Genomic DNA, 72,089 nt, shown 5'->3' on the forward strand with positions numbered 1-72,089 from the left:
ATTCAAAGCTGAAGCCCTGGAGATGACCAAGGCTCTATTGCGGCAGTTATACCTTCTATGTAATAATATCTCATTGGTATTTCCTTTATGTGATATCACAACAGCTATGATCGATAAGTCAGTAGATGCAAGGCTTGAGTTAGAGAAGGTAGAAGAGAGCTTAAATAAGTTTCTATCTTGGCAAGTTTCAAATGAAGGAAAAGCTACCAACCTGCCAAAGATACAAGAATCACATAAAGAAATTATATTCTTCGAATGGGAGTCTCAGTTAATGAAAGCTGAGAGAGCAACATCCAAATGCAGATCAGTGACAATAAATTTGATTGAATTAAATAATAACAGTTTGTATTTATGTAATCTAATAATAGAATGCTCTCAAGGCAAACTCCCACAGGTGAAAGCATTAGAACAACAATGGTAACAGGTGCTAACGCATAGGGAAAAACTAATCAGAGGCATTCACAGCTTAACATGGGAAATGTTTTGGTTTTTCCTTGTGAAACCACATAGTCAGTGAATGGCGACAAAGTGTCTCACAGATGCGATCAATCATATGATCCCCGAACTTTCTGATGCCACATTTGCAACTTAGTTACACTCTCGTATGAGTTAGACACTAGAAGTTAAACCAATGCTTGCCGTTTGTCAGCTCCGATCACAAGAAGATCAGTCGATTCAATGAATCCCTTGAACCGACTGTAGCACTGCTATTTCAAGATGATCTCCACATTTTTATGTTTTGGTTATATGAGCGCATATCATTTTTCTTTCATAGTTTGTTATTTTTGTAGTATTTATAGACCCTTTCATGTTTTTAGAAAAGGTCCTCAATTTTTTGTATTAAGACTTAAATCAGAAGTTGCACTATTGTAATTCCAATATATATATTTTTATAAAAGACTGGACCACAATTCTGAGTTTTGATAAAGAAGGCTTTTATGTGATATGCACTTTTGCTTCCTATGAAAGTATTCTCAGATTAAAAGGTAGGATTTGAATGGGATTCACATCGGAGGAGACCCAAATACATACGATAATACTATCTATGTCTTTGCTTTATGCTTCTATATGAATCACCATTTATCAGCTTCGCTATTATTGATGTGTATATGTTTCTATTAAATTCTTTAACCTGTCACTATTGAACGTTTCTGAATTGTCATCCTTCAAATGTATATGTCAGTTATATTTTAAGATTAGTGCGATAACGTTTGAATTATTACTTTGTTCAATTACTTCAACAAAGTAATTATCATATGAATGGATATTTTTATTTATGAGAAAGTCATATTCATGTTTAGTTGTCAATAAAAAAATCAAGAATCACACTAAGATAAATAATTCCCGAGATAAATTAGATAGTTTTGTATATTTTCGCATTTTAGAATATATCACTTATCATTCCCGTTATATATTACAAATCATTCACCCATATATCATTGGGAAACTAGTCCCATTACATCCAGTCGGAGCCACCACACCAAACGGAAAAGGAGCTGCTTTAAGGTCTGGACCAGGTGGTTTTCCCCAATGTTGTTGCAGCGATTTTAGAGGCATCAACACAACCATGGCATAAAACCATGTGCATCCTAGTAAATTATTATAATCCAAGGGTTCATCGATAACTTCAACTTCTACTGAAACCATTTTTCCATCTAGTTCTACATGCAATGTATTCAAAATTATGTAAGGTTTAAAACCTTTTCCATCAAAAACTTTGAGAGTAGTAGGTGCTTATAAATTCCTTGTAGATTCAATTTGCTTATGTAATTTTCTAAAACAAAAGACTGAATCTACTATACTCATCAGTGGAAACAATTAATCGATTGAGAAATCATGAAGCATACAAGAGAGAGAATTCAATGAACACATTACACAATGATTTCCTAGGTAAATCCACAACTAAAAACCCATATTATCTATATATTGTATAGGAGGACATCATATTTATAAAGGAAACTAGATTTGGGAGGTCAGGAGGAGGAAGTGAAAAAGTTCCCATCAAAGAGGAATCCTTAAATAATCCTACTCTAACATGTTGATAATACTGTGGGGATTCACCCACAAGAGGGATGCTTCCAATAGTTTGATAATTATTGGCCAAAAAGGTAAACTAATAAGTGGCCATGATGTCCCCCTAATGAGGGAAATCAATCATCCTAAGATATGTCAAAACAAAAAAAACCATGGCATAAATCCATGTGCATCCTAGTAAAATATTATAATCCAAGGGTTCATTGATAACTTCAACTTCTACTGAAACCATTTTCCATCTATTCTACATGAAAAGTATTCAAAATTATGTAAGGTTTAAACCCTCTTCCATCAAAATATTTGAGAGTAGTAGGTGCCTATAAATTCCTTGTAGATTCAAATTGCTTATGTAATTTTCTAAAACAAAAGAATGAATCTACTCTACTCATCATTGGATACAATTAATCGATCAAGCAATCATGAAGCATACAAGAGAAAGAATTCAATAAACACATTACACAATGATTTCCTAGGGAAATACACAACTAAAAACCCCTGCTATTTGTATATTGTATAGGAGGAGATCATATTTATAAAGGCAACCAGAATTGGGAGGTCACGAGGAGGAAGTGAAAAATTTCCCATCAAAGAGGAATCCTTAAATAATCCTACTCTAACATGTTGATAATACTGTGGGGATTCACCCACAAGAGGGATGATTCTAGTAGTTTGATAATTATTGGCCAAAAAGGTGAACTGATCACTGGCTATGATGTGCCCCTAGTGAGAGAAATCAATCATCCTAAAATAGGTCAAAATGACATCAATCATCCTAAATCCATGTGAATCCCAGTAAAATATTATAATCCAAGGGTTCGTCAATAACTTCAACTTCTACTTAAACCATTTTTCCAGCTAGTTCTACTTGCAATGTATTCAAAATTCTATAAGGTTTAAAACCTCTTCCATCAAAATCTTTGAGAGTAGTAGGTGTGTATAAATTCCTTGTATATTCAAACTGCTTATGTGATTTTCTAAAATAAAAGACTAAATCTATTCTACTCATCAATGGAAACAATTAATCGATCGATAAATCATGCAACATACAAGAGAAATAATTCAATCAACACATTACACAATGATTTCCTAGGGAAATCCACAACTAAAAACCCCTTCTATCTGTATGTAAACTCAACATCGAAAGAGGGAAGTTCGCATATTATTTTGGAAAAGACTACAAGTTTCCTATATTTGGACTTGATAAATTCCAAATCAAACTCTTGGAGAATAACAATCCATTTAGAGTACTTTCCCCCCAAGAATTGTCATGACAAAATGTATGTCATTGGGTTTCAATAAAAAACTACAACAGTCTTTCGAAGAAGAATGTAGTGGTGAAACTTTTTAACAACTTAGACAACTGCCAAAGCTAACTTTTCAACTTGAATATATTTGGTTTCTGTATCATTTAAATTCCAAGTCAAATAATAAATCATATGTTCGTCCCCTATGTCATCTTCTTGGACCAATACAATATCAGTGGTAGTAAAAACAACAATGAGGTACATGAAATAATCACATTGATAATTAGGGGGATACAACAATGATGCTCGAACTAAAACATCTTACAAAGCATAAAAATCCTTTTGGGAAGTATCATTCCAATGGAAGGGAACTGCTTTCTTCAACAATCAAGTAAATCCTTTGGTCAATTTTACATAGCTGGGAACAAATATCCATAGAAAGTTAGTCTTCCCATGGAGGCATTGTAACTTGACAAGTGAGGAAGGCGCAGGAAAATCAAGGATTTCCTGTACTTTAAGCAGATTGATACGAATTCCTTGCTTTGAAAAAGTGAAGCCAAAAAGTCTACCGAAGTGAACACAAAACACACATTTTTGAAGATTTAGCCCGATGTTATAATAATGGAAACATAAGAAAATAGCTCAAAGGTGCATTAGATGATCCTCATGATGTTTGGAGTGGGTAGGTAAATCGTCCAAATAGGGTTGTACAATGTGCTATATATGATGTAAGACATAATTCATAGCCCTCTAGAAAGTTGCACTTGTATTCTTCAAAATTGAAAGGGAGTTACGATAGGAGAATGTGCCCCATGGAAAATAAATGTAGTGTTATGTTGGTCTGATTGGCATATGTTGATTTTGTTGTAGCCAGAAAAACCATCCATAAATGAAAAAAAATCACTTCCAGCACAATCATCAACAATTTGGTCAATAAATGGGGTTGGATAGTTGTCTTTAGGAAAAGCATAGTTGATATCCTGATAATCAACACATACGTGAATCATGCCTTATTTATTCATTACAGGAACAATGTCCGAGACCCAATGAGTAAGAGTAACTGGGTAAATGAAATCGACACGTAAAAGTTTTTCAACCTCTTGTTTAATCGTAGTAGCTTTCTTAGGATGAACCAGGAGAAAGTGTTCTCGAACTGTCTTAGCATCCAGATACTGTTTGATATCATGTACAATAATATTTGAATCAATACATTGCATCCCTTCATATGTATGGGTGAAAACATCTCAGAATTCTTCAAACATTGATTTATATATATTGACCTCATCAGGAGAATAAGATGCACGAATGTGTACATTTTTGACAATTCTAGGTTTAATTGAAATATCAAGAGGAACAATATCTTCAATATTAATTTTTTTTTCTCAGAATCAATGTCATGAATGGATAGGGAATCCATAGATATCTCAACAATATTGGGTGAATAAATATCTCCAAGATTATCCTCGAAGGTTTCAGGTAAGGAGGAATGATGATTATTATTGTCCAATGACGTATCATCTGAGATCATGATTTCCATGATGCTTTCATCAGTAGAGAATGTATCAGAGAAAGGATTAGAAGATGAACCATAATCTAAAGAATGAAATATCCAATATATTGAGGAGGGGAAAACATAATGTGCAAAACAGGTCGAATTGATTGCTTCACATTCAAGCTCAATAGGACTGAGCAGAATGCGATCACCAAATGTATTGATATTAGAAATATATGGTATTATTCAAGGATCATACACAGTAGTATAGGAGGAGATCATGTTTATAAATGCAACCATATTTGGGAGGTTAGGAGGAGAAAGTGAAAAAATTACCATCAAAGAGGAATCCTTAAATAATCCTACTCTAACATACTGATAAGACTGTGGAGATTCAACCACAAGATGGATGCTTCCAGTAGGTTGATAATTATTGGCCAAAAATGTGAGCTAATCGATGGCCAGGATGTCCCCCTAGTGAGTGAAATAAATCATCCTAAATTAGGTCGAAACAACAGCAACCATGGCATAAATCCATGTGCATCCCAGTAAAATATTATAATCCAAGGGTTCGTCGATAACATCAACTTTTACTGAAATAATTTTGACATCTAGTTCTACTTGTAATGTATTCAAAATTACGTAAGGTTTAAAACCTCTTGCATCAAAATATTTGAGAGTAGTAGGTGTGTTTAAATTCCTTGTAGATTCAAATTGCTTTTGTAATTTTCTATAACAAAAGAGTGAATCTACTCTACTCATCAGCGGCAACAATTAATTGATCAAGAAATCACGATGAATACAAGAGAAAGAATTCAATCAACACATTACAGAATGATTTCCTAGGGAAATCCACAACTAAAAACCCTTTCTATTTGTAGATCACATTAGTTAGAAAATATGAGAAGATTACAAAGCTTTTCTCAAGCCTGAGCAACCTCTGCACTATCTTTATCTATCTCACAGCTTCCTAGACAAGCCTATGCCAATACTTAAACAATTTTCTACTTGTCCAAGTCCCTATTTCCGTGTGATGTTTCCCTGAGAATTAGCCCCCTATTAATTAGGGAAATTCCTCAATTGGAATTGGGCAATCCTCATAGGCCTTCCTTTGACTACATGCACCACCCTATACAATTTAGATGATTATACAACTGATATTACATTTCCCTTGAACTCCAATCTCAACTGTGTAACTCTCAGATATGACATGCATGAATTATTTATGAGTGAATCATTAGTTAACTGGTTCAAAGCATGAAGTAGCTACCCATTGTCTGACTTCCTACTAGTTCTTCTACTAGTTGGAACTAATTTAACTGACTTTAACTCAGTTAAATTGAATTAATTAATCACAACTCAAAATAAACTCAACCAACATTCCTATAAAGTAGGATACACTCTACATGACTCAAGTTAGACCCTCAACTCGAATTAACTGAGCCAGCTAAGTCAAATGAACTTAATTAACTTGTACAAGTTGTCTCCTGATGTGGAATTACAATTTTATTTCTAATTTAATTCAAAGGAAAATTAAATCAGGATTTTTCTTGTTGCATTTTCAACACTCCCTCTTAACAAGAAATGGGTTATTAGATACCAAAATCCTGCCTCTATGGATCTTGAATTTTCCTCTTAACAGTTCCTTAGTCAATATCTCTGAATCTTGTTCCTCTTTAGGAATGTATGCTAACAACATGATTATCCTCTGCACACAATCTCGTAGATGGTGATACTAGATGTCAATATGCTTGGACTGATCATGAAAAAATGGAATCTCAGAGAGTTTGATACAAATTTGATTGTCATAGTAAATCATTGTAGGGTCCATCTGCTGATCAAATAACCCAACAAGGATGTTCCTCATCTAGATAGCTTCACAAGTTGCTTGACTAGCAACCATGTATTTTACTTTTGCCGAACTGAGTGCAACTAATATTTGCTTCCTGTTATACCAAGAAAATGTTGCTGACCTAATATTGACAATTCTCCCTGATGTGATCTTCCTGTCTGATATAGTCCTTGCCCAATTTGCATCTGTGAAGCCTTGAAGCTTCACTCCCTCTGTCTATTTGTACCAAAGACTAAATTGAGTGGTTTCCTTGAGGTATCTCAACACATGTTTAACTTCATTCCAATAGAGTTTTTCTAGCTTAACCATTGCTTGACTAAGTTGGTCAATTGTAGAACATATGTCCAGTCATGTGTTCACCAAGTACATAAGTGAACCCACAAGATGCCTGTGAATAATAGCCTCCACTGCTTCACTGGAAGTAGCATCTTGCTTCCTCCAATTCCCTGCTAGAGTAGCCCCCATGGGTTTGCTTCTCCCCATGTGGAACTTCTTCAGTATATTGTTGGAATACTTTCCATGAGAGACAAAAAATTTTGTATCTCCTTTTCATACTTCCATACCAAGGAAATAATGCATAATCCCCAGGTCCTTCATATCGAATTCGCTTGCAAGATTTTACCAGCTTCTCATCACCTGCTAGAATTAAATCATCGACATATAATACTATAATAAATGATTTAGCTTCAACCACAATATGGTAAATGTTTGGATATGGTTCACTTTTGGGGAAGCCCAACCTAGTGAAATAACAGTAGATCTTAGTGTACCAAGCATGGTGTACTTGTTTCAGTCCATATAATGCTTGCTTGAGTCTACACACATGCAACTCTCTTTTGAAGGTATCAAATTCTTTTGGTTTCTTAATGCACACCTCTTCCTCAATCACTCCATTAAGGAATGTTTTCTTCACATCCATCTGATGTATCTTCCATCCCATCTGCACTAAAAGTGCTAGAATAGATTTGATTGAAGAGTATCATTCTACTAGATAAAATGTATCCTCGTAATCAATTACCTCCACTTGAGAGAACCCTCTAGCCACAAATTTTGCCTTTGGTTTCTTGACACTCCCATCTTCTGCTTACTTTAACTTGTAAATCCATCTGGAACTCACCATTGACTTGTCTGTTGGTCTTGGGACCACTTCCCAAACACAGTTTCTAATAATGGAGTCATATTCATCTACCCTGGCATCAACCCATATTGGTTTCTACACTACTTCCTCAAATGAGGATGGCTCAATATCTAGCCTCTCTCTCATAAGAGCCATGTAGCCAGTGTACTAATCTGGTCACCTCCTCTACCTGCGTTGTGATGTGGGTGCTCTCGCATTCTCTCTAGCATCATGCATCAATATGTCATATTCTCTAGTGTCCTTCCTTCCATATTTGGATGTCTCTGCTTGAGTGGGTTCTTCCACACTCCACTCCTCTTCATTTGGTTTCTCCACATCATCCTAATATTCTTCCTTTGGAGCTAAAATCTCCTCATCTGCATGCAACTAAATCTCCCTCTCAAGGGAACATCTCATGGCCTTCTCTTCATCGAAATTCACATCTATATGAACCACTGTCATCCTGTGAGATGGCAGGTACACTCGATAGTTGTGAGGTGTATCAATTAACCCCACAAAATATGCCCAACTTAGTTGTCGGGTCTATATTTTTCCTTGCATCCTTGGTAACATGACAATAAACTGATGAACCAAAGATCATGAAGTGTGACATATCTAGTTTCTTCCCTAAAAAAGCTTCTTCTGGTGTACTCATCCAAAGAATTTGATGAGGAATTCTATTCTGCACATATACAGTTGTTTTGCATGCTTCAGCACACAAGTGCAATTGTAGGCCATGATCATGTAACATTTCCCGTGCAGATCCCACAATACTTATTTTATTTCTTTCAGCCACCTCATTTTGATGTGGTTTATAGGGTTCTATTAACTCTTGCTGAATGAATTCTAATGCAAATAATTTTTTAAATTCATTCGACATGTATTCTCCACCATTATCACTCCTAAGAGCCTTCACTTTACTATGATCGTCTTTCTGAACAAGTGCTTTAAATTCACAAAATTTAGAGAGCTTATGATCTTTCTTCTGCATGAAGAAAATCTAGCACTTACGTGTGAAATCATCTACAAATGTTACATAATACTTGTGCTTCGTCGTGGAAGCTTTCAAGAACAGTCCACACAGATCTGAGTGAACTCTTTCAAGGATCTTTTGTGCTTGACTATCCTTATTATGAAAGGTGGCTTTGGTGTACTTCCCCAATGTACACCCTTTGCATGTATCTATGTGCTCTAGTGAACACTTGGGAAGTCTTGTAGAAATCTATTGCATGATCTTCCAAGCCATAATTCATCGATGTCTTGACTCTTTAGCTTCTCTGCTTTTGTGTTCAAAGCAGCATAATATTCTACATCCAATTTGTATAATCTCTTCACCCAAACCACAATCTTCTTCAATTGTCTTGTGGCTATGTGACAAAGGAAAACCTTTCCTATGCTAAATATTGCATCATAGCCACGGTCTTCCAACATAGCAAGTGAAGCTAAATTATTCTTGAAACCCAGAACATACATGACATCTTTTAATGTGAGAGGAGAACCAAACTCCCTATGAAAAGTAGTAGTACTGATGTCGGTCATGCTATACCTTCCATCATCTCCCATCTCGATGTGCATCTGGAGGTCCTTCTCCTCCAAGTCACTAAAAAATTCTTTGTTGTCCATCATATGGAATGAGGCTCCACCATCCAGATGCCACACACTACCCATCACTGATGTCACCATGCATGCAATGAGGGTGAAATCTAACTTGAAATTTGAAGCAATATATTCACTTGCCACTCCTCCTGAGGGCTTCTTGTAAGCCTTCTTGTGTGGACCCTTTGTGGAAGAGTGTCCTAGCAAATGACAGTAAAAAAATTTAATCTTTGACAAATCCTTCTTCTTGTCGCCTTGACTAGAATATCCTTTGTATTATAATTTCTTACCTTTCCCTTTCTTCACCTTTCTATCTAAGGCATGTTTGTCCTCATCATCATACTTGGATGAGGTTCCATCTTTGGTGCTCCAACATATCTCTTCTTGCACCAAGATAGACCATAAATGCTCCCACTTTGGTGGATTCTCCCTCCACTTTACTAAATCCTGGTAGTTGTGCTAGCCCTTGGGAAGGCCTAGAAGTCCTAGGTTGGTTATATCATCTTCAAAAACTGTAATACCAACACTCCCAAGCTTATCCCAACATTGGGTGAATCTGCTAAAGTATTGTGGTATTGTGTCACCCTTCTCCATCTTGATATTTGGAAGCTTGTCCTTCAGTGCTAGCTTCCTATGGTCACTTTTGTTTGAAACAAGTTGATCAAGGCTTGCCACTTTTCATATGGTGTATCCTTCCTATGGAGGTTCGAGAAAATATGATCTCAAATTCCTTCTAGTATGATCCTTCTCACTTTTGCAACACATTTCTTCCACTCTACTAGTACTAGATCTTAAGCATATGTTGTTGTAGGCTTAGGAATATCTTTGTCTATGAATTCCTTCAATCTTTTGTCTTCCAACACTTCCTCCATCCTATCCTTCCAAGAAATATAATTAGAACTACCCTCAAGGGAATATTTGAGTCTCAATCTATAGAACGACATCCTACTAGCTCTAAAGATTCATCCTGCAAATTCAATTTCACCTACAAAGACACACTTGTATTCTCCTCTTCTAGCGTGAATTTTGATTTGATAACAAGTATAAATTCCCTATAGATTCAAAGTGCTTATGTAATTTTCAAAAACAAAATAATTTGAATCTACTCTACACATCAGCAGAAACAATTAATCGAATGAGAAATCACGAAGCATACAAGAGAAAGAATTCAATCAACACATTACACAATTATTTCCTAGGGAAAGCCATAGCTAAAAACCCCTACTATATGTATATTACATTAATAAAAAAATATAGGAATATTACAATGCTTTGCTCAAGGCCGCACACCCTATGAACTATCTCTCTTTGTCTCACAAGTTCCTAGACAAGCCTATGCCAATACTTAGCTAATTTTATTCTTTCCCAATTCCATATTTCCTTGTGTTGTTTCCTTGGGGATTACCCCCTTATTAATTAGGGAAACTTCTCAATTAATATTGTGCAATCCTCATAGGCCTTCCTATGTGTTATCTCAAAATCAAGCCCTGGAAGGCTGCAAACCAGGAAGACTTCAAGTAACTGTTTCAAACCAATCTTTTGACTAAGGCTTAGCCTCCTTAGCCTGAGAGGGCTCTCTCAAAGGGTTATTGATTTTGACTATTAATAAGATGGCTAACTCTTGTGGAATAACATTAACAAATATGAAGGTTGGACAAACATTAAACTAGTTTCCATTGGGCCTATGGAGTCAATCATACTTCAGTAAACAATAGTACTGCCTTTACATAGAAGTCAGGGCACTTAGCATTTGAACATTCAGAAACACAACACATATGGAACCACAGCTCATAAATGCACACAGGAAATCAGAGCAAAATCAGTGAATTCTTAGTGATTGTACACCTATGCAACTGTAAAAGACATTAAGGAAAAGATAAAATCACCATTCTGAACATGGAAATCCTTTATGAATCCTGAGAAGAAAAGCAGCCAACTTATATTACTGAACTCTGTATTTTCATAAGCCAAAACAGTACTCTGTTTTATAAAATATCCAACCTTTATTACCTTGCTGTTTCCGCTATATATAGAATCCTTATTCTAACTAATTCGAACTTCCTCCTCCAGCATGAGGGGAATTCGATAACTGCCTCTAATGACAACTATCAGCTATTTAACTAACTATTAAATACAGTAAAGTGCTGACTGGAGTTTTTAAAGAGTTCTAAATTAACTATGACTCTAACTCTATTTTCCATGCATACGACTTCTCCTTGTTCTTTGACACCTGGTCCTCTTTCGATTTGGCTGAGCTGGATATTTAATACTCCATATTGACCTTGAACGCTGAATCTTCTAATTGCTCAGAAGTATTAGGAGATTTTCCTTGTTTCTCGGCTTCAGTTCTTCTCAACAATGCTCAAATGTACAGAAGCATGTCTTCTAGCTTTTAATAACCCAAAACATGGAACACTTCCACGTTCTTGATGTGCTGTGAGTTTTATCGATGGACATGTGTGAAAGCCAAAACCTTTGCAAACTGCTGAAGTGTGATAAATATGAAATATGCTTCCTTTATGACAAAAATCCAAAGTTGGATTCGAATGCATATTATCTCCATGTGTCTTGACCTGGTTAACTGTTAGATAGCTTCAGATGATGTCTTGCATACCCTTTGGCGTTTCCCTTTCAAATTCCCGCTCATAATACAAAACTGCCTGTTCTGTGTTAAAATCATCACTTACAGCAGTTTCGTAGCGTGCTACGAAACTGCTATGTAATTTCAAAAAAACAGTCTTAGACTCTACTCTGTTTGTATACCTTACCTTCAATTTCATTCCCTGAAAAAGGAGCACCGGATTTGTCTTGTCTTTTAATATCTGAATCAGAAGTGACACAGCTACCATTTCCAAAAACCTGTTCAAGTAGATTGAAAAGGTCTGTTCAAGTAGATTGAAAAGGTCCTTATCATGCTTGTTGAACAAGCATCTAAACAAGAAGCTCCAGAACTTCTTCCTCACTAAACCCATAGTTCATATTGATTTACTTGCAAACATGCCTTCTGAGGTAGAGGTTTTTATTACTTCTTGATGGTACCCAAAACCTGCAAACTAAAGACGATCTGGTTTAGTTAAAAACAAGTCATAATCAAGCCAGAAATCAATGCATCCGACTGAGAAAAGCTGCTGGATGAAATAAACAAACAGCCTAGTAGCAAGTTATCAGAATAGTTCCTCAAGGGCAGCTTCTCCTCAACCAACACTGATATTCTTGACTACAAGAAAGCTGCTCCTTATACAGCACCATAGGTGAACCTTGGCACCACTGATTTTCTTTTTGTTTCCTCTTTATTATTTAAGCCATTTCGATCACAAACAAACTGAAATGGTCGCTTGATTTGGTTGCCACCACCAACAGCAACTTCTTTCTCTAACTTCAAGCAATAGCTTTCCAATGTACTGACTGTTACTTGCAATTTAAAGTCCAGATTAAATAAAAATTCAAGTTCCAATCTATTCATCTCCAACGTGCTGACACCCCCAACTTTTGCATAATAAGCACTGTTAAAGAATGCATCATCAACAAACTTTGCTGCAACCATTACACTTGTGAAAAGTGTGTAATGTTTCTTCTGCCAAAATGCCATATAGGGACAATGTAACTGTTACAATTGTCAAAACCATCACGATCAGTGGTGTTTAGAATTTGCCTTTTCTCCATCATTGTTGAGTTTACCAATAGTAAAAATCACCATGACGATCATGAAAGTGAACTTTGAAGTCACTGCTTAACTTTTATTGTTCAGCTTAAAAATCTCCAGTTCATTAAGGATTGCATCGGTATTTGATGTAGTGCTTGGGTCTGGGCCAAGCTGGATCCACATGGTATTTATCCCCTCCCCCAGAGGGTTTATATAATCTCTATGTATAGCCTTGTCCTTTCCACCTGCAAGAGCATACACATCAAAAGCATCTGCTGCAGTCCGATTATTGATAAAGATCCTAAAAACTCTTGCAGCGGGTTCAGAATACTGAAGCTCACAGAAATGCATGCGAATGAGGTATGAAAAGCCGGAATCCATTGGAAACACCCAAGATATATTGAATTTTTTGTCAATGACTTGATTATCCATCATCACTCTGGTTGATTCATAAACTTCAAGAGGAGCTATATATGAATCATCTGGGGACGCATAACTAACATTAGAGGTACCATTGAATACAGCTGCTGCAGCAGCTGAATACATATAATATAAATCTTCCTCCCAGGCTCTTGACAACCCCCATAATCATTCACGGGCTCAATGGAGTCCCCTGCAACATTAAGCCTTTTCCATTGAATCATTTGGAGAAACGTATTGAAATGCAATCAAGATTTCGTGGTAAACAAAGGTGCGAAGTGCCTCTCCAGACACAGTTTTCACATCAGGCCTGAAGTACTTCACAGAATCCAAGTAAGAAAGATAAACATGTCGCTGATTTGGATGAGCACACTCTGACCCAAATTCCTGAACATACATGCCAAAAAGGCAGACCTCTACACCTTCAATTTTCTGGAACAACAACAGAACCTTCGACTTGTAGGGATATTCAGTGGGGTAATTCAAATCCCAGCAGCGAGGAACCCGGCATTCAGATTCCTTGCAAGCTCGAGCATGCAATTGTAAGCGGTACCACATCTTCTTGCAAAGATGACAGCCTCCTGAAGCACGAACTCTACACTGCATTCCATGTCTAAATAGTCCTTTCACTTTCCGACAATTTGGATATTGGCAATTAGAAGAGCAACACTGAGACGCATGCACCAGTAGATCCAACATTATCCGTAACTGAAGTACACATTGCTGCCGAGCTTCTTTATTTAGTGCATCACGATCAGCCATAGACGGGTGGGTTGTCAGCTTATGAGGATGAGCTATACTGCCATCCTTTTTATAGCAAGCATTACATATGTCAAAATCGGGACATGTTTCACAACGGCATCCCTGCCCTGTCTCAATATCATGATGACAGGTATTGCATGTGGTTACAAATGCAGGTGTTGTAGGATTATGTAAGTGATAAAGAACCATCATGGAAGAATGCTTGGCACGTCGCAAAGTATCATATTGGTAATGATTTCCTTGACAAAGGCTAAGAAAGGCCTGACGGGTATCAAAGAATTCACTCTCCAAAATTTCATCTTTATCCCCAGTATCTGCAGGAACATCTGTCACTTCAACAGAATTAAATAAATGTTTTTCCCTACTGTTGACAGGATGCCACTCCCTTTCATCAAGCTTTTGTTGTGCCTCGTAACATATATCACATAATTGAAAATTCTTACACTGGCTGCAAGCCCAGCGTTTGCCAGAAACAATGAAGTGACAACAATGTTCTCCTTTGTGGCCTTCCGCAACATTGCAAGATACCATTCACGGAGCTTATCAGATTTCGGTGTCTTCTATATCTCTGGGTGGCAATAAAGAATATAATCCTCTCCCTTCAATGGAGGACAGGCCCATATATAACAGCTTGTCAAACCTCGTTTCTTGCAGTATTTCCATCAATCCGCTTTAAATATCTGTCATTTCCCAATTCAAAGATATTGCAATAGAAGGAACCCCTGACATGAGAGCTTCCCTTGCACTTGCAACAGTGCCAGAATAAATGATGTGATATCCGCAGTCTGATTCCTTGTTGATTCTACTGATTACCACAGAAGGCTTCTTCCAAGGAAAGAGTGCTCCAGATTAACCTAATGAAACACCATCTGCTGGGGTACTAAAAAACCTTATAAGCTGACAACTGTTGATGCAAACCAAATGGATTTTGATAAACATGACAGCTGGGTAAGGTCTGCTATGGATTAGGACAAATCCCTGATTTCGTAGCGTAGCCTAAAACATGTTGCACTGCGAAACTACAAAAAGGCTTTATGCGCATCAAACTAATGTGAGCGGTTTTGAAATTTTGGCATTAGAATTTTCAGTGATAACAGTGGCTCCACTTGGGATAGTGTGCCCTTGTGGTACACTAAGAACTCGCAGGTCCAGTGCCTTATCCATTTATGACAAACAGAAATTTGCTTGACAAGCATCCCTTTCCAGCTTCTTGGGCCTTCACCTCGGGCTTAAACTTGATGATCACTGTGGGAAAAAGAAATCTACCACTACTGAGAAAAAAAAAATGCTCAGTCACCTTGAGCTTATTTGCACTTTCCTACCTACCTACCCTATCAGCTGCAAGCTCCACTTGTAGCTCAAGCAACATGATATTTCCAATAAAGCCAATCAATTGTCTTCTCTGATATTGGAGGCTCTTGACTGCATTCAACCTCAAAATAACCATGGTAGTGAGATGACCACATCAACTCATAATATACTTGATCTTCATAATACAAATGAAAATGAAAGACCGGAGTGCAAAGCTTGTCCATATATTCACTTATAGGGTCAAAGAATACATGGTTATGTTGATGATCATCATAACATTCTACATCTTTAGACAGCTGATTCTCAACCACACAAGATTCTTTTGATATGCTATCGAACTGCTTTTCTGAATGCTGCCTACAAACAATGTAATTTTCCTCTTTCTTATGATCAGTTATTGTTGTAAGCTGCTGAGAAGTTTGACATAAAAAACCAACCTTTTCCTCTGCCCGAGGGTCGTAAAAGCTATCTTCCAGTACTTCTTCTTGCTGTTTGCAATCTATTTCATACTCATAATGATCTGAAGCCTGACAAATCTGCTGCATCTCTACATCAACATCAAAGGATGAAACATGGTTTTCACAAATAAACCCCTGCTGATCTTCATGCTGCGTTTCATGAGATGTTATACTTTCTTCTCGGTGCTGGAATGCATTGTTATGAAGAGCCTCTAAAATTTCTTCATCCATAAATTCATCATCATCATAACAATCTTCCAAGTACTGAATAAGACTTAAAGAATGTCTACAGCAATCTTTAAGCAGCAATAAGGAAGGATAACCTTCTTTATACATTTCACAGAATTCATCATGAAAACTAGCAAGCGAATATATTGAACCATTTTCCAGACTTTTATACCAAGACCATGCTTTTCCTTCTAAAGTGGTCATAAACATTTTCATGAGACAATATTCAGGGAAATGAACCTTAAGACTGCGTATATGCATGTGGAATTTAACCAAATGAAGAGCAGCATTATCCTTCTTTTCATCTTTGAATATTGGAAGATCATCTAACCAATCAACCTCTGGCATAGGATTTGGAAAACCAGGGATATGAGACCGATTCATAGGAGCATACCTGGCATTCATTCTTGCAGTGGAATTCATCTTGAAACTTCATCAAGCTACTGATCTTCTAGCAGTGGAGTCACCTTCCAATTTCTTATTTGATGTGTGGAGTCGCCAAGGCAGTTTTGCAGCCTCAGATAGATGTCTGAGCTCCTGCTACCTTCAGAAGTTCAACCTCTTAATTTCGGGAATGAATAATATTCAGACTCCCGGCAGACGCACCAAAATGTTATCTCAAAATCAAGCCCTGGAAGGCTGCAAACCAGGAAGACTTCAAGTAACTATTTCAAACCAATCTTTTGACTAAGGCTTAGCCTCCTTAGCCTGAGAGGGCTCTCTCAAAGGGTTATTGATTTTGACTATTAATAAGATGGCTAACTCTTGTGGAATAACATTAACAAATATGAAGGCTGGACAAACATTAAACTAGTTTCCATTGGGCCTATGGAGTCAATCACACTTCAGTAAACAATAGTACTGCCTTTACATAGAAGTCAGGGCACTTAGCATTTGAATATTCAGAAACACAACACATATGGAACCACAGCTCATAAATGCACACAGGAAATCAGAGCACAATCAGTGAATTCTGAGTGATTGTACACCTATGCAACTGTAAAAGACATTAAGGAAAAGATAAAATCACCATTCTGAACATGGAAATCCTTTATGAATCCTGAGAAGAAAAGCAGCCAACTTATATTACTGAACTCTGTCTTTTCATAAGCCAAAACAGTACTCTGTTTTATAAAATATCCAACCTTTATTACCTTGTTGTTTCCACTATATATAGAATCCTTATTCTAACTAATTCGAACTTCCTCCTCTAGCATGAGGGGAATTCGATAACTGCCTCTAATGACACCTATAAGCTATTTAACTAACTATTAAATACAATAAAGTGCTGACTGGAGTTTTTAAAGAGTTCTAAATTAACTATGACTCTAACTCTATTTTCCATGCATACGACTTCTCCTTGTTCTTTGACACCTGGTCCTCTTTCGATTTGGCTGAGCTGGATATTTAATACTCCATATTGACCTTGAACACTGAATCTTCTAACTGCTCAGAAGTATTAGGAGATTTTCCTTGTTTCTCGGCTTCAGTTCTTCTCAACAATGCTCAAATGTACAGAAGCATGTCTTCTAGCTTTTAATAACCCAAAACATGGAACACTGCCACGTTCTTGATGTGCTGTGAGTTTTATCGATGGACATGTGTGAAAGCCAAAACCTTTGCAAACTGCTGAAGTGTGATAAATATGAAATATGCTTCCTTTATGACAAAAATCCAAAGTTGGATTCGAATGCATATTATCTCCACGTGTCTTGACCTGGTTAACTGTTAGATAGCTTCAGATGATGTCTTGCATACCCTTTGGCGTTTCCCTTTCAAATTCCCGCTCATAATACAAAACTGCATGTTCTGTGTTAAAATCATCACTTACAGCAGTTTCGTAGCGCGCTACGAAACTGCTCTGTAATTTCAAAAACACAGTCTTAGACTCTACTCTGTTTGTATACCTTATCTTCAATTTCATTGCCTGAAAAAGGAGCACCGGATTTGTCTTGTCTTTTAATATCTGAATTAGAAGTGACACAGCTACCATTTCCAAAAACCTGTTCAAGTAGATTGAAAAGGTCTGTTCAAGTAGATTGAAAAGGTTCTTATCATGCTTGTTGAACAAGCATCTAAACAAGAAGCTCCATAACTTCTTCCTCACTAAACCCATAGTTCATATTGATTTACTTGCAAACATGCCTTCTGAGGTAGAGGTTTTTATTACTTCTTGATGGTACCCAAAACCTGCAAACTAAAGACGATCTGGTTTAGTTAAAAACAAGTCATAATCAAGCCAGAAATCAATGCATCCGACTGAGAAAAGCTGCTGGATGAAATAAACAAACAGCCTAGTAGCAAGTTATCAGAATAGTTCCTCAAGGGCAGCTTCTCCTCAACCATCACTGATATTCTTGACTACAAGAAAGCTTCTCCTTATACAACACCATAGGTGAACCTTGGCACCACTGATTTTCTTTTTGTTTCCTCTTTATTATTTAAGCCATTTCGATCACCAACAAACAGAAATGGTCGCTTGATTTGGTTGCCACCACCAACAGCAACTTCTTTCTCTAACTTCAAGCAATAGCCTTCCAATGTACTGACTGTTACTTGCAATTTAAAGTCCAGATTAAATAAAAATTCAAGTTCCAATCTATTCATCTCCAACGTGCTGACACCCCCAACTTTTGCATAATAAGCACTGTTAAAGAATGCATCATCAACAAACTTTTCTACAACCATTACACTTGTGAAAAGTGTGTAATGTTTCTTCTGCCAAAATGCCATATAGAGACAATGTAACTGTTACAATTGTCAAAACCATCACGATCAGTGGTGTTTAGAATTTGCCTTTTCTCCATCATTGTTGAGTTTAACCAACAGTAAAAATCACCATGACGATCATGAAAGTGAACTTTGAAGTCACTGCTTAACTTTTATTGCTCAGCTTAAAAATCTCCAGTCCATTAAGGATTGCATCGGTATTTGATGTAGTGCTTGGGTCTGGGCCAAGCTGGATCCACATGGTATTTATCCCCTCCCCCAGAGGGTTTATATAATCTCTATGTATAGCCTTGTCCTTTCCACCTGCAAGAGCATACACATCAAAAGCATCTGCTGCAGTCCGGTTATTGATAAAGATCCTAAAAACTCTTGCAGCGGGTTCAGAATACTGAAGCTCACAGAAATGCATGCGAATGAGGTATGAAAAGCCGGAATCCACTGGAAACACCCAAGATATATTGAATTTTTTGTCAATGACTTGATTATCCATCATCACTCTGGCTGATTCATAAACTTCAAGAGGAGCTATATATGACTCATCTGGGGACGCATAACTAACATTAGAGGTACCATTGAATACAACTGCTGCAGCAGCTGAATACATATAATATAAATCTTCCTCCCAGGCTCTTGACAACCCCCAGAATCATTCTCGGGCTCAATGGAGTCCCCTGCAACATTTAGCCTTTTCCATTGAATCATTTGGAGAAACGTATTGAAATGCAATCAAGATTTCGTGGTAAACAAAGGTGCGAAGTGCCTCTCCAGACACAGTTTTCACATCATGCCTGAAGTACTTCACAGAATCCAAGTAAGAAAGATAAACATGTCGCTGATTTGGATGAGCACACTCTGACCCAAATTCCTGAACATACATGCCAAAAAGGCAGACCTCTACACCTTCAGTTTTCTGGAACAACAGCAGAACCTTCGACTTGTAGGGATATTCAGTGGGGTAATTCAAATCCCAGCAGCGAGGAACCCGACATTCAGATTCCTTGCAAGCTCGAGCATGCAATTGTAAGTGGTAGCACATCTTCTTGCAAAGATGACAGCCTCCTGAAGCACGAACTCTACACTGCATTCCATGTCTAAATAGTCCTTTCACTTTCCGACAATTTGGATATTGGCAATTAGAAGAGCAACACTGAGACGCATGCACCAGTAGATCCAACATTATCCGTAACTGAAGTACACGTTGCTGCCGAGCTTCTTTATTTAGTGCATCACGATCAGCCATAGACGGGTGGGTTGTCAGCTTATGAGGATGAGCTGTACTGCCATCCTTTTGATAGCAAGCATTACATATGTCAAAATCGGGACATGTTTCACAACGGCATCCCTGCCCTGTCTCAATATCATGATGACAGGTATTGCATGTGGTTACAAATGCAGGTGCTGTAGGATTATGTAAGTGATAAAGAACCATCATGGAAGAATGCTTGGCACGTCGCAAAGTATCATATTGGTAATGATTTCCTTGACAAAGGCTAAGAAAGGCCTGACGGGTATCAAAGAATTCACTCTCCAAAATTTCATCTTTATCCCCAGTATCTGCAGGAACATCTGTCACTTCAACAGAATTAAATAAATGTTTTTCCCTACTGTTGATAGGATGCCACTCCCTTTCATCAAGCTTTTGTTGTGCCTCGTAACATATATCACATAATTGAAAATTCTTACACTGGCTGCAAGCCCAGCGTTTGCCAGAAACAATGAAGTGACAACAATGTTCTCCTTTGTGGCCTTCCACAACATTGCAAGATACCATTCACGGAGCTTATCAGATTTCGGTATCTTCTGTATCTCTGGGTGGCAATAAAGAATATAATCCTCTCCCTTCAATGGAAGACAGGCCCATATGTAATAGCTTGTCAAACCTCATTTCTTGCAGTATTTCCATCAACCCGCTTTAAATATCTGTCATTTCCCAATTCAAAGATATTGCAATAGAAGGAACCCCTGACATGAGAGCTTCCCTTGCACTTGCAACAGTGCCAGAATAAATGATGTGATATCCGCAGTCTGATTCCTTGTTGATTCTACTGATTACCACAGAAGGCTTCTTCCAAGGAAAGAGTGCTCCAGATTAACCTAATGAAACACCATCTGCTGGGGTACTAAAAAACCTTATAAGCTGACAACTGTTGATGCAAACCAAATGGATTTTGATAAACATGACAGCTGGGTAAGGTCTGCTATTGATTAGGACAAATCCCCGATTTCGTAGCGTAGCCTAAAACATGTTGCGTTGCGAAACTACAAAAAGGCTTTATGCGCATCAAACTAATGTGAGCGGTTTTGAAATTTTGGCATTAGAATTTTCAGTGATAACACTATGACTGCACGCACCACCAATTTGAATGATTATACAATTGATAGTACACTACCCTTGATGTCCAATATCAACTGGGTAACTCTCAAATCTGACATGCATGAGTTATTTATGAGTGAATCATTAGTTAACTAGTTGAAAACATGAAGCACCACCCCCCTATTTGACCTCCTACTAGTTCCTCCATTAGTTGGAACTAGTTTAATTGACTTAAACTTAGTTAAACCAAATTAATTAATTACAACTCAAAATAAAATCAACCAGGGAACACTTTGCATGACTCAATTTAGACCCTCAACTTGAATTAACTAATCCAACTAAGTGAAATGCACAAAACATTTTAGGGATTCGTAGGTGGGCTAATTTTCCTTGCTTTTTCGAAAAATAAGGATTAGCCAATTTCCATTTTTTTGAAAATTGGTTTGCCCAAATTTTATAGTATGAAATTATTGTACCCTAAAAATCGCCAAAATTTTACAAAAATATCATCCAAAATTTTACAATTTACATATTGGAGACTAGTAAGATTCACCATGGTTTATGAACTTTAAGATAAACTTCCATCCTTAAAATTTTCCTTGGTCAAATTAACTTAGTTAACTCATACAAGTTGTCTTGTGATGTGGAATTACAATTTTATTCCTAATTTAATTCAAGGGAATATTAAATCAAGATTTTTCTTGTTGCTTTTTCAACAGGGTGATTGATTAAGTTGAGGAGAATCAATAGCCTTCCAACAGGAAAGTGAAATGATACCGGTCGAAACACCTCCGTCCACAATTGTCTGATCGATAGTGTTACTTCAAACAACAACTTGAATCATAAATGAATTTGTGGTGGAATTTTGGATGTATGATTCTAATGATTAAAGACTACAAAACTCAAATCTGAAGGATCTATTCCTCCAACTACAACAAGTAAAGACCTCTTATGGGCAGGATAAGTTTTCCAAAAATTGTGATTTGACATAATAGAGGGAGCTTGAGCCAAGTCCTAAACTATTTTATAGTTTTGTATAGCTCTTATAGGAGGATCGAATGTTGATTTTCTAATAACACCTTTTGTAGGTTTAATGGTCAATTCAGTTGGTACCACAGTTGGAGAATGATCTGAGGTAGAGGAGCTAGAACTGGTAGGTTGATCAATAGCCTTACCAGTTGAGGTATTTGGGTTACCATAGTCTTTATTTGTAGTAGATACCATAATCTCATTTTTCTATTTGGTGGAAGAGAGCATCATAACTTGGGAAGAGGAAGCTGCATCCCATGCAACCATATTCGTCTCTTGATTGGGAAAGGGATCTTTAAACATAGTACACGTGCTAGATGATGACTTTAGGAATTGATTAACTTTTTCCAATGTGGATAGTCCTTATTAAAATGTTCCTCATTACAGATTAAATAAGGATAATAAGGATTTCGTTCGTCTTCAAGAGACTCATTATTTTTTTTATCCTCCGAAGAATTATCTTTTATTTCATTTTCCTTTCTTCTTACTTCTGGTTTGATGAGATTTACCTTTTGTGGATTGTATGACATTAATCTCAAAAGTAGTCATAGGACTAGCAGAGGAGGGGTTTTGAGTAGCCACAGTGGGAGATGAACCAAATAGTTTACTCATAATTTATTGGCTAGCAGAAACAATCACGCCATCAGCAGCATGTGATTCTTTACTCGGAGGTGGTGGAACAGTGTGTTGAGGTTTCACAGCATTGGGTATTTTATCATAGAGCATGTTGGATTAAGTGTAAATGCGATCAAAGTATTGTGCATGAGCAATGACTTACTCTTCAGTAACAACTTTGCCTTTAGAAACATCTTCAATTATGGATGGTAACAAAGATTTGATAAACCATTCATCTAATAACTTATCAAGGATGAATTTTTTGACCAAACGACACTGACCTCGCCACTCATGAATATGATCAAGAATGTGAGTGGATTCATACTGTTTCAATGAGGTCAAAAGTTTGGTTCCAATTTCATATCGGATAAGTAGTTGAAAATGAGTCTGGCACGTAGTTACTAAGGCATGAAATTGTTAAATGAAACTTGTGGAAATTTAACATACCACATTATTATTGTGCCAGTAAGAGTTCTCTAGAAAAGTCGTGAAGAAATTGAATAATCATTTAAGGATTTGGATGAACACCATAAATGATATGTCATTACATGAGTAGACAAGTATTCTCTAGGATTTCCATTGAATTTTAGGATATAACTTATCAATTTAGTAATAATGGTCGACTAGTAAGGAGAATGAAAAATGGGATCATTCTTCAATCGAGTTAAATTTGGAAATTCAAGGGTTTCTACAAATGGAAACTTCCTATTAAAGTCTGGTGGAGGGTATCCTAGGTATGACAAAATGGGTTGACCAACAAGTATTTGCATTCTGGGATAAGGATGATTTTGATAGCCCAATTAAACATAACCAGGTTTCCAGTTGAAAGATAACCTTGAAAGATTTGAAATGACCCTGTTTTAATTTGTGGACCTTCATAAGGAATTTATGGAATACCTTGGTATGGTTTCCCTGAGGGATTTTGTATCAAACCTACATTAGGTTGACTAGTTGGTATTTGTGCCATGTTGTGTATAAGTTTATTCACTCGTAAGTGGAGGTTGTAAGGCACATTGAAAAATTTGAGTAACTAGGTTTTGAGACATCCCAGATACCAGTGGAATAGGTGGCATTTCAGGTTTAGTTTGTATGAGTTGAATTACTTGAGATAAAACTTGAGTAGGTTGGGATATAGGTTTCCAAATAGGAACCTGGGGTGTAGTTGGAATAGGTTGAGAAGTTTAAAATTAATTCAAAATTGAACGAGGTTGAACATGTAATGTAGGATACCAAGGATTGGTATCCATTCCTAGAAATGGAGGAATTTATTAGGATACAACACCATCTTGTGGTATTTGATCATTATATTGGAACATTCGAACAACATGTTGCCCTCTTGTTGAAAGATAAGGGGAATATGGAGGCAATTTCCCTCTAGGAGGAGGTTACCTGGTGTACAGTGGAGTGGGTTGTTGTAGATGTCTGGATCCACTGATATATGAACCATATTGTTGATCCATAGGAGGGATAGGTTGCATTGAGCTCATCAAAGAGGTACTATATGGAATTCTATATGAGGATGACAATGAAGAAGACCATGGATTGGTTGAAGCACCAAAAAAAGTTATAGATAATGATTAGTAACTAGATGGTACTCACAGACCACTATACAAATGTGTTTCTAGTGAAGTTGCAAAAATGGAAGTCGATCCAATGTTATTTGTCTCACTCATAATGGAAGATGTGGGCTGAGAAATAGTGGCTAGCTTAGTCATGGTTAAATTTCCCAAAGAGTGTTGCTGAGGGAAACTCAAAGGTGAGTTGAAATGATCGGTATTAGTTGAAGCGTCTTGTATCAGAGTATGAGGAGTAGGAAAATGATGAGCTTGATAATGATGAGTCCCTCTGTAACACCCTCATCCCACATCCACCCAAGTAACCATGTCAACAGGGTAAAAATGAGATGAGAGACTACTATGATCGGATTCGACCTCCTATGTGACCTTAAGGAAGTGTAATCGATGGAAACATCACACACTGTCATCCAACATCAGCTTCAAGAACCTCATGAGACATGTCAGCCACTCAAGCAGCCTGTCCCTACATCCCACTGTTGTTTTGGATCACTTAAGCCACATTCACTCTCATGAGATGGGCAAGAGAGCAACCAGAGACCTAGAGTTGCTCTCATAGGCCTGTCAGCGACTAGAGACAACAGTTTCCAATTTTGTGCCAATGACCCCAGGATTTAAGCCACTTTTTCAGGCCCAGCAACTAGGCCACTACCTAGAATGGAATGATAGCTTAGAATGAGTAAAAATATATGGAAATAATGATGTAAGAGAAATAAGATGAACAAGACCATAACCACACCCCTACTAGCCATGACAGACATTTCATCAAACATATCATCAACATGTAACCTATAGGTGTAAACATCATGATTAAGTCTATGGATCTCATACTTATCTGAGAATCTCTATGAACCATTGTTCCCTCATGTAATTTGTTGCATTATCATCTATTAGATCATAAACACATTATCCATTCATGTACAAGTAAAAACATGTTGAGAGCCATGCATAGCTATTGTCATAAAGTATAAATATAACTAACATAATAGGAATGGAAATTCCATAAACATATTAGCCATAAAAATCCACATATATATCAATACATTTACACATGAAAATCAAGGGAATTAATTTCTCATTAAGGAATGTAATGAACCAATTGGAGATGGGACTACCATGTTTCACCCAACCATAGATTGGCTCAGCCAAGTCTCTCTTCATAAAATCACCCCCGTGCCATATTCCAAGCATGAATGTGGGACTCATAGAACACATCAAAAACACCAATCAACATGGATTCCACTGGAGTTCTCCTTGTACACCGTGAGAAATTTGAGTGCCTCCTAATCTCTCACGCTTTATCGTGCATCAACAGTCTGATCAAGGGATCACTAGACCCTACACCAAGACATATTATCCATGCTTTATTGTGCATCCTATCCCAAGATGACTAGGCCCAATGGAGATAAAATCTACCTACTGGCTTTACCATATATCCCATCATTCACCAACAAGGATTCCTAGGCCCACCTAGGCACATAATCTACCTTTACCGAAACCCACAATTTGGTTCACGGGTTACTAGCCCAGTGGCTTCATGATCCTTAGCTTGGTTCAGGGACAACTCAAACCATGTGTTTTTCAATTTTGTGATCCACCCAACTCATCTTTGAATCCAATCCAACCATCCCACATAAACCGAAAGAAAGAATTAACCTCATGAAAGCTATCAGGAAATGGCAAAGATAGGATGAAAATATTGTGACACCCGACAAAACCCATGCCATGGTAGAAAATAAACAAATGCAATCCCATGCATGTGAAATATAGCAAGGAAAATACACATGTAAGTCGATACCTACAATGAAGTCTGTTGTAGCTTCTTGATCCTACCTTTCCCTGCTTGATCTTTGCTTCCTCTTGCCTCTTTTCCTTTCTTGCTCCAATGCCAAAGTGCTCCAATAAAACTCTAAGTGTCCAAGGGTATGAGAGAGAGAGAGAGAATAATGAGAGAGCTTCGAACTCAACTAACAAAAGGTTACCAACTGATCCTCATAAGCCTTTTTAAGGATGAGGCCTCTATTTTCTTCATTTTCCATTATTTTCCTTCATTTTCCTCCTCACATGCAACCTGTGACCTTTCATATTCCTTTTCTCCTAATTTCCTTTATTTTCATAAATAAAATGCCAATAAATGCCTCATGCCTTTCCAAATCTTTAGCCATTTCCTTAACCATAAACAACCAAATGAACACACACACCAAGATGTCCTGCCCAACATTCATCTTGGAATTTGTGTCCCATCAACCGTGGTCATATATATTTTTACATGGAATTTTCACCATGATTGTAACAGAACCATCCCCCTTGGCGGACATCGGCCTTGATGTTCAATGACACCTATAATCAACAAGACTGCTGAAAACAAAACATGCTTCCCATGGAGATTTATAACACATCTCATTGCAGTATTTACAATGAATAACCTACTTAAAATCAAAACATCATGACAACATAACCAAATATCAACCATACAACATACTGGAGCTCATTATGGTATTTAAGATAACCACATATACACATATGCACATTTTCTAAACTAGAAAATAAAGGATATGATGCCTACATCCACAAGAAGGGTATTAAGAGGCTCACACCTCCACCCTCAAAGTAATACTAGAGTTCACCTCCTTCCTAGGAAGTCTTGAATCCATTGCAAAATCAAATCTACATCCAATTTCCAACACTACAATCCTGTGCCACTTTTCCTCTCAGCGAATAGTTACCGACTCATTATTCCATGGCGCAGTCTCAATGCGCATCTGATTCCATCTGGCAATGCTAATGACTAAAACCAATATATCTGTGACCTTCCCTTCTCTTCTACACAGTCTCTCGGGAAATCCGGTCACCCCTTCCATGCAGTGACTCACCTTCCAAGTTCCCTAGAATCCCCTAACCCTGGTGATCCATCCCTTGGCAAAGCTTCCTCATATCAGAAGATACAAAACCAAGGCCTCATCATACCATTCATAGAATGCTCATGGCAATCAATGGACACTATTGGGTACCAATATCCCACAATTGCCCTACTCTTGAAGTACTCTATCAATATACTGTTGCATTTTCCATTTCATTTTGTTGTTGCTACAAATTCTGGCAGTCGATTTCAACCACCCAATCCAGGCATTCTTGCACTTCCTATACCACACACATAACTTCCATTAGATTTAAAATAAATTCAAATCGTATCTTATTGGTAGTTCGTCAATAAGGTACACTTGCAATTTTTTTCACTTTGTGTCACACCCAGTCAAATTAATTGTTTGATCAAAACATCATGTATAAACATATCACATCTGGTTATCTCAAAACATAACCATCATAGATAAAAATCACAAATCACATGTAACCATCATAAACCAGAATCATAAATCACATGCATAATAAAATTGAAATATGATACCGATACTTGTCCTTCATCGGTCCTTTTTCCTTTCTTCTTTCCGTACACATACCGGATCGATTGCCACACCCGACAACAGTCAGTTCCTTCTCCTCAACCATGTGCACATACACATAGTGTACATCCAACAACATTGGCCTTACCAAGAAACATTGCTTCAAGTGTCTTATCCATGCTTACCCTAGCATGTAGCAGACCAGACTACTTTCGTTTTGTTGATGTATCCCCTTGGTATAACCTGTCTATAACATACGCACAATCATAATACAATCATAAAATATAAATTCATATTCACATGATACTAACTGGATATATTTGTCATGACTACTCTTCCCACTTGATTCCTCATAGCTAAGAACTTCTTCATGCTATTCACTTGCATAAGCAATCATTCCACTACAATAACGATTCTTGATGATTTGTCAGATAGTGACATAGATACATGGATACATACATACATATACGTAAACATTAGCATAAATAATCAGGATCATGTGATACAATGACATGCATACATACATATATATACACATAAAGGTTAGCGTTAATAATCATGATCCATGATGACCCTGCCAAACATGACATACATACACACCTACATGTATACATATATAAACTTAATCATAATCATGATCATAACATAATTACCATATATCAAGGTCAAGTTTTAAGGGAAATTCCTTTATTTATGCAACACATGCGCAACATTAAGAATAGTCATTCCCAACATAGCCAAGGAATTTGACACATCAGATCCATTTACTTTACCTTTTCCTATTAACTTTCTCATGACTACACTACTAGCATCCATCTATCCCAATGGACCTAACTAGTCCAACCAATTTTCATAGTCTTACCTTCTTATGTGCTTACTCATGTAGAGAGCTTCACTTGATTCTTACATTATCTGTTGGGTACCACACAACTCTCCCCAAGTTCCATTAACTATCGTCTTTCCCAACCAATTCCCAAGACTCAAAAATTAAAAGGAAACCCAAAAGCCAACTAAGAAGAAAACCATGAAAACCAATAACAACATGGCACTGCAATAAAGTGGCATAGATATGCACTAGACACATGCAAAATCTAAAATCAAGCGTAACAATCAGAAAAGAAAAAAATCACAAGACTAACAAAAATCACCATGACTCAATCCCATGGTTCCCAGGGAAATCTCAACCTGATCCTTCTTCAATATTTCATGGCAGTCTCTTACCATGCAATCCCCTACATTCTACTACCATAAACACATAACTGTTAGTGCAAAAATAAAAATAACAACATACTAGTTCCCTTACATTGTTGCGTCAAGCACATTGCTTGCAGATGAACACATCCACACCATCGCTTAAGGGACTCCAATCCTTTGATAGATCCACTTATAAATAAATACTAGCTAATATACTTGTCAAGTACATGTTCATGAATCTAGCACATATCCAGATAATGTCACACAAGATCAAGGTTAAGAATAATCCTTGTATGAAAAGCACTCATTCGTTTGGAATTAGGGTTTCCAAACATAGCCAAATGAATTCTTTCCCAATTCCTTTCTTTGTCCTTTTCCTTGCTGCTATTGAGTGTTACTATGCACTGTCACATCACCCAACTGTTAGTGATATAAACACATCAACTATTACCTTTTCAGGTTAGTACCAACATTCTTCTTGCATATGCTAACACATGTCAACCACATGTTCCAAATATCAATACAATCATATCTATCAATTTGAAATCAACATTTAGCAGGACTAACAATCATGTCATAATTCATAGTCAACTCATAGTCATTAGACATAATGCTACAACTATCACCTACTTACACGCAAGTACATATCCAATGTCTCAGCACATAGGTATTAGTACAATCATCTTAAAACAAGATCATTTATTCAGGTAGCCCAATAAACTCATACCCATATCATGCAATTAATCAAACATTCAAGCAAGCTATGAATGCACCATGTGAGATAAATCAACTAGACAACATAATAGGAACCAAACACTCAAACAAAAAATAGACAACATAATCAACAATGAAGCACCCAGTATGATGCATAAGCAAACTCATATGGGGAGGCTATCTTGTTTGCATAATCAATCTAGGTTAGCACAATACAAGTTCACAACATATCCACTCAAACATAAATCATGATATCCATAACAATAACTAACTAACATGTTTACATCATAAGCTCATAATCTAACTAACATGTTCACATCATAAGCTCCTAATCATTTGTCGCTCATGCATAAAAATAACATATGTATGATCAGTCTAGATTAGTATGACACCATATCACAAATATTTCGGCTCATACCTGAATATCACAACCATAACCATATGCATAGGTCAAACCAAGTTAACACAATACATATAACATCAATATATTCAATGCAATGGACATAACCATCACGCATATGACCAATCCAAATTACAACATCAAGATCTCAATGAAATAACCCTAATCATGAAGTTAATATCATATAACAACAATAATTTATATATCGTTCTCATCAACACATATAACCTAATCATCAAGTTATCTAACATAAGACAACAATAACAATGCATACAACCATAGGTTACCATTATTCTTGACTATTTGACTCATGTGCATATGACTATGCTAATCAACTATCATCTATAATGTATGTAACCGTAACAACAAAAGACATGTACATAAACCTAATGTATATGACCCTAATGCATATAACAATTGTTAACCTACATACCTGCATGCCCAACATACAAACTTGTATGACAACATGCTCTTACCTTGAGGTCCAATGCTACAACTTCACTTTGACGATCTACATCTCGCGGCTCTATCTCAACCAACACATTAGCATCATAACATACCAATATCACCCTACTGACCTAAATTTCATACAATGACTTCACCAGGTATGTCTGACCTACTATTCATGCATAACTATAACCAAGACCATACATGCATAACAATTGCATATAAACATATAGCACATGAGTACCAAACCATATACACATGATTCTAGCTAGAGTCCAGTCATCAATGCATGACCATATAAACTACACAAACCATGAACTCATGCATGACAACAACCATTACTCCACTGTATGCATTTCCACATGAAACCATCAACATGCATAAGCAATGCCTATTGGGATGGGGTCCCCTGGTTCAGTTTTGGGGTTAAGATAACCCAAGTTTTGATACATTTTTGTAATTAATGTAAAGTCTCTGTGATTTGTGGATGCGGAGCACGTAGATCGCTAGGAGTCAAAGGGCTTTAGCCCCTTGTTTTATGTAAAGTTTGAGTCATTTTTGTGATCCACCCATGGTTCACAAACCATGGCATTGTATAAAAAAGGATATAAATATCCATGTCTTAGAGAGCCTAAGGCATAATGGAGAAGGAAGGGGTAGATAGAAAAGAAGTAGTAATGAAGAGAAGTGGGTCAGATAAGAGAAGAAAGGCTTTGCAGCTGAGTGTGTGGACCCCTGTAGCCGACTGCACAGGGTAGTTTAGAGTCTGTAATCTTGAATTGAAGATCAATAAAGACAGTTTCCAAAGAATTCTTGTGTATTTCCATTTATATTTGTTAATGTTATATGTTGTCGATGAATAATTATTTCTATGAAATATTGGTTGAATGTTGCACAATTCTATGAAATAAAGGTTAATTATTTACGCAATGCATGTTTATGTAATTTCGCGAAGACTCTGATGCATTCTCTGATGTTTACTAATAACCTAAGTATATCAACGTGAACACTAATTTGGGGTTGTTCTTTGATGTGTGTAAGTGGATAAATTGACTGTTAAAGGTTTGAAAATATTGATCGTAGACCTTCACGAAGGTCTGAAGGGTGTTTTAATAGAGTTGCAGTAGCGCGCCCTAAGAGTTTACCGATCTACGTGAAGGCAGATTGGAAGAGATAAAAGACGTCACACTAGTATTTGGATGCAGAAACTTGGTTCTTGCATCCCCCCATATTGCTTCGGGTGATATTATAGCCTATGCTAAGCGAGTTGTTGCCGAAAGGGCTAGTAGTGTAGGAATTTGTTGGTTGGTGCAACTAACTCTGAACCTGGGTAAGGACCCCCTAGGCTAACAAATGGTTTTGTTGATGGGACCGGGATTTGCTTGAAGGAGATGTGCGATGTCACATCATTGGAATCCAACCAAGAAAGAGATTGAAAATTGGTTGGATTGGAAGATTCACGAGTTCACGGTGCAAGAAAACAGGAATCTGCGCCTGTCAAAGGAACAATGGTTGAAAATTTATTTGTATACGTAGATCAACGAGATCTTCTTCTTCACCTTCCCCATTGAACTCCATAAATGGTTGGCTAAATTGATAAATAGCCAAGGAAGGTGGAAGCTCGATAATCCGATAGTGTGGACCCTAGAATTAGTGCAATGGTTAGAAGCCTCTGAAAACAATATCGTGCGAGTTGTCGATCACTGGCTCAATCGAATTATAGAAGGATTTGTTACAGAATTTGTAGTTGATACCTTAGTCAACTACAACGAAGTAGAGCAAAGATTTTTCAAAGGACCATGAGGTAAGTATTTAATATCATTGAATACTTGGATTAAAATGATGTTATGTGAGAAATAGGTTATGTCATTGCCTTGATGTTCATAGCTACTAAGAGTGGAAGACTCTTTAGAGATAGAGAGAGATTAGGTCCAGAATATAGTCCGTTAATCTAACCTCCTTCAAGCAACGATGAAGGAGTAGTGTAAGATTCACTGCGAAGTGTTGTCCAGCGGATAACAAAGGGTTTTCCATGAACACATCATCCATCCACTCCGCCTCCACCTCCACCTCCACTGCATACACCTTCACCCAAACCTCCACCCCGGCCACCACCATTCAACATGGTGAACGTGATGAAGTTGTTGATTTTCAAGGGCATAGGGAGTGAAGATACAAATAAGTTTTGGTTTGTTTTGAATGTTGTGTGGAAAACACAGTGTATTACTGATGCCAATATAAAGAAGGAAAAATTGGTTATCGCTTTGCAGGATCATGCGCTAACTTGGTATATTAAGTATTGTTCTGATAACCCTCTTGCATCGCTAGCAGAGACCAAGGTGACTTTAAACAAGGAGTTTAGTAAACCTAAGTCTGACTCATAGTCAGTAATTGGATTCAAGGAAATCATGATGAGGTTTGACAAGACACCTTGGGAATTAGATCAAAGGTTGAAATGTCAAATTCAAGAATCTAGCATGCAGCTCATAGATAGTCAACATCGTGAGTGGTTTATAGCTTCACTTCTGCCCCACGTAAGAATTTCTTTTTCACAAGGGAAGATAGGAACATAGGTAGAAGCCTTGCAAATCACATGAGGTTGCATGCAACACCTATTCAGAATGCGACCTTGGGGGTACAACAAATCCACTCTCAGTTATAGAGCTTGCACTTTGAATTATAGAGCTTGAAGAAAGACAAGGAGACTAAACTAGAGGTGCGCGCAGAAGTCTGGTGTCTGAAGTGCAATAGCCAAGGGCACAATAAAGACCATTGTGTCTTATACTCAAATAGGAGGGGGGCCAATTCCCTTGAAGCCAAAAGCCCCAGAAGGGCCGAGCGTGGGGGTTGTGCTATGGTGTGCTATTTTTCAAGTTGTTGGACAACATGTGACAGATAATTGTCATTTACTTCAAAAGTTCGTTCGGACACCTCATCAGTTGTTTTGTAACTTCTGCAAATCTGTCGGCGACGATGAGCGCCACTGTCGCAGTTATGAGCTGATGATGGAACGAACACCAAAATCTTGATGCATGTAGAAACTCGACCTCTAGAATAGGGCACTGGAGGAGTGCATGGAGGTTATCAGGGATGAGGACGGTGCTGAGGAGGAGGAGGACCTGGTAGAGGCCAGGGTCAATTTATCTGTTGCAACTGTGGAATGTCGGGCACTATGCACAAGAATTCTAGAATTAGACATGCCTGTCATGTCAATATTATAGCCAATTTGACCATACTATAGAAGAGTGCCCGGTGGTCACAGCCTCCGTAGCCTATGCAAAACTTACATATGATAAGAGTTGAGTCCCACGAGGAGGATCAAAGCATGAATATAGTACTGATGAGTGGAATAATGACTAGCAATGATAAAGGTAAACAACCTGAAGAGGATGGATGGGTCCAAAAGGCCCCAGAGAAGGAATTTGGGTTTGTTTTGGAGCACGCTAAGGAAAATTTTATGGAAGCCAAGAAGAGCCTCGTTGAGGCCTCTGCCTCAGGAAGCCAGAACAAGGTGCAAGAAAATAACTCACCTACAGAGGTTGATCCCTCTGTGCTTACTACATTTTTGGAGACTTGCATAAAACTGCTACGCGATAGCAAAGCTGTGGAGGGCTTGTAGGAATTAATAAAGAAATGTGCCAGCAAATATAAGCTCCCTAATGGACACCGGATGGTCAGAAAGATTGGAAGAATAAGGAAAGAACGGGGCACAAGATGAAGCTCACCCCGCAGATAGGTGATTATGAGATGGACTAGGTCATTTTGGATTTAGAATCTGATACGAACATTTTTCAAAAAAAAAACATGGGAAAGAACGGGGAGACATGCACTGCAGTGGTCTCTGATTCAGCTCAGAATGGTGAACCAACAGAAAATCATCCCCATGGGACGATTGTATGGAGTAACAGTTGATATAGAAGGTGCAAGAGTGATGGCCGACTTTGAGGTTACAAATATCATTGATGATAATAATCCATACCCCGCACTCTTGGGAATTGACTGGGCCATTGATATGAATGCGATCATTAATATGAAGAAGAGGACAATGTCATTTGAAATAAAATCGCTTCAGGTTGTAGTATCATTGGACCCTGCAGAAGGGGCGCACTATACTGAACCATTCCATGATTATGAATAAAGTGAGGATGAACTGGATCAAATCTACAAAATAACAGTGCGAGTCTAGGAAAGGATCAACCCGATGATAGATGGACGGATTGCATGGGATCGAGAGAGGTCCTGTACCTCAGATTTAGACGAAGAGTTGGAGCATTGGCAGAATCGCTTGCATGAAGTATCCACACTGTGATGCAATATGATGACGAAGTCACTGCGCTGTGTTTCGTCGGAGGTAAGGAAATTACCATATTATGATGGTTTAACTGGCATTGATTTGTTTTTGGATCAATTTGAGCGTGAAGTCCCTGAGGGTCACTGATTCCAAGAATTAGATTTGGCATTGTGCATTATTCCTGCACGATGGTGGGGTATGCATAAAGATAGTTTTGATGGATGGGGAGATTGCAGAAGGATGATGAAGTTATGTTTTGGGCATCCTAATACTTGATTGAATGAGAAATATAATGAGATGGATGATCTGTGTGAACACCTAGAGAAATGGACTAAAGCATGGGGAACAAAACCACAGCCAAGGTGGGTATACATATTTTGACATATTTTGGACACACTTCCCATGAACTGGTATCTGGAAATGGAGCTCTGCCATGGTACTGCAGAATGGGATGTGTTGAAGGAAGGGTTCTTATTGACCTCTAGCTTTGAAGATGGCTTCACAAGCATCAATCAAGCTCTACAAGAAATTAAGGTGGTTATATTCAAAAAGCCATAAGAGCCTATGGAATGGGTCCAACCAGATTGGAGCATCCAGCTGCATCATGCACTAGAATGCTATAATGTGACTACTAAAGAGGAGGACGAAGATCCAAGAAACATTAATATTTCAGAGGCAGAAGGGCATTGTGAAGTCGAAGGCCCACCAATAGACAACTCGTACATCACTGCGCCATTGAAGACAAAACAGGCAAACATTGGTATTGAAGCAGAACCGAAGTTTGCAAAGATTAGAGATTATTGGGATAATGCTACAATGGATAAAGTTTCTAAGTTACTCCACAAATATCAAGATCTTTTCCCTACGAAGTTTTCAGATTTGAAGGGCATAATTGGCAATTTCGGCATTATGAAGATCACTCTGAAGCCATACGTGAATCCTATTAAATAGAGGTTGTTTCACCTTAATCATAAATACAAGGAAAAGGTTTTCCTAGAGTTGGATAAGACGTTGGAGGTAGGCATCATTGAACAAGTCAAAGAATCTGATTGAGTGAGCCTGATGGTGGTTCATGAAAAGAAATAGAAAGGTGAAATAAGAATTTGTGTAGATCTGTGAAATCTTAATAATGCGTGTGTCCATGACCCATTCTCGATGCCGTTTATGGACGAATTGTTGGATAATGTTGAAGGGCAGGAAGCTTACTCATTTACTGACAGGTTTTCTGGGTACCATCAGATTAAAATCATACCCAAGGATAGGAGGAAAACGACCTTTCCAATGGAGTGGGGTTGTTTTCAGTACACTTTGATGCCATTTGGACTCAAATGCATTTGTGATATTTTCTTGCGTAGTCATCGCAACATTCAAGGAGTTCAATGATAAGTTCCTAGAAGTGTACTTTGATGACTAAATGATGTTCGGATTAGTAAAATTCCATGTAGCAAGTCTACGTATGATGTTGGATACGTGTCATAGGTACCAGATCGCTCTGAATTTGAAGAAATGCATATTCTTTGCCCCCTTTGGGATCTTGCTGGGTCACGTGGTGTGCAAGCAAGGATTGATGGTGGACCTTGTGAAGATTGCAGTAATTGTGAATTTGGAGGCCTCGAGGAACATTAACCAGTTGTGCGCCACACTGGGACATATGAGATATTATAGAAAATTTATCAAAGCCTATGCTCAAATTACTGCACCCATGGAGAAACTGCTGATGAAGTATGCAACATTCTGTTGGGACAAATAATATCAGTGCAACTTAGATGTATTGAAAGAAAATATGGTCACCGCACCAATCTTGGTATTCCTAGATTGGAAAAAGGAGTTTCACGTATGTGGATGCCTCTTGCATTGCATTGGGTGCAGTGTTAATGCAAGTAGTGAAGGAGAAATGGACCATCCTATAGCCTTTGCCAGTAGGAAATTATTGAAGGCTAAGAAGAATTATTAAACGACTAAGCACGAAGGATTGGCCATGGTGTATGTGATACAAAAATTTAGGCACTATCTGATAGGAGGGCATTTCAAGATGTACATATATCATTCTTCCCTGAAGTACCTGGTCAATAAGCCTGTGTTGGGGGGGAAGATTTGCAAATGGTTTCTACTATTTCAGGAGTATGACTTTGAAGTCATTGTGAATCTAGGGAAGTTAAATGCAGGACCTAACCATCTGTCGCGGATCGAAATAGGTGAGGAACCCAATAATATGGAGGAAGGATTGGAATACATATAGCTTTTTGTGGTGCACGTAGTGGATAATCATTTTGCATACATTATTTACTTCTTGACTACTGGGATGGCACCAAAAGGATACACAAGTCAGAAGAAAAAGGAATTAGTAGTGTGTGCAACAGATTTTTTAGTTATTGTGGGACATTTATATAAGATGGGTGCAGATGAAATATTGCGAAGATATGTGCTAGATTTTGAGCGACATAGCATTCTTGCTGAAGCTCATGGGGGAGCTATAGGAGGTCATTATGTAGGCAAGGAAATTGTGCAGAAGTTTTTGCACGCAGGTCTATGGTGGCCAACGCTGCACAAGGATTCCAAGACATATTGTAAGGAATGCGATGCATGTCAAAGAAATGGTAGACCATTGTGAAGGGATGAATTTCCCTTACATCCTCAAGTATCATTTGAGAAATTTGTGATTGATTTTGTTGAGCCAATTCAGCCCCGAGGGAAGAAGACAAGTGTGCGCTATATCGTCACCACGATGGAATATCTAACCAAATGGGTGGAAGAAAAACTGGTTAAGGATTGTACAGGGGCAACGACAACAAAGTTTTTGTTTGAATTTGTTTTAACTAGATTTGCTGCTTGAAAGTGTTGATGAGTGACATAGGTATGCACTTTCTGAACGAAACGATCAACGCGTTGACTAACGAATTTTAGGTATACCATCAGAAGAGTAAACTATATCACCCATAGGCCAATGGGACAGTTGAAGCTTTCAATAAGATTTTGGATAACGTGCTGACAAAGATCTCCAACGCGCAGCAGAATGACTAGGATGTGCGCGTACCTGCAGTATTATGGTCTTATAGGACTACTTGCAAGAAGTTGACAGGAAAACACCTTTCGGATTGGTATATGGTGTAGAAGTTGTAATGCTAATGGAGTATGTGCATAGTCTACACATAACAACTCTAACAAGTATGGCAGATCTAAAGGCCTTGGAGGAACAACTCGCGTAGTTGATGGAGCTCAAAGAGGATCGATTTTTAGAAGGATTCCATCAAGAAGTACAGAAGGAACATGAAAAAGCATGGCACGATCACCACATCAAGCTTCGCACATTCAAGGTAAATGATCTAGTCCTGTTATATGATAGTTAATTCACTAAATTTCCAGGTAAATTATCGATGCATTGGCTAGGGCCATATATTATCAAAAAAATTATGGATGGAGGTGCAGTTTAGTTTGCGAAGCTAAATGGGGAACCTTTTCTGGGAAAAGTGAATGGAAGCAGATTGAAATTGTACACAGGGGATCTTACACAATGACTATATGGAAGCAAGATAGTCTTAGTGCTCCAGGAAGTTGCAAGGGAGCGCGGGACTATAAACTACACTACCTAGTTTGGAGGACAATGCAATGGGTAGGCTGTGCAGGGAATGACGAAGAGACAACCTATGAAGTGGCACACAGGGAGTTGCGTCATGGAGGAAGGTACCATGGAGAATAGTAGGAAAGAGACTGTTGAAGTCACTATTCATGACTTGATGGCCCGAATACGGTTAAGGGAGCGGAATGGCGGAATTTAAGGCAAAAATCTTTGAATATATATTGCCAAAGAAAAATTTATTATCATAATTTGGGGGGAATTGTCAGATTTGAACTCAAAACACCCAATAAATTACACATGCCAGTCCAACACCAACAAATAACACTTTGTGATCTTAGAATTGTAAGTGAAATTTGTTGTATGTCGCCTATGAACCGATCAACTTGGGAATATTTAGTCACAAGCCCCACTTTTGCTAAGTTGTTTGAGCTAAATCAAAGGTTTATTCTAGAAAAAAAATTTGCACCCAGTCGTGTTGAAACTGTGAGTACTAGCGATGTTTCCTCTCACTCTACCACCCTGGAAGTTGTAAGTATGGAAGCTTCGACTCTTGTGCCTATGGTGCCAAGGTCACTTAGACCGAAGCCTACCCCTACCAAAGAAACCTAAATAACCAAATCGAAGAAGGAAAAGCAAGAGATGTTGGTGCCAATCTGCGCTTCCCCCAGGAAGCATACTGAAACCTAGAAATATAAGAAAGATAAGAAGTCAAAGAAAGTAGTCAACATAGAGGCAGAAGAAGGCCAGGGAACAAAAGAAATTGACGCTGAAGGAGCGAAGCCCATACCCAGGCTCCTTGAGCATATCCCTCCGCAGAAGGGAAAAATGAAGGTCATGAAGGACCTGGATTCTGAGAAGTTCCCCGTATCCATGCCCTTGCTACTTGAGCAGGTCCTCTTTGAAAGTCCGCGGCTTGCAAGGACTGCACTATTGAAAATGGAGGATTGGGACCTCACCGATCACGCTAGGTTTGCCCACTTGGCAACATATAAGTACATGAGGTGGGTCTACTATGTGAAGTCAGGTGTTACCACATTAGAAAGGAAGAATGTGTCTGTGGTGTCCAATAATCACGGTTGCTCAATTTTCTATGGGTGCCACATTACCACTGCACCCCTATCAACACAATCTGTGTGCGTCAACTTCTCACATTGGTGCATGATCACTATCTCTGGCTAGGAGGGCCTCGTGAAAGAATGAAGAGAGATTACGGCCTCGTGAAGAATTTGTGAGGGTATTTAATCATATCTATAAATGACCTGACAGTTCAATTGGCTACCTATATTTTAGTTGGGAAGGTGATGAGAAAGTGTCGTGTGGATGATGTTCCACGCTAGTGGTTTCCCTAGCTGCACAGTGTGCGAAGGGCGTACATTTTAATTGGTCGCGATACCTCTGTTAGGAGTTCCTAGCGAACTTCCAAGAGGCCCAGGATGAAACCAAGTCATTTCACTATGCTTAGTTATTGCTGTTGATTGTGCTTATTGCATGGGAATTGCCATAGGACAGCCAATTTCCTCTGCTTGAGGAAGGATTGTCAAAGGCAATGCAACTCGCTTCCTTATGGGCTACAAAGGATCCTGCGCAAATTATAGAAACGAAGATATTTTGGTTCCTTATGGAAATGAGTCTCCACATGGCCGTCAATCAGCATCCATGGTTTTCCCCAACCTTGTTCACGCAATTGTTAGCCTACGCAACATTCAATACTGACTTCCACCGAGTATACATCCAAGCATGGAAGGATCCAGAGAAAAAAGTGACACGACTTGCCATATTTGGTGATGGAAATAGATGTATAGGAGGTGGCAGCGAGATGGCCTATAGAGTGGCGCACCTCGTCAAACTTAGTTGCTAGACCAAGCATGGGTGTGGAGAGTTCTGTCGCATAGAAAATAAAGGAGGCAGCTAAGCAGGTTGCGCGTAATATTACAGCACAGAAAAAGAAGGAAGTTGTTGAAAAGGCTCGTGTGGAGCAAGAACGCGCTGCCAAGGAGCAGGCAGAATAGGAGAAACATGAGTCACAAAAAGGTGACAAGTCACCTTCGCCGGAGACAGAGGAGGAGGAACTTTCAGGGCAAGGTGACAGAGGAGATGAGGGGTAGAGCACCCCATTCATTCTAAAGAAACATGGCAAGGAGCAATAGGAAGGCACAAGGAAGAAGAAGAAATCAGATAAGTCACAAGCTGATCCCATGGTCTTAATAGAAGGTGATCTCAATGAGATCGGGGATAAAATCAGGGATACCATGACTGAAGTGCTGCACCAATTCGAGTAGCAATATATGCAGATGTTGGGGAGCATCCAAAAGGATCTTCACAAGCTACAGATCCAAGCTAGTAGAATACAGGTGGGCAATGGACAAGTGAGTGCAGAGAAAGCGAGCCTGGCATCTAGGGCGAGCCAAGCAGTCGAGTTAGTAAGGACCCTTGACCTTAGAACCATAGCATTTCCAGATGGGTCCCTTCACGCAAATTTTGTTGATGATCGCATTATCCTCAGTACTATAAAAAACATCAGAATGAATATAGTGGCTCTCTCCAATGAGACCCTCCACGCGCTGCATGTAGGGGTGACAGATGAATTGAGAGCCCGGTAGCAGATGTTTGCTGGAAAGACACAAGCTCTAAAGGAAAAGGAGATGCTATAGGAAAATAGTTCATGACTAGAGTCAGCAGTCACCGAGGCATGCAATATAGTTCTTGAGCTTCACATCCTAGAGGATGCATAGCCAGAAGTAAAGATTAGAAAACTCGCCACTGGTGTGCGCGAAGCTAAAGCAGAGGTTGGCCTAGTTCAGTTTGAGCTCAACATGAAGATCACAGAGTTGCAGTTAAAGTTGCATCCCATGATTCCTCTTGAGGTCTGAGAGTAGCACGAAGCCGCGATAAAGGAAGGAATGGCTACCCTAGATGCCACACTCGTTGACTGTACTGCATTGTTCGAGCAAGAAATGGAGTTAGTCACCAACCTGTTGGAGGATCCGAACTTGCAGATGTTGAATACAGAAGTAAGGGTGTTGCAATGATAGTATGATGAAGTCAGGGCGACAGTGCGCTCCAAAGCACCAATGCAGCGCCTTGCCAAATTACAAGAGAGAAAGCAATTCCTAGCACAAGTAGAAGAAGCGTAGAAGAAGGAGGCCTTGCTAAAGGCCCGGTTGCATCCATGGTTGGAGGAAGCTTATCAAGTCATGACTACTATTTAGGATAAGCTTAAATGACTGCAACAGATGATCAGGCTAGCTATAGAAGGACAAATCATGGAAATATTGGTTGAGGAAGTCAAGCAGGCAGCAACTCAGAGTGTTGCCAAAGTCTTAGTGATCCAGGTGGAGGTGGGGGATCTTCATAGTAAGATCGAGTGCTAGCCAAGTGACTCAAGGGCAAGTCCTGATCTTTGTGTTGGGGGCCTATTTGGATGGGGTTCCCTCAGTCAGTTTTGGGGTTAAGATAGCCCAAGTTTTGATACATTTTTGTAATTAATGTAAAGTCTTCGTGATTTTTAGATGTGGAGCGTGTAGATGGCTGGGAGTCAAAGGGATGTAGCCCCTTTTTTTATGTAAAGTCTGAGTTGGTTTTGTGATCCACCCATGGTATGTGAACTATGGAATTGTATGAAAATTTCTATAAATAGATGTGTATTAGAGAGTCTAAGGCATAATGGAGAAGGAATGGGTAGATAGAAAATAAGTAATAGCGAAGAGAAGTGGTTCAGATAGGAGAAGAAATGCTCTGCAACTGAGTGTTGAGAGGCCTCGATAGCATTCGCATCTAAGTGCACGAACCTTTGCAGTTGAGTGCATAGGGTAGTTTTGAGCCTATAATCTTGAATTGAAGATCAATAAAGAAAGTTTCCAAAGAATTCTTGCGTATTTCCATTTATCTATGTTAATGTTATATGTTGTCAATGAATAATGAGTTTTATGAAATATTGGTTGAATGTTGTGCGATTCTATTGAATAAAGGTTAATAATGTACGCAATGCATGTTTATGTAATTTCACGAAGACTTTGATGAATTCTTTGATGTTTACCAATAACCTAAGCACATCTGTGTGAACTCTAATTTGGGGTTATTCTCTGATGTGCGTAAGCGGATAAATTGGTTGTTAAAGGTCCACAAAGACTGATTGTAGACCTTTGCGAAGGTTTGAAGGCTGTTTTAACAGATTGCAGTAGCGTGTACTAAGATTTTACTGATCTGCGTAAAGGCAGATCTCAAGAGCTAAAAAACATCACACTAGTCTCTGGATGCAGAAACTTGGTTCTTGCATCCCCCCATACTTCTTTGGGTGAGACTGCAGCGTGCGCTATGCGGGTTTTTTCCAAAAGGGCCAGTAGTGTAAGGATTTTTTGGTTGGCGCAACTAACTCTGAACCTGGGTTAGGACCCCTTAAGCCAACAATGCCTAATCAAATACACCTATGAATAAACCTATGTAGTCGAACACAAACGATCAATTTTTGTAACCAACCTACAAGACAAGTACATGTAATCAAACCTACAAAAATGTAACCTAACATATAAGGATGTAATCAACTGACATATAACAACATGTAAGTGACATAAAACTTGTAACCAGTCATATACTCATGACCATGCATTCCACAAAATCAACATCAAGTTCCTCATGACAACCTTACTACAACCTTGATCAACATTATGCAATGCAACAAGCACATGGAATGCAAGTGTAAGGAACACACATGCAACTGACATTCATGCATGACAAAAACACACCTCCCATCTAGTCTGGTGGGTGAACCATGCTCTGATACCACTTGTAACACCCTCCTCCCACATCCACCCAAGTAACCATGCCAATTGGGGTAAACATGAGACAAGAGACTACTATGATCATATTCGACCTCCTATGTGACCTTAAGGAAGTGGAATCAATGGAAACATCACACACAGTCATCCAACATCAACTTCAAGATCCCTAGGAGACATGTCAGCCACTCAGATAGCCTGTCTCTCAGTCCCACTATTGTTCTAGATCTCATAATCCACATTCACTATCCTGCTATGGTAAAGGGAAAGACCAAAGAACCAAAGTCACTCTCACAGGTTTGCCTGTGAGCGACCAAAGACCAGAGTTACCAATTTTGTGCCAGTGACCTTGAGAGTTAAGCCACTTTTTCAGGCCTAGAGCCCAGGCCACTGCCCATAATGGAGTGATAGCTTAGAATCGGGAAAAATACAGGGAAACAATTATGCAAAAGCAATAAGTTGAACAAGACCATAACTAGAACCCTATTAGCCATGATATGCATTTCATCAAACATGTCATCAACATGTAACCTACAGGTGTAAACAACATAAATAAATGTAGGGATCTCATACTTATTTGAGAATCACTATAGACCATTGTTCCCTAATGTCATTTGTTGCATTGTCATCTATTATGTCATAGACACATTATCCATTCATGTACAAGTAAGAACATGTTGAGATCCATACATAGATGTTGTCATAAAATATACATATAACCAACATAATAGGAACATAAATACCATAAACATATCAGCCATCAAAATCGACATATACATCAATACATTTACACATGAAAATCAAGGGAATTAATTTCTCATTAATGAATGCAATGAACCAAATGGATATGGGACTACCACATTCCACCTGATCATATATTGGTTGAGCCAAGTCTCTCTTCATCCAATCACCCTCATGCCATATTCCAAGAATAAATGTGGGACTCATAGAACACATAAAAAACACCAATCAACATGGATGCCATAGGATTTATTTGCCTACATCATGAGGAATTTGAGTGCCTCCTAGTCTCTCAGGATTTACCATGTATCCACAATCTGATCCAGGGATCACTAGACCCTACACTGAGACATATTATCCAGGCCTTACCATGCATCCCATCCAGAGATCACTAGGCCCAACAACAAGAAAATCCACCTCTTGGCTTTACCGTATATCCCGCCATTCACTGTCTTATACTCCATAATTTCTTGAGGTTGTAAAATAAATCTAGAGGTAACCACAAAACCACTTGTAAGCTTAAAAGCTAGCCCTTCTAAACTCAGAGAGGGATCTCTCTATTGGATTTAGATTTTTTATTTTGATATTTTATGCTAGTTATTAGGTTCAGAGTTTGGTTTTTTCAAAGGCTTGGTTGAAACTGCAAGGAAAGGCCATTGGGAAATGGAGTAAAAAAGACTTAGGGTGATCAGATACAGAAATAAAAAAAACAGATTTTAACAAGGAAAGGTAGGCGGGCTATTGGATCTTTGGAGATTTTGTGAAATGAAAGGGAGGAAAATATTTAGATTCAATTAAACATAGAGCATTTTAGAATGAATTCTATATTTAATCTCAGTTTGAAAACACAGATATTGTTTATAAGCTACAGCAAAGTGTAATTAAACAAGTTCAAGCCTTAATCTTCTTTAAATAATACAATTACGAAAAACATATGGAAAAATAGAGAAATAACAATTACACAAGAGGAAAAACATCACCAATTTTCCTCACACATGAATCCTAGAACGACTTTCTGTATTAATGAAATGAACACTTTAGCTCAGTACATAGGTTTACATCAAAGGTCTTCTTTCTTGGTGCAAGTTCCAACCATTTGTACTTCAAAATATGAAGTATTTATACAAAACTTATCAAAATATCCTAAAATATTGTCTACAAAAATAGTACATAAATATAGGAAAATAAAATTGTTGTAGCTCTCTGGCACTATCTTTGAGGATTCTGGTGCCGACTTGGCGTGGAAAATCATTGCTTTGTTGTTGAATATGAACACCTATTTTACTCAAATAGTTTGCATGGTTGATTCGATCTATCTTCATCTGGGGTGGAGAATTTGATTAACCTTCTGTAGGTTTCATTCACCTCGATATCTTTTTGGAAGGTGGGCGTAATCACAAACAAATGTTTTATCTCATGTTTGATAAGTAAATTGAATTTCAAACCCTCCATGAAAGCTTTTCCTATGATGGTTCCCTTGATGGTGGAAAACTTTGACTTATCTCTGGCTATGGAGTATAATTTTTGCTGATAATCATCTAATTGAACCAATTTATCTCCAAGTCTTTTCAAACGTGGTAGCCCCTTTTGATTCAGTAAATGGGATTTTCTTTGTAACTTCTGAATGTTGGCCTGCAAGTTATGGCACTTGTTTTATAACTATAGCATCAAGTTCTTTTTTGTAAGGACTCTTCTCACCTAAAGGATTGTTTCTGTCCTATCTGCAATCTCAAATTCCTCTAGTTCCTCCTTTGTCTTTGAATTTAGAATCCTTATTAGGGTAGTGGCTTCACCTAGTTTTTGTCCCAAACTTTCTTTTATTTCTTCAATAAATTCTTTTGATCTTTGCACTAATTCCTTCTGGTCGATTTTTTTTTGATGGAAGGCTAAATTTCAGTCATAGCTTCATTGATTTCCACCCAAATGTTCTCCTTTTCTTGTGCAATTGTCTAGACCATGGAAAATTCATTCTCTAACTGTTAAATTATCTAAGTTAACCTATGAGTCTTTTGAAGCTTTTCTATGTACACATTATCAATCTTTAATTTCTGCTCTTGGATATTATTTAGTTGAGCTTTCAACTTCTCAATCTCCTGCTGTCTGATAGACAGGTCCTCCATTGCTTTGACTAAATATCTTGATGAGTTTGTAGATTGTGCTCCAATTGTGATGGCTGTTGAAGTGGAAGTGCCTGCTATTGATTCATCTACAGTCAATATTTCTGGGAGTGGAATGAATATTCACTATGTATACTGTTCTTTCTCCTTTAGCAGTTTTTCCATTTCAGTCTCCATCTCTTTGATTTTCCCATTTTGTTCAACGATAATCTTGAACATGTCTTCCTTCTCTTTCTCTAGTTGTCCGACTTCCTTGTTCTATGGATATTTAGTAGATGGAAACTTGAGTTGATTCTTTAGTGCTGCAAACCCAACATTATTTATTCTAATAATCTCCTTTGCAGCTTTCACATTACTGGGATCATATCCTAGTTTGATTACTAGATCCTCTAAAGACTTAATCTTAGTGTCTTTAGCTAAAGAAGATATATTTTATATTTTTATTTGGGAGTGAATGTTGTTGACTAATCTTGTAGCCTAGAAGCTATCATTGTTGAGTTTCTCAAGGTTGAATACAACATCTCACCTGTTTGTTTGTGTAAGTCCATCTGATCAATGGGATGGATTCAATCAAGATTGAAGGAAAATATAGGTTTCTTGTAATCATCTAGAGTTTTTGGGAAAAGGAACCTCAACCTAGAGGAAGGCTATCTGCATCTTTCCTTTCTCTATGTCAAAGGCATAGAGAAGCCTATGCTGTGAGGATGTTGTCTATTTCCAAAATTGAGAAAATTAGTAGATTTTAGGAGTTCATTTTTCTTCTTTATTTCCTTATACCTAGCAAATGTACTTGGTTCAACTTGGTCATGAACCAATTCTCTTGACTGAGATGTGTCCAGTGGATCTTGGGAAGCTGAAGATGATGAAGATGCTATGAAAATATCTTCATTCCTCGTAGAAGTATAGGGGCCTGTCAAAACTATAGTGGATTGTACATTTTCCTCTTAAAAGGATTCTTCTGTTGGATTGGTCTTCTATCTCTTCGTGTAAATATGAAGCCCTTTCCCTTGAAATTCTATGAAGGAAGGGGAAACATCCTCCCTTGGTCTCTTTTCCTGCTTCTCCTATGGTGTTGGAGTCTGTGATGTTTTTGTAGAGAGTGCCTATTCTTTTACCTCCTGCAAAGTATTTTCCTGCCATTTATCTTGATTCATATATTTTTCTATTTCTAGCCTGGTAGTGTGAGTGTAGGGAGTAGTTTTTTGCTCTACTCTTAGTTTTGAATTTATTTTTAAAGGGTCATATACCAGGTGAAGGTGACTTTAAAATTCATCAGCTTGAGAAGAAGATATGATTCTTTTGTTGTTGTCCTGGTATTGCCAATAAAATGCCCAACTTGTGTTTTGATCTTGAATTGATATTTCTTCTTGGTTGCCACAAAGTGCAACTCATCCATATTAATCATTTTTCTAATATATTCTAGTGAAAAAATTCTCATAAGAACACATATGGGCAACCTGTATGGAGGCAATTCATACTCATACACTCTAATCTCAATGTAATTTTAGTACAGGTACCAATCACTTGTCTTGGTTTGCTCACTTAGATGTAGAAATATTTTTATCTTAGGTCTTATTCTCGGTTCAACATCACTATTCAATACACAGGCAATTTAATACAAGAACTGGTCTACGTAATCCATGAAGTTGAATTCATTGGTATGCTTCCTTACCAAGGAATTCCAATGAATCACACACTGGGCATTCCCTTGTTCATTCAATTTTTGTAATGGAAATTGAAACCTATCTGCTTGATGGAACAAAAACAAATAGATTGAAACTGAAGCATACTTAAAAACCCCTTCTGTAGAAAAAATTAGGAACTATTCATGGATGACATCTACTAGGAATTCACTGTAATTGAAGATGACTAAGGGATTTTCACCTATTGAGAAAATGGATAAAAACCCTATGATGGCCTCATCAACCAACTGATCAGATTGATAGGCCAGTAAAAAAGAAACTATTGAGATAATTTTCTTTTTCATTTTAGCAAACATGGAGAATGGATAAGGAGGTTTTTTCCTAGGTAATTGGACATCCTCATGTAGCAATGTCTCAAATATTTAAGCTTTATGAGGGAAAGTGACGTTTTTGTTGAGTTCAATGAGGGAATCTACTGAAAAGGTTTCGGAGAGGCAAAATTCTAAATTTGAAGCATTTGGATTATGGAATCAGGGGTAATTGTGAAAAGAATATCATTGTTTTGGGCTACAATTCCCCTTGGCTGGGAATGTGTCAGAAGTGGCACAATGAATCAAATTAAGGAAAATGATGGGTCTGAGGAAATACGAATTGGGGTAGGAAGGAGTCTCACAAACCCAATTCATCACTAAGATCAATGAATTTTTTTTAACCAATTTTGGAGTTCATAGAGATTGAACTCACAACTGGTTTCAATGATTTTGTATTCTTGATCTACCAGGGGCTAGTAGTCTAAGTCAATTACAGGGGGTAGAAGGGGGTTTTCGACTATGGATTTGGATTTACCCTTAGAAGACATGCTGCAAAGAAAAGAACTGGAATACTGAAATTACCCGGGAATTGGTTGGATGAAGACTGGTGGCTCGATGACTAGTAGTGGTGACAGGTCGGCTTGCTGTCTAGTTGCAGTAACAGTAGCAGGTTGGAAAATTCAATCTTTCAATGTAACATGATCATGAAATAAATGCCTACTGAAAGGGGTTTTGGTCCATTTATATGCCATATCATTGTACAATTGGAAATTTTCTATTAAACGGACTAGGTTTATTACTCGGGCCAAGATTATATCTCGAACAAATAGTTAATGGTTGAATGATAGGTGTAAGGGATGTATCACATGGTAGGAGTGGGTTGGAAGGGTATGTGCTATGTGGCAATAGTAGAGTGGGGCAGAGGTGATACTTGGCGGGAGAGGAATGGAGAGGAAAATATTAATTCAATGGTAATAATTAGGCGGGAAGAGGGGAGAGGTGGATTTTGGAGGGGGGTGAGTGGTAAGTAGTTTTAGGCGGGGGGGGGGGGTTCCGAAGTCATCCAAGAAGCACCACATTGCGAAAGCTAGATCTCGAGAATTAGATTTTCAGATCCCTCCCCCCTTAATTATATTTTAGATGGGCGAGGGGAGGGGGTCCGAAGTCATCGCCCGCAGTTGATCTGGGTAGGTGAGATTAGGGCCATTCATTGTAGCCCGATGCTTATTACAAAACAATAAAAATGTCATATCAAATCTAACTTTATTAACATTTAATTAATACCTCTTAAACTATGTAATTAATTAAATAATAAAACATATTTATTTAAATCAAATGTGACATTTAGACTAGCTGCACATATTTTTATTTTCTAAGGGGTATTTTATCATACATTTTTTATTTTTTTCAATATATCTATTTTTTATTTTTTAAATAAAGTGGCATTTGAACTGGCTCACTTATTGGGGTTATTTTCATTATTTTCATATTTCTTTTCTTTTCTTTTTTTCAATATATATATCCCCCTTTTTTTTGTATCCCCTTTCATTTTTTATTATTTTATTTTTTTTCTCTTTCTTTTTCTTTTCTTGGAAATAATTTATAGAATAAAACATTATTTACGATATCTTATAACATAAAAATCAATAGATAATCATCAATTAATCCTATAAATTATAGGACCCTAACACATTGGAAAGGATTCCTAGGCCCACCGAGGCACACAATCTAACTTTACCACAACCCACAATCCTCTTCAGGGGTTACTAGGCCAGTGACTTCATGATCCTCAGTCTCATCCAAGGACCACTCAGAGTGTGTGTTTTTCAATTCGTAGATCCACCCCACTTAGCTTCGAATCCAATATGGCCATCCCACATAAACTAAATGAGAGAACCAATATCATCAAAGCTATCAGGAAATGGGAAGGCTAGGCTGAAAATATTGTCATGGCTGACAAAACCATGCCATGGTAGAAAAGAAACACATGCAATCCCATGCATAACAAATATAGAAATGAAAATACACATGCAAGTCGATACCTACAATGAAGTCTGTTGTAGCTGCTTGATCCTGCCTTTCCTTACTTGATCTTTGCTTCCTCTTGCCTCTTTACCTTTCTTGCTCCAATGCCAAAGTGCTCCAATAAAACTCTAAGTGTCCAAGAGTATGAGAGAGCTCCAAACTCAACTAACAAAAGGTTACCAACTAATCCTCTGAAGCCTTTTTATGGATGAGGCCTCTATTTTCTTCATTTTCCATTATTTTCCTTGATTTTCCTCCTCACATGCAACCTGTGAAATTTCATTTTCCTTTTCTCCTAATTTCCTTTATTTTCATAAATAAAATGCCAATAAATTCCTCATTCCTTTTCATAGCCTTAGTCATTTCCTTTACCAATTTCCTTAGCCATAAACAACCAATTGAACACCCACACTAGGATGTCCTGCCCAACATTCAGCTTGGAATATGTGTCCCATCAACCGTGGTCTTATATATTTTTACATGGAATTTTCACGAGGGTTGTTACACCTTCTTAAATGGAAAGGAGAGGAAGGTAGATACTCTTCTTGAGGAATTTCCTCAATATTGAAAAGACCAGGTGGAATTTGTTCATCGTAAGGACCAAGATATATGGGTTGTGGTTGAGTCAAAGATAGAGGAGGAGAGGAAGAATACCTTGAAGTAGGAGGTGCAATTAACTGAGGTTCCTCAAGTTATATAACCTTAGGTTGTAATGTGTATGAAACAAGAAATTCAGGTTCAATGATCTGAGGTAGTGAAATTTCAAGGGTTTTAGTTTCGACTGTGTCAGACTCACCAGCTAGTAAAGAGATGATCTCAGTTTTAATACTTATGGAAAGGGATGATTTTGGTTGATTAATTTCGAATGTAGTTCCAAAAGGGGTAGCTTCCGAAACACCATATTTGGTAGTTTGCATCTTTTTATTCTTTCGAGGACCAAGTGTTTCCTATGGAGGAAGAGGAGGCAATATTTTCATCCTTCACAAATGACGGGGTTTTTGAGGTTGTTCTTCCATGATGGTTTAATCAATTTTAGAAATTAACAACAAAAATAAATGAAAAAGTGGAAACTAGGCAAAAGGGTTTACCAAGTAATTCTGAACTTTGAAATACCATTTCTAGTTCGTGAAGGAAATCTCCCCGAATGTTTTAGTTGATGTATCATAGTATACAAGGTGGCCAACTCGGTTACCTATGGTAGGATAGAAACCTATAGGGGACTTCCAAAATATACCTGGAGGTACATGGAAGCGTAGTTTGTGGTAGTGTTTCTGATAAGAAGTATTCTGATATAATTTTCATATGTGGAGCGCCATCTGATATACCCAAAGGTATGTGGAGAACGATTTGATATACTTACATACGTGGAATACCAACTACCCCTAGAATGTAACATAGATAAAGAATGACATCTCCTATGCTTAAAGACGTCATAACAAATCTATAGCATTGCGTAGTTAGTCTTGAAGGTAAGGATTGCACAATCACTACTGATAGTGACTGCGTAATTCATAAGCACAGTGTACTATGCAACATATTTCGACAATCAATGTGCACTATCCATTGACAACCTTCTTCACTTTGATTGTAATTGTACTTCTATTTCGATGAGTTTTCTCAACTATTGCTTTAACACACCTTTGTTTTCGCAAGTGTCGCTTTCATGTTAGTGACTATAATTTTTTCTTTCTTTCACTTTAACAAGTGTCATTTTCATGTTCTCTTCACTATAACATGTGACATTTTCACTTTCTTTAGCTTTTGCAAGTGTCGTTTTCACTTTTTCTTACTATCACCTTTTGGTAAGGGAAGTGTTGCACCTATTAAAAGGGAGTCATTTGTACATTATTGAAGGGTATTTATGATGCATTCTCCTACAATACTATGTTTTATCCATCATAAAAACATGCATTATACACATTCCCCAATTCTTAAGTATTGTTTCACTAGAATTTGTAGCAAGTCTTTCTCTCCTATTCACTTGTAAGCTTCAATCCTAGTTCCACGTGCTATAAATGGAACCTGTAACAATGATTGAAACACAAAAAGGAACTAGAATATCCACATAGAATAATCCAATATCTCCATTCAATGAGTCAACATGGAATTGAAATACAAGAGCATAAGCATTACACAAGGATAGGAAACCAGGATTATTTTTTATTAGCAAATAAAGGAGAGAGTTACAACCATATATAGAAGTTGACTTTGTAGATGTCTCCCAATTGACTTGTACTTCCTTTTCACAAAGAAAACCTTCACACTCAACCCTAATGTGAATGGACAATGATTCCTTAATCTCAAAACAACAACATGAGGGCACTAGCAATCTGAAAAAGCCAACCCAGACTACCTGGGAGGTAGTAAATTTATAGGGTAAACATGGTGGTTTAGGATTTACCAATCTAGGCTTGAGATCCACATATGAGGGAGGGATGAGCTCAAGGGATAAGAGATAAGGTATCCAAGATAGGATCAAATAATAATTCGAGATCTCTATCCATGGTCAATAGTTAAAACAAATTTAGAAGCTTAAAAAATATTTTTTAATTTTCCCGAATTTCTAGAATCAACACACCTTGAGAATTGAGAAAGCTGCACTGGTCAGTGTTGGTGCTCAACTATACAACTTGCACCAAATACTAGTGGACAAGAAGGCAGAGTGTGCTGGGCCAAAAAAGATGTTTTTTTAGCAGATAGACCAAGAAACTAAAACTTTTTGGAGAATTCATGGTTTGGGCTTTACAAAGGGATTATGACAAAATGTTCAAGGATGTTGATTATCCACTTTTCAGGCCTTTTGCACTGATGTGACAAAATGGCCTGTAACAATCAGAGTGCCATTCACTTGGTGAAAGAATCAACATTTCACTCAAAAACCAAGCATGTTGACTTAAGGTACCATTGTATCTAGCATGTGTTGGAGGAAGGACAATTATCCTTAGAAAATATCCATATAGATAACAACCCTATTGATATGCTCACTAACATTCTACCAAGAAATAAACATGAGTTATGTATAGGCATGGTAGGAATCAATATGACTTGATTTAGGACTCTTCATTTGGCTTCAAGTGAGATAATTTTAGTTATGAAGTGAAATGTCGACAATCATCGCCCGCAACCTACCACACTGACTGCCACTGACAAACCACCACCCACCAAATTCTAGAAATTGCACTTTTTAGTCTTGAAAAAAGCATGGAGAGAATTCTAGAGTTTTGTCCATAATTTATAATATGTATTTTACCTCAGCCTCAACAATCCAAGCAAGGTAAGGCTTGTAATGTAATGAAAATCCTATGATTTTCTTCTCCATAAGTTTAATGTCTTCTTATTTAAAATATTTGTCTTATGTTGTATGTTGGCTTAGGGGGTCCTGACCCAATTTTAGAGTTAGTTGCGCCAAACAAATCCCTACACTACTGGCCCTTTCGGCATCAATCCACTGTGCATAGATTGAAGCCTCACCCGAAGCAATATGGGGGGCACTGGAACCAACTTTCTGCACCTAGAGATCAGTGTGATATCCTTTTGGCGACCTAGATCTGCCTTCACGCATACCTCTATGCTCTGGTAGCCTATTGTTGTAACTTCCTCCAATCGGCCTCTAGACTTTTGTAAAGGTCTACGATTGGCTTTTACGGACCCTGAATAGGTCAATTAGCTACTTACATGCGCTTTAGATTACCCTTAGACCATTATTTTCTTAGATCTACTTAAGTGCTTGATAACTTTAACAGAAAGTGTTATAATCTTCACGTAATTACTTAGAATTAATTGCATTAAGATAACAATGTAGAATAAGTAAAGTCGCGCATCAATACAACATTATTTCATAAAACCATTATTCATCACAACATAAAGCACATTCATACATAATAGAAGTTAATAGATAAAACATAGGAATTTCTGCAACATTCTTCCTTTACTGATATTCAGTTAAGCTTATAGACTCAAAACTTCCTAGCGCACTTAGTTGTAGGGGTCTGTGCACTTAGTTGAAGATACTACTCTAGGCCTCTGCGCACTTAGCTACAAATCCTTTCCCTCCTCTAATACTTCTACTTCTGTACTAGACTTCTTCGCTCGTACCCATAGAAAACTCCCATTTCTTTCCTTAGAATCTCTAAGACACACTTATTTATACAATCCCATGGTCCGTGGACCATGGGTATATCTTCAAAAGCCGATTCAATTTACATAAAAGAAGGGTAAAAGCCTTTTTGATCCTTTAACTAACTATGCACTCCATTGTTATCATTCTGTATTTTTGAGGTTGTGGGAGTAAATACATTGGTCAACATCAAGCCACTTTTGAATACTAGGATCTAGCCCTGCCAGCTTCAGAGAGGGCTCTCTCTTTATGATTTAACTTGGTTTTTAGGTTGATTTTAGGGTAGTTATGATTATGCTTGGTTGTTTGTTTTGGTTGATTGGTTGGTTGATGTGATCAAATCACTTTTTTTCCATTGGGCTATGGAGTCAAATAAAACTGGATGTTGCACCAAAAGTTCAAAGGAGTAATCACAGGGCAAGCTAGATAGATTTACTGGATCTTCTAAATTAATCTATGGAATGGAGAAAAGGAGTGCTTCAGCTTGGATTGAAAATAATTTAAGAATTTCTCAATCAGATATTGATAAGAAAACATATAGATTGTATACACAGTCCAAATAAGGTGATAAAAACATATCTTATTTTTCACATATCTTGTTTTACAATTAGATTTCAAATGCATAACGCAAAGAGAATAACAATGAAAACACAATTACAGTAGGAAAAACATCACCAGTATTTCATAACACAAGTATCTTGTGAATATTCTTTTTATTAACAGTGCTCTAGCAACATGGAAAGAGTACAATGCTTGATAGAAAGAGTTACAATGTTTATGAACCGACCCTCAATACTTTGACATAATGAAGTATTTAAACAAAATTTACAAAAGATTACAATTAATGCCTTGCTGACATGGAATTCTATTATTAACTTCAAACTAATATAAATGAAATAATGCGATCAAAAGAGATGAATCTGGTGAAGTGATCTGGACATCTGGCACTGCTTTGGTGGAGAACAGTTGTTGAGTGGCCATTATTCAGGTGTTGCATTGGTGAAGTTGACCTGTTCTTTTAATCCTAGAATTCACATAACTTATCCCACCGCTCCTCATCTAGAGTGGAAATTTTTGTTACCTTACAGTAGATCTCATCTACCTCGGCATACCGAGCGAAAGTGGGTTTCACTACAAAAATGTCTTTTATCTCACGTTGGATAAAACTCATGTTGCTGATAGCTTCACAAAAATATCTCCCTGTTATAGCACCTTTGATGTGGGAAGACTTGGTTGTATCCTTTGCAATGTGTTGGAGCTTCTTCTTGTAATCTCCCCTGGTCATCAATTTGTCATTGATCACAAATAAAGAAGGCAAAACTTTCTTATTCAATGCTTCTATTCTAGTGAAAAACCTGTTAACTCCTACCTCCAAATTGTGACATTTCTCTGTTAGTTGCACAACCAAGTTCTTCTTTGTGAGATATTTCTACTTAGGATCATTTCTATTCTGTCATCTACTCACAAATCATCTAGCTCATATCTCTTTTGGAATTGAGAAACTTTTTGATGTTGTTGGTTGTGGCAGGCATTTATCCCAATTCAACATTGATAGTGGAAATGGTTTTCTTGGCTTTCTCCATCAACTCTTTCTGTTCAAATATAATCTAGATACATGGCCAGATTTCATCTATTTATTCAATGATGTTGTTCCATATAATTTCTTTGACTTGGGCCAATGTGTGGCCAACAGAGGACTCAATTGTTGATTTCCTCCATACTTCTACCTGGTTTTGAGCTCCCTGTTGGTCTGTTGCATGGAAAGTCTCAGTCTTTGACTTCTGATCTTGCAGAAGATTGGCTTGAACCTGCAATATTTTGGTTTCTTTAGTCTAGAAAGACATGTTCTGCTCTGCATTTTCCAATTGATCTGCGGCAGCCCCTGTGCTTGTTGTAAAATATGTAGTTGTAGGAATTGTTGAATAGGGAGTGCTTCTAAAGGGACAACAACCATTTTGGTAGCTTGCTCCTTTTCTTTGTTCATCTTTTCCATCTCTGCCTCCATTTTCTTCAACTGTGCACTTTGCTCCATGATGAGCTTCATCATATATGCCTTTTGTGTCTATTTTTCTTCAATGTCCTTGGCCAAAGGATCTTATGTGGCTAGTAACTTCAATTGTTTCCTTAATGCTGCTATGTCTATATTCTTTTTCCTCATGAGCTCTTTTGCAACATTGATATTGGCAGGATCATAACCTAATTTGATCACCAAGTCCTCCAAAGCTTTGATCCTTGTGTCTTTGGAAAGTGTATATACCTTCTCAATCTTCAATTGTGATTGAACATTGGCCAATTTAACCTGCAATTTAGACAAACTCATAACAGTGTTAGTGAGAGTAGATGAAATCATCTACCCATTCTGCTTGTGCATCTCCATTTGGTCAATGGGTTGTATGTCTTTCACATCAAATTCAAATGATTTCTTCTTGTAGTATGATGCTACCTTGGGCTGGGGAATCTATGCTTGGAGGAATGCCATTTGCATTTTACCTTTCTCTGAATCAAAGGCTAACAACAATGTGCTTTGAGAACTAGAAGTCTGCTTCTAGAACTAAGCGTGTGTGTTGATCTTCAAGGCCTCCTTCCTCAATTTAATTTCCTTGAAAATGTCAAATATACCCTTTTTTGTCTCCCCTATGGTAGATGTGCTGGTCTGCATAACCTATTGCTGATCTTGTGAAGTTGTGGAGGTAGTGGGAGAAAGTGTAGTCTGATCACCCACTAATGAGGAAACAAGTAGCTCTTTAGTGGTGATAATATTCTCCTACTCTGAATCCTTGTTGAGGCTTATTTTGGCACTGAGCTTGGACTTCTTCCTATACATGATTTTGAATCCTTCACTGAAAATATCAGTCCCTGAAGGTGACTCTTCTTCTTTGCTCCTCTTTGCTGATTTCTTCTTTGTGATAGGAGCCTACATTGTTGAAGTGGACACTAACTACTCCTCTACCTCTTGTAGAGTATTCTCAGTCCATTCTAGCTAGTTTTTATATATTTCTATCTCTGGTCTGGCTATGTGAAAATAAGCAATAGATTTATTTTCTACTCTTAACTTAGAAATGACCCCTAATGGATCATATGACTAGGTGAAACTAAGGCTGAACTGCATCTCTTTTAGTAGCTTATCTACTTCTTCCCCTGATGCCCTGTTGTTGCAAATGAAAGGCCCTATTTGTGTTTTGATTTTGAATTGGGACTTCTTCTTGGCAGCTACAAAGTGGATCTCATCCATATTGAGAATTTTCCTAATGTATTCTAGAGTAAAAATCCTCATTGGGAGGAATTTTGGCAACTTGTAAGGGGAAAGCTCACACCCAAATATCCTTAGTTCGGTATAATTCTGATAGAGGTACCAATCCCCTATCTGGACTTGGTCTGATAGCTGCAAAACTTTATTACTTTCTTTACTGATCCTTGGCTCTGACCTGTTGCTTAGGAGACTGAGCGCTGGATGTAAAAACATCTCTATGAACTGTTTGTATGAGTATTCCTTTTGTTCCTTCATCACCAGTGTAGTCCAGAAGTGTTATCTGGAAAACTAGTGTCCATTCGGAGCTACTAGTCCCACTAAGATGGGTAGCTATCTTAGAAACAAAAAATTTAAATTCACTTGTGTTTTCCTTTATGAGAGATAGATGAGAGAGAAGCAGAGAGTACCAACCTCAGTCTTTCACTTGGCTCCTTTCTTGTTTCGTCCCTCCCTTAATAGAGCCTTCGCCACTCCTTCCTCACTTGTCCCACTTCAAAGAACACCTGTAGAGTCAAAGCAGCAAAATACCATCAAAGCATAGAGATCTATAACCATAAACAATATAGGATCAGATGTATATTAACCATACGAATGCATACACAAATACAAGATTCAGAGATATACAAGTATATGGAGGAAAACTCAAATAGATTTATTGATAGAAGTAGTATAAGAGAGGATTACAACCAAGCTATCTAATCCAGCGCCATCCTCCTAGCATGAAAGCCCTCTTCACCTCATGAGAAGCTTAGATCACCCAACAATACAATGTTTCACAGAGAAACCAACAACACTTCCTTACAAAATACAAAATTCTAGCCTCTGGATCTCTAGGATGAGGGATCCATATATAGATATTTTCAGGTGGGTGAGTCAGCTTTTGGGGTTTTGATTAGTGTCATTTCACTTATAGTTCTTGGTTCCACTTGGAGATTTCATGATCTCTTACTCATCCCTGGGTGAATTCAGAGAGGCAAGTGCCAAATGAGCAGTTTCTAGAAGATTCTCTGGGTTTCCACCTAGAAAACTGCCTCTGCCATTTGTCTGCTCTCTCTCATTACACTCTACAGAAGGCTTCTTTAGTATGAATCACACATTTTTCATGTAGCAGGTGAGATGCATCACACCCTTAGCACTGAGCAGTCTGTATGGTCCAGTTTTGACCAGTTCTGAGTAGTTTTTCAGGGAGAACTTCTGGGAGATGATGTAATCAGCTGACCTTGTTCCTTTAGGGTATGAAACAACACTTTTAGGGTCTTAGAAGCCCTTGGTTTATGGACATATGAGATTGGGGTTGCAGTGCCCAAATATGTCTATAACAGTTGCCCCCTAAAGAATGAGGTCGTAAATCTTCTGATGTCAGGTGAAATGCTTTATCATGAGGATCCGAGGTTTTTCAAAATGGAATGTGACCTGTAATAAGATACAATACAATACATTATCTTCATAATATTTTTCATGATCTAGCTGAGGTGGGCATTCCCATGCTCAACTTTATAAATTCATTTTCATGTACATAGGACAGACAACCGTCTGTGTGGCAAACTGATGATTCTAGTAGAGCCATCATCCCTTAGCTTGGATGATTATCTGTGCAGATATGATGTACATTTTATGTCTTTATTTTCATGAATATATCGCAACCTGGATGGATGAAACTAGATTCGGGGTCTTCAAACTCATTCAACCTTCGCCCAAAATACAAGTCGATCCATGTGAAAAGATGTTCTGGTGTCGAACATGGAAAGACATAGCCTGATTACCAGCCAGTGATGTAAGCTGTTAATAGGCGCGAGAGGAATCATTGATAATGATAATGACCCTCAAGGTACTACAATAAAATTCATGTGGTGCGAATACATGAGTCGATGTCGAACACCACATAAAATATTTCGGTCGAAGGCCATTGATGTAAACCTGTCACCGGAAGTGAGAAACTTGCCATTGAGGCATGCAAGCTTCAAAGTACTGAAAGGGTTGTTCCTAGGTCAACTTCTTGGATAATGAGCTGATGTCAACAAGAAGTGACCCGTCGTAGGAGGGCCTTAATGAATCCCACACCTACGACATGAAACGAAGGAAATGATTTTGTGGAGGTGAAAACGATCTAATGATACAAGGTTCAGGGTGGCAGTCATGAAAGAATGAAGTGTGAAGGTATTGTAGCAGATGAGATGTTAGATGGGTTGGTGAATTCTCTGAGCGACTTCTCTTGAACATATTGGCGACACTGAAATGGATTGGTAGTGTAAACCCCAAAAATGGATGGTACGGAGGACCAATGGTGATATGACCGGTGAACGGAATAACCCAACCTGACTCAATCATGGTGATGGAGTGAAAGTGTCATGTTCAAGAGTGACCTGCTACCAATAAAGTTCTTCAAGTTTTCTTCCCAATTTTTCCCCAGTCATTGCTGACCAGTACCTCTTTATTTTTGTGAAGCTTGAGGAGGATAACATATGCTTGTTCTATAATTTTCCCTTCGAGCAAACCTGTCGCTATGTTTTAGCGAGCCTAGCGACAGTGAAACTCGCTCTTGTCTGTAATGGACAAGTTTGTCACTATTGTTTTAATGAGTTTAACGACAAAGATAACTCAGTCCTTTTCAATTTTAGAGAGTCTAAAAAGAGATGGAAAGGCAACTCCAGTAGTCCTTTTTTGTAGTATAATCCCTTAAGTCCGAAAAGGTATAAAATAATACGAAAGGGATGACTTTTCAATAGTTTTAACAAGCCGAACAAGACAAACGCTCGATCTTTTTGTGTAATGATCCCTCAGGTCCAAAAAGATTAAAATATAGAGGAGGGATGGCACTTCCAATGACTTTAACGAGCTGGAGAGGCCAATTTCTTGGCAATATTTTCATATTTTATGAGTCAGATGAAAAGAGTTTAAAGGAGACTCATTTTTTTAGGAACGAGTGATGTTTTTGGATAGCAACTGGTTCCAGGTAAGGTTTGGAACTTTTACAATCACGGGAGTGTAAAGAAGGTGGCTAACAGGATCACTCATCGTAGTTGTTCCTCAAAAGGATAAACAATCAAGTGGAGGCGGATGATCGGCTAAAAATTGGAGGTGATGGTAAGAACACGACCAAGGCTCAAAAGCTAATAGCAATGTGATCACAAAGGTTATTTACCGAAAGGTGGGTTCATTTTTTAATGAGCTTAAACTCTAGGGGAACATATGCTCATTGCTAGGTTTATTTTTTAACGAGCTTGAAATTCACGTAAACCTACTTGTTCTAGTTGTATAATAAGGATGTCTCTCATCAGTAGGTTCATTTTTTAGGGAGCTTGCCCCATGTGCAACTTTGCTTCGGAGCCTTTTTTTTATGCAAGCTAGGAATGACCTACCTACAAGGTTAAAGGGTTGAGAGCCTACAAACTAAGAAAATAAGCCTACAAACTAGGAAAATAAAAGGTCATTTTTCACCTGCATCCAAAAGGTTTGCATGCCCCCAGGTATAAAGAGAAGTAGAGTTTCCAGGTTACCATACAGAAGTTCTCGCATTAGCAAGATTGTTCCATTCACATTTGCAAAAAAAACACTTCCTTCTCTCTATCCATCGAAATAGACAAAGGTGAATGGTGTTAGTTCCAATCACATAACCTTTGACGAAGGAATCCTTTTCCAGTCTAATCCCATTTTCCTAAATGGATGGGTGTGTCAGACTAGTCATATATCCTACGTGGAAACTTACCTTATACTTGGGGTTTTTCTGCCGATGCAGACCAGGGCGCATGTCCCCTGGGTTTAGTCACATTCACCGAATCACTCGCACTCATCAGGTGGACAGACTGGAGATTGATGAGACATTTCTTGTGCAAAAAGACCAGTTAGGGATGGCATTTGACTAGTAGTTGTGTTTGAACCAGGGAATGAAAGATGGTCTACAAGCTGGACCACTCTACCTTCATGCGGGAAACACATCACTCGAAAGAGTGAGGAAGCAATAGCTCCCATGCTATAAATGTAGTCATGCCCATGGAGTAGATTGTAATCTAAAGGCCCTTGGACTACCATTATGTTTAAGTAAACGGTTTCCTTCTTAAAGTTATAGGCAAATTTGGAAGGATCCCTAACGGTTGATTGGTTCCTTTGTTGAAGCCTAACAAATTTCGAATCTCAGGTAGAGGTGATAGCGAACCAAGTGCTTTCCAAGCAGTTGAGGAAAGGATACTCACGGAAGCCCCTTCATCTATGATAGTACTTGCCATGATCATTCTGTAAGCTTGTACTATGATTCACAATGGTACATTAGATGGTAGGCGAGGTCTCCCTAGTAGATTCCAATCAAACGAAACAACTAGATTGCTTGGAGGAGGGACCGAATAGACGGCCAGATGAATCTCTGACGAACTTCCTTCCTGCGGTAAAGGAATGGGTAGATTGCCCCCAGGTTCATCGGATTCTGTGTTGACAAAAAGAATTTGAACGATGTCATCCTCATTCTCTTTGGTGACTGTATCATCTGAAGGTGGACCTTCTGAAGACAAGACCAGGTCGACTGTCGTCTCGACCTGTTGACTTTGGTCTGGTGTGGACTCAAAGGGTTTGTCTTCAATTATAAGTGCTTTGACTGACAAAAAAGGTGTGTCAGTTGGATTTTCAACTAGTGATGGACTTGACAAGAGTTTCTTGTATCCAGGAGGAAGCTGTAGCGATGAAGCAGGATGGTTATCCAAGACTCTTTTAGCTTCGTCCAGGAAGGGACAATGGTGGAGGGCATGATCGCCTTCACACAGTCTACAAGGAAATTTAGATTTTCCTTTTTGTCCATTGACTTCGTTTTCACTAGTTGATGGTGTACTCTCAACATGATCGTTAGAGGTTGAGGACACCAGATTGTGCAAGCGGGGAGACCAGTCCCTTAAGATCTATGGGATGCAAGGACAATCTCGATGATAGTGGTCTCCTTTGAAAATGACACATGGAGATTTAGGTTTGGATGGTGCAGTGTGTGGATTTTTGCTAGACGATGCATGGTTGCCCCCTTTTGTTGTTGGCTTCTTCTTATTCTTCTCCTTCCCTTTCTTCTTCTTCTCAGTTACTTGGTTTTTAGTGTTACTAGCTTCACCAAGTGAAGAGGAAGAAGGAGAGGGAGAAAAAAAAGAAGTAGAAGGTGGGGGAGCAACTCCAGTATCATCTAGTTACTAATTTGATTGCTCAGGAATTACGGTGTTTTGAACAACAGAGGTCGAGAAAAGCCATACTGGTAGGCTAATTGTAAGTCCTAGAAGGGACAAAGTAGCCATATGAGGTGCACCAACATCTCTACAAGAAGAGAAAGGACTAGGATCCCCCCCAAAGGGAAATCCTTGATTGGTGGACTCAATTTTCTCAACCTAAGACAAACGAGGGAACATTGATGTTATTCTGATTAAAATAAATTTTATGACTCTTTGACACAACTTGCTTTTTCAATTTTTAAGAGTCGAGAAAAAGCTAAAGATGACTCTAGTCACCTTCGATTTTTAATGAGCCTGAAGTGACAAGTGCTCAGATGGACCTTTTCTTTTAAGGAGTCTGAAAAGGAACAAAAGTGACTTCTCTGGAAATCTAGACAGAGGGATTACCAAATCAATCGCAAAACTACAGAATACTTTTTACCGTATGGCAGTCAATCTTCCCAAATGTTGTGTTCAGTGCATTGCGACTAATAGGGCGGCAGACACGGCTTCCTAAGGATAAAGGATATAGCCTAGTGTGGTCTCCCAATATATACTCGACGGTATGTGGGAGCGCAAGTCCGTACTAGCACTTGTCATCTCAAAGAGGAGGAATCACCCAACCTACGATGAAAGCGATAGTTACCAGGCTTTACGATGCTGGAATACGTCTCTAGCCTAGACTTCTAAATGTTGTGCGTTAGGTTCCAAAGCGTTTTTATGTTCATTGAGGTTTATTTTATAGTTGATCTTTCTTAAGAAGTTTTCCTTTAAGGTTCACCACGTGATGTAGATATACAATTCCTAAATATGCAATCTAAGATGATAAACAGTCATTTACTTTCTTTTTGTAATGAAAATCCTAGCTACTAAGGAAAGAGAAGTAAAATTCTTTCAACATAGAGCAGAGAGCACACACTAAGATGAACTGTCCTAAATCAATTTCTGCATGCAATCTAAATGAAAATGCACATGCATGTATTTTTTTTTCAGTTTCCTTAATGTGAGAATGACAAAAAGAAAACTAAGTACAGATCTGAACTATCTTTTCTCAAAGCAACACTTCAACAATTTCTTTTAAAAAACGAAAGGAAGATTAAGATGACGCTTTCAATTTCGACTCGAAAATTGCTTTCAACACTTCAAAGAATTGATTATTCAAATCAAATGCAATGGAAAAAATGTAATCGACTATCTAAAAGAGGAATACTTTATGACACTCTTTTCTTTAACTGAAAACGACACTTGAGACTCTTTCAAATCAAAGATGACAGTTTGATTAAGCTATTGTTTGCAAAGGAGAACTGTAAATGATGAAAAATACATAATAAACATTCATAATTCTTTATCAATGGAGGCTGAATAATGCAAAGGAAGAGAGTTTCAACAGTGATATACTGATCATAGACAGAAAAACTACTGAATAAAGCTGAAGACAATGAAGAAAAAACCAAAATCTGAAGGCAGAAACAATCTCACTCAATCATCGCACCTGTAACACACAGAAATAGGGATGCATCTCACCTGCAACACATGGGAGGTGCGATGCATCTAGGTTGCCAATGAGAGACAGTGCGATGGTCCAGGGACAAGACTGAGCTTGGTTTTCACTCACAGTTTGCAGCAAAGTTTAGGGATTTAGGCTGAGCTAATGATAGACAGTAAAAACAAAGTATAGGGGCTGATCTAATGAGGTTACTAGAGCTACCACCAAGGCACTTAGGATGTTTGTAAGTTAGTTGTTTAGTTCATAAACAAACCTGGAGATGGACTGAAGTAGCATTGATCTACTTTGCACTTGCATAGAAAATGCAGTTTGAAGGCTAGCTGGCTTAACTTCAGGCTCCGTCTGTAGTTTATAAAGCAAACAAATAGAAACAAACAAACAAATTATTCGCTCCCCAGCGGAGTCGCCATTTTGTTATCAGGAAAACTAGTGTCCATTCAAAGATGCTAGTCCCACTAAGACGGGTAGCTATCTTAGAAACAAACAATTTAAAGTCACTTGTGTTTTCCTTTATGAGAGATAGATGAGAGAGAAGCAGAGAGTACCAACCTCAGTCTTTCGCTTGTCTCCTTGCTTGTTTCGTCCCTCCCTTGATAGAGCCTTCACCACTCCTTTCTCACTTGTCCCACTTCAAAGAACACCTGTAGAGTCAAAGCAACAAAATACCATCAAAGCATAGAGATATATAGCCATAAACAATACAGGATTAGATGTATATTAACCATACAAATGCATACACAAATACAAGATTCAGAGATATACAAGTATATGGAGGAAAAATCAAATAGCTTTATTGATAGAAGTAGTAGAAGAGAGGATTACAACCAAGCTATCTGATCCAGCACCATCCTCCCAGCATGAAAGCCCTCTTCACCTCATGAGAAGCTTAGATCACCCAACAATACAATGTTTCATAGAGAAACCAACAGCACTTCCTTACAAAATACAAAATTCCAGCCTCTGGATCTCTAAGATGATGGATCCATATATAGATATTTGCAGGTGGGTGAGTTAGCTTCTGGGATTTTGATTAGTGTCATTTCACTGATAGTTCCTGGTTCCACTTGGAGATTTCATGATCTCTTACTCATCCCTGGGCGAATTTAGAGAGGCAAGTGTCAAATGAGCAGCTTCTAGAAGATTCTTTGGATTTCCACCTAGCAAACTGCCTCTGCCATTTGTCTGCTCTCTCTCATCGTACCCTACAGAAGGGCTCTTTAGTATGCATCACACTTTTTTCATGTAGCAGGTGAGATGCATCGCACCCTTAGCACTGAGCATTCTATATGGTCTAGTTTTGACTAGTTTTGAGTAGCTTTTCAGAGAGAACTTCTGGGAGATGATGTAATCAACTGACCTTGTTCCTTTAGGGTATGAAGCAAAACTTTTAGGGGCTTAGAAGCCCTTGGTTTATGGACATATGAGATTGGGCTTGCAGTGCCCAAATATGTTTATAACAAGAAGATGACTGACTGTTGATTTCTTTCTTCATCCATCTTTTGTAAGGCAAGCTTGATTTTGTCTCCCTGAAAATATAAAAACATATAAACCAACACAGAAGCATATTTGAATACATCCTTAGTCTAGAATTTGATAAACTGCTCATGGATAGAGTCTAGAAGAAATTGGCTAAAGTTGAACAAGATTGAAGGCTTGGAATCAACAGAGAAAATGGAAAGAAATACTATAATTGATTCATGTACCCACTGATCTGAGTAATAGCCAAGGAGGTAAGAGATGAATGTGATAATTTTCTTGGCTCTCTCAGGGAAAATAGAGGATGTATAGGGAGGATTTTTCTTTGGTAATGGGGCATCTTCTGTCAAGAAAATCTCAAGGGTTTTGGCTCTCTTAGAAAAGTCCAATTTCTGATACAATTCAACAAGTGCTTCATGGGAAAAAGGAGTGGAATTCTCTACTATAGGAGCCTGCATCATTTGGTCTATAGCTTGGGGAGTGATAGTGAATAGAATTTCTCCAGTGGGGGAAATGATAGCTCTTTGGCTAGGCAGATAGCAAGCATGACACTTCCTAACAAATTCTAGGGTGTTGTGGGTACAGGGAAAAATATAGTGGGGCAAATTAGATTCCCATAGTTAAATATCATCAGACTTATCTATATATTTGTTCTCGAGCCAATAATACATCTCAAAAAGCTAAAATTCAGATAGAGTTTCACGGATCTTATAGTCTTTGTTTGCTAAAGGGATGTGGTGAAAATCAATGGGACGGTGGATCAGAGGACTCACAGGTTCTTTTGGTCCCTTGTCTTTTGGAGACATGATTAGATAAGGCTATGGACAATGGTGAAATATGGATTATAGGTTTACAATACATGAAGAGGACTTGCACACCTGTACAGAAAAATGGAAATGGAAAAAAAACAATGGGAATGGTGGTGTGCAGACTCAGTAACTGGTTAATGAGCAAAGGGAGGGATTTTATAACATTCTGGGCTTTCCCGTTGATGGTGGCGAAGGTCCGTTGGATTAACGGTTAAATCATTTAATTATTTAATGACTTAATTTTGGAGGGAGCAGAGGTGATTGGTGGGATCAACGGGCAGATGACGTGGCAGAGGGTGAGTGGTGGGATTGCAACGAATAGAGGAGTGGTATCGGGAGGTAGAGAAACTGCTTTTCAGAGGGGGGTTGGGAGAAGGTTAATGGTTTCGCCTGGTGGGGGGGGGGGGGGTGAAATCACATGGTGTTGACATGTAGCGGTGGGCGTGGTTTCAAATACCACCCATTTCAGACCCCCCTAGACGGTAAAGTTCGGATGGTGAGGGGGGTAGAAAAGCGTTGTGGGCCATTGGATGTTGGGAAGTGGGCACAGATGAGGGGAGAAGAGGCAAGGTGTTAATACGATGTGACAAGGCGCTTGGTGGGGCCGAGAGAGATGAATTTAATGCATAGGGGGTAAAGATTAGAGTGTATGGTGGGGTAGGGGAGTGGACGAAATATGAGAGGAGGGATGATTTTGGGGTGTTAAAACTTAGGAATAGGGGATTAATATAACAAAAATTAATGGATATATTAAACTTTAGAGTAAGACTTTATCGTTCGCCTTTTTATGCACATGAAATAAATTTGAAATTGATATTAGAATAAAACTTTCATGCTTTTATTTTAATCACCATAGCACTCCTACCTACCCTTTTTCAGTTCAATTCATTTTCTAAGCTAACATTTTATCTTCTTGCTTTGCTGGGTACACTTGAACTAGCAAACCCAAATCATTTTTCTTTTATGAAAATATACCTTATCCTATCACTTATTTTTCCATTGACTCACATTAAACTGGTGAGTCAATTTTATTTCTACCTAGCTACTGATTTACCAAGATTAAATTGTTTTGTAAACCTTTATTCACTAACCTATTTAACAAAAATTTAAATGTGTTTAGTCATGATTAAACTGTATGACCTGAACATAATTTCATTCATTGTGGAATTTAAAAAAAAATTGCAGACAAACTTATTTGAAAATACAGTAAAGAACTAAGTTATCAGTAGTGGCACTTGGACTTGCAACACTTACAATATTATTTTCTATTTTTCCTTTTGTGGGGTTCTTCTTTCCTTTTTTCTTATTTATTTTTTAAAGATAACCTATTTTCATTTTCTTTTTTCATATTTTTGGAAAAGATTTGAATATTGAAATTATGTACAATATGAAATCACAAATACAAAATAATCAATCACCTTGAGATCCTATAATTTATAGGACCCTAACATCCACGACCACAACTTGCAGAGACTTTACATCTTTTTACATAAAAAATTTGGCTTTTGCCCCAAAACTGATCCAAGGGACCCCATCCCAATAGGACCCCAACACAAAGTTCGTGACTCGACCTCAAGTCACTCAACTGGCATAGAGATCTTGCTACGAAGATCCCCCAGCTCCACTTGAACCACTTCTACTTCAGTCATGCTTTGTGTGGCTTCCTCCTTCACCTATTTGACCAACTGCTCTGTGGCTGGTCCTTCGTTGTCCTACTTGATCTTTTGTTGTGTAAGCTACAGGTTTGCTAACTTGTCCTATATGTTGGCAGAGACTTGGTAGGCTTCTTCCAACCAAGGGTCCAACCGAGCCTTGAGGACTACCTCTTTTTTCTATGCAGCTTCCACTTGTGTAAGGAGTTGCTTGCCCTCTTGCAACTTGGCAAGGTGTTGTGTTATAGCCACTATGCGCATCGTCGCCCACACTTCGTTGTACTGCTATTGAAGATCACGGGCCTCAGTTTTTAATCTCCATGGGTTAGGATCTTCCTGCAAGTCCGTCACTACTTCCATGGCTTGCTCAAACATCATTGTACAGTCCACTACTACGGCATCCATAGTAGCTATTCCATTCTTAATAGTAGCTTCGCATTGTTCCCTAACTTCTGGTGTGGTCAAAGGCTGTGACCTGAGATCTAGTTCTGTGATTTTCAAGTTGAGCTCAAACTGAACTTAGGCCACTTCTGTCTTAGCATCACAGACACTCATTGCAAGCTTCCTAATATTGGACTCAAGCAGTTCTTCCTCTGGTATGTGCAAATCTGACACTATCCTGCATGCCTCTACCACCATGGCCACGAGCTGGGCACTTTGCGCATGGATTGTCGCCTTTTCCTTCGACCCCTCTGTCTTCTCAGTGAACATTTGCTCGTTGTTCACCCGATATTCACTGATTAGGATGAGAGCACACTACTCCTACTCTCTGAGCTCTGCTATCACGTGTGCTTGTAGCGTGTGAACATACTCGTTGGGGAGCACTACGAGGTTGAGGTCAATATTCTTCAGCGTACTCATGATGACATTCTCATCGACCGATTCTACGCTCAACAACCCTTCCAGTAGCGCAACTACTCAGAGATTGACTGATTTCACCATTTCTGTAGCCTGATTGGTTCGTGGTGCCAAGCTTGTGTGTGTGGTGCTCACCTGACCTGTGCCCACCTAGATCTTGCTGGTCTAGATTTGTAGCTCGTGCATATCCTTCTGAAGAGTGCCCAGTGACTGCAGGTTCTTTTGTGCGAACTGCTACAATAGTTCTGATGTGATATCGCACACTTTACCCACAATCTCATCGAGATCACCTTCTCTGAGTGTGATGGGATCCAATGGTGGCTTCGTTTCTTTCGACTTCTTCCGGGGCCCCTCCTTCTGTTATTCCCTATATCTATTCACCTGGAATGGAGTGCTTTGTTCTTCATCTCTGCCACCTCCCTGCTCTGACTACTCCTCTTCCTTGGTCTACAGTGAAGGGGATTTACCACTCCGCTCAGAGTCACGATGATAATGTTTAGCCTGCTACCTCGCAACACACTCCTTTTCTGTCGAGCCTTTTCCTTGACCTCTTTCCTCTGCTTCTCAACCAACTGCTGGACTGCCTATTTCGATGCCTCCTTCTTCTTTTTCTCTGTGGAACTCCCCATGCCTTTGCTAGTGCTAATGGCAAGATCAAAACATTTGATAACCTTCTGAATAGCATCGTCTATGGAAATATAAGGAAAATCAAAACACTTATGCTACAGATCCTTCATACCCTGAGATATCCGTGGTGGAAGTCTGCCTTAAACTCTACATACTCTGATAATTGATCAAATATCGTTGGGGACAATCGTGGCTTCTGGTTAATGGCCATGCGAATGCTCGCCTCTGTCAACACCCACAAGTTTTTTGTCTCCATGACCTATGTGGAGTCCTTTGTGGCCCAAAGGGAGGCAAACTGTGCAGCCTTCGGCAATCCTTTCTCCAAGGGAGGAAACTGGCTGTCCTCTGATAGCTCCCAAGCTACTAGAATGATGGAGAGAAACAACCATGCATAGTGGAAGGTTTTGCTCTTGTCCTGAGCCTCATGACAATTCAAAAGGAACTTGTTGCAAAGGTAGCATGACCAGTTAAACTGCACGCCTTTCACACACTGTGCAGCTAACAATATTACTGGTGTTGGAACCTCATATGCATGACATTCCCTCATGACCTTACCAGCAAGGATCTGTGTGGAAATTTGCACCACAGTGTTGGTGATAGACATGATGGAGTACCCACACAACTTCTTAATTAGCTTGAACTTTTCCTTCATCTTTTCTACAAGGTCGCTCTCACTGCTTTCTCTGCCAAAATCCTTGGTTGGATTCATACTGAATGTGGGAAGAGCATGCTTTGATGGATCAACATGTCTATGATTGGGATCAATGTGCTTAGCCACAAACATCCATCATGTACCAGGGTCAACAATTGTTTGATAATGATGATGTTGATGTTGGATCGGTGGTAGTGGGGCACGCACAACAAGTTCAACAACCCCGACTGATTCACTCCACGAATCCACTCGACTGGCTCCAATGCAACAACACTAGCTTCTTTATAGTACACCCACTTCATGTAGTTCTTCATCACGAGGTGGGGGAACTGCTCATGTTTTGCCAAATCCTAGTCTTCCATTTTCAAATGGGGAATCTGCATGAGGCGTGGGCCTTCAAAGGTGATACTTTCTGGTATCAAGGGCGTATTTATGAGGAATTTCCCCACATCTAGGTCCTTAGTGACCTTCACCTTTCCCTTACATGGAGGAATGTACTCCAAAAATTTGGAGATGGGCTCCACACCCTCGGCATTTATATCCTCTACACTCTCTTTGGCCTCTAAATATAAAACTTTCCCCTTATTGTTCGCCAGTTGTTTATCTTTATTTTGGGCCTAGGTAGCAGAGTTCTTCCTCAATGACTTGCACACTAACATTGGACTCTTCTTCTTGTCTTTCTTGGGCTTGGGATTCTCACGCACTGGTGTTGGCTTTAGCTTAGGTGACCTCGGCGCTGTAGGCACATGAGCCAGAGCCTCCATGCCTACAACTTCCAGAGCCACTCCCTCAGAGGCAACAGTTCCTTTGGTGCTTGCAGTATCGCCTGGTCTGGACGTGGTGTTGAGAATAAACTATTGGGTATCCTTAGGAAAAGTATTAAACATAGAGCTGGCAACCAAATTTGCAAAAAACTAAGGATTCATAAACGATAGACATCACAACTCAAATATGAAAAGTGTTCTCTCTTGAATAGCCACGCGTAATTTATAGGCAAATTTGAATTAAAATTCAACTATTCCCTCGAAAATCCATCCATAAAGGCTGATTTGGCGGCAAATATTCAAATATTTTAGCCTTAAATGTCGTCGCCCTGCTCCTCTTAACCATCTCTTGGCTGTCAAATCATGAAGTGGGACTATAATGGTCATTTCCTAGCTATGTTACATAATATCTCCCCTCATAGCACATCTCCCTTCACGCATCTTCTGATTGTAACATCACCGTCCTCCGTGCAGCCCCTCTGTCTTGTAGTTCCACCAACCGGATAGTGTATTTTATAGTCCCGCACTCCCTTGCAGCTGTGTGGACCACTAAGACTCTCCCACTGTCATGTAGTCATTAAGCTGGATCCCTTGTGTATGGCTTCAACCAGCTTCCATTTATCCTTCCCGAAAATGGTTCTCCATTCAACTTTGCAAGCTGAACTACACCACCATCTGTAATTTCCTTGATGACATATGGTCCCAGCCAGTACATCTGAAACTTTCTCAAAAACTTAGTGAACTTTCTATCATATAATAAACCAAGTCATTTACCTTGAATGTGTGTAGTTTGATGTGTCGATCATGCCAAGCTTTTTCGCGTTCCTTCGAAACCTGCTAATGGAATCCAGCCAGAAACCTATCTTCTTCAAGCTCCATTATCTGTGCGAGCTGTTCTTCTAAGGCTTCGTGGTCTTCCATTTCTATGAAATCTATGATGTGTAGACTTGGTGTGATATATTCCATCGACATTACAACCTCTACACCATAAACCGATTGGAAAGGCATCTGACCTGTGAGCTTTTTGCAAGTAGTTTTGTATGCCCATAACACCATTGGTACATGCACGTCCCAATCATTCTGCTACATGTTGCAAATATTTGTCAGTGCATTCTCCAATATCCCATTGAAAGCCTCAACTATTTAGT

General features: G+C 38.4%; 3 pseudogenes; all 3 read right to left on the minus strand.

The window, feature by feature from the left end:
* Nucleotides 1-12,570: 12,570 nt before the first annotated feature.
* On the minus strand, nucleotides 12,571-12,879 carry LOC149144607 (cyclin-P3-1 pseudogene; annotated as a pseudogene).
* A 720-nt stretch (nucleotides 12,880-13,599) lies between these two features.
* LOC149144608 (histone acetyltransferase HAC12 pseudogene) lies at nucleotides 13,600-14,691 on the minus strand (annotated as a pseudogene).
* A 3,845-nt stretch (nucleotides 14,692-18,536) lies between these two features.
* On the minus strand, nucleotides 18,537-18,845 carry LOC149144609 (cyclin-P3-1 pseudogene; annotated as a pseudogene).
* Between the last annotated feature and the right edge of the window lie 53,244 nt (nucleotides 18,846-72,089).

Source organism: Pinus tabuliformis, chromosome X (assembly GCF_031772625.1).
Source record: "Pinus tabuliformis cultivar Carrire ecotype Pingquan chromosome X, CPIR1, whole genome shotgun sequence".
Lineage (NCBI taxonomy): Eukaryota > Viridiplantae > Streptophyta > Pinopsida > Pinales > Pinaceae > Pinus > Pinus tabuliformis.